Consider the following 72,089-nt stretch of genomic DNA (forward strand, 5'->3'; position numbering starts at 1 on the left):
GGCTGGTCAAAACAGACCCCCAAAGCAGAACATCAGGTCATCCTGACATGCAGTACCCCCATCCCGCCACTGCGGGGGTGCTCGGTGGTGGGACGGCTCTCCTTTAAGGGCTGGAAGCAGGGAAGAATGCACAAGGGTTGCCAAAACAGCATGTGAGCCTGGTGAAGAGGATCCCGAACTGAAAGCACGTGAAGAGGGCGAGGCAGAACGGCAGAACGTAAACAGCGCTCTTTCTTCTTGGCAAAAACAAGAGACAAAAGCCACCTCGGAGGGGAAAGAAATGCTATTTTTAGATGTGAGAGTTATAGCCATTTTTAGAGGATTGTCCTATCAAACTGAAAATTATGTTGGTTTGTTTTTGTTTTTAAAGTAGAACATTTGAGGCTGGTTCTGTAAAGTAATTGGATACACATGTACACACACAGACCACTTGCCCATCTAGTTGGCCAGGGGATATCTGAGGAAATCCAACTAGCATTTTGACTGTGTTATGTGTGTCAGGGATCACAGTGGGTGCTGCTGAGTATTCTCGTTCCTTCTGAAACACCGAAGGGAAAGACTGCAGGGGTTTAGGACAGGGTTGGCCCTGTAAGGATCTGCTTGTTGAGGTTCTCCTTGTCCTCGTTTGCTTGACATTCAAAATCAACATACTCTCGTGCTTAGCAAGAGACCCCATGGAAAGGAGGCCACACAGCAGTGGACGGTATAAACCAACTCTCAAACACACGAGTGGTTGGAAACGCTCCCTATCTGGAAAACTGAGCAGCTTATACTCAAGAGAGGCTTTGCGATGAATTCTTTCGGTTAGCAAACACCCCAATGATCTTGGCTATACATCCGACCCTTCACTTATCAGGTTCGCTTAATTTAAGTTCCACCTGCATTGAATCAGATTGTTGTTGAAAAACACCGCCAACGATTGCTTTTTTCATTTGCCAGGCTAGTCGGGAGGGGGAAAAGGGCTTGACCTACGGAGTCAGACCTAACTATAATCCACTTCTGTCCCTCAATCCCTGAGTAAGAGCAGGCAGGTCAGTGAGCCTCTCTGATCTTTAGTTTCTGCATCTGCAAAATGGGGGTCAATTTTCCCACCTCACAGAACACTCTGCAGTCCTCAGCACATTTCTGGCCCAGGGCAGGTGCTCAGAGAAGAAAAGTGATGTTGGGTTTTGTTAATTACAGAGTCAGAAACCTACAGAGGTTGCACATCATAGAAGGTCGGCAGCTCTGACCTAATTCCTGCCTAGGCCGTGAAGGGGAACAAACTGCAGGATGTTTGTCCTTCAAAACCCATGGGAGACACAAAAGGACAAATAGTGTACGATTCCACTTAAATGAGGAAATTCATAGAGACAGAAAGGATAAGAGAGATTGTCAGGGGCCAGAGATCATGGGAGTTATTGCTTAATGGGTATAGGATTTCAGTTCAGGGTGATGGAAAAGTTCTTGAGATGAATGGTGGTGATGCACAACCACGTGACTGCACCTGATGCCCCTGAGATGTACATTTAGAAATGGTTAAAATGGTCAATTTTGTTACGTTTATTTTACCACAATTTTAAAAATAGGGGAAAAATGCACTGGAATGATGCAAATCAAGATACATTCCCGGGGCACCGGGCTGGCTCAGTTGGTGGAGCATCCGACTCTTGATCTCGGGGGTCATGAGTTTGAGCCCCATGTTGGGGCTTGTAGACATCACTAAATAAATAAAACTTATAAAAGAATATACATCCAATTATGGAATATCGTACAGCTGTTAGAAAGAATGGGGTAGATTTTATTCTATTGACATAAAAAGATGCCAGTAAAAAAAGCAAGTTGTAACAATATGTGGAGTATAATGCTAGTTATTTTTTCTGCCTCACTTATTAGCTCATCTTATCTTTGCAATGCCCCTATGATGTATATATGATTGTCGTTACCTCATTTTGCAGATGAGGAAACGAAGCCACAAGCGAGGTGAGGTGTCTTGCACAAGGACATGGATCTAATATGTGGCAGAGCTAGAATTTTGATCCAGCTCCAACTATCTGGCTCCCAAAGTCTGAGCTCTAGATGCTTCCATATCATCTTCACCTGGGAGCTTTTCAAGTATGCAGGTTCTCTGGCCCCACCCCACACCTACTGGATCAGATCTGCAAAGTTCTGAGATCCAGGAAGAATTCTTGTGTATCTCGGAGGCTGAGAGGACTGCAGCCCAAACTACCAGGCAACACTTAGTGTCTGTTTCATGAGAATAATAAATGTTAACATATGCATAGGTAGAGGCATCTGGGTGGCTCAGTCGGTTGAGCGTCTGCCTTCAGCTCAGGTCATGATCCTGGGGTCCTGGGATCGAGCCCCACGTCGGGCTCCCTGCTCAGCGGGGAGCCTGCTTCTCCCTCTGCCTGCCACTCCCCCCTGCTTGTGCTCTCTCTCTCTCCGATAAATAAATAAAATCTTTAAAAAAACAAAAGTTATTTTGTCAGTTTAGAAATGTTTTTCTCTCGAGACTCCTGCCTCCGACCTTCCAAACTCAGTCTTCAACAATAGAGCAAAACCTTATCAAATTGAACTCAGTTCTGACTTGCAATGTGTTCTTTTGGAATTTGGTGAAGTCTTTGAGAAATTGAAGAAATTGTTTAGTAAATAACTTGTCAAGCTAGTTACTAGACTTGTAGGGGGGCATATTTAACCCACTAAACAAAGCCAGCCCGGCTTCTTTTTTCAATTTTAAGGATCTTAGTACATTAATGGTGTCTGATTGCAAATGAGACATCGACCTTCGTCAGGGGCCAGAACTGCTTTTGGATAGACATTCTGGTAGTACTTCAGTTGGTTTTTGTTTTTGTTTTTGTTTTTGTTTTAAAGATTTTATTTATTTATTTGACAGAGAGAGACAGCGAGAGAGGGAACACAAGCAGGGGGAGTGGGAGAGGGAGAAGCAGGCTTCCCGTGGAGCAGGGAGCCTGATGCGGGGCTTGATCCCAGAACCCTGGGACCATAACCTGAGCCGAAAGCAGACGCTTAACGACTGAGCCACCCAGGCACCCCACTTCAGTTGGTTTGATGTAATTTAATGCACTGATGTCTTAGAAATGACTATAACGCATACGTTTTCCAAGTCATGTAAATTCTACCCCCTTTTCATACCCACCCTTGTAACTGGGCTGATTCATGCAATTTTTATCTTATCAAGTCTTGAATATAGTATTATGTAGTTAGGGTGCATTTGATTAAACCCTGAACTAAGAAAGTTTCCCTGAACATCTCCATGCCTCAGTTTCTTCTCCTGTAAAATGGGTATATTAAGGGTTATAGCAGGGTCACCACATGTGGTTGTGTAGACTGAGAGCTGCATAGGGTTAGGGGTCACCTGTCACAGCTGCTGGCTGTAGGCCGCTGCTCTGCTTGGAGGGTTCCTGAGAGTATATTATGAGCTAATAGACATGGATCAAGTGAAATTGTGCCTGGTGCAGAATAAGCGCTGTTTGAGTGTTTGATGATTTTAACAGAATAGGTCTTGATTCAAGGGATTATTGCCCTCAAATAAATATGGCAATGAATGACAAGAGAAATGAACTTGGAGAGTAAGATGTGCTTTCCTCAATCAGAATCGTTGATTTGGTATGCAATTAATTATATTCTTCCACTAAGAAAAAATCCAGAAAACCTACCTCTCATACAAGATGGAAGTGTAATTTCTGCCTTCTGGGGGCACACACGAAGTGACAGACACAGGAGTACAACTTGCTGGAGAGGCAGGGATCTTTGGGAGGAGGTAGATGCTGGGACCACACAAGCTCTCAATCCCAGCTATAAGACCTTCATGCTAACTTCAGATGAGCCCCCTTTAAACCTCAGTTTCTTTATGAGTATAGTGGACAGAATGATAATTTCATCAACCGAGCTGTCAGGAGGGTAGAAGGAGATAGGCACACAAGTGTCTGTATTCAGCTCAAGTCATGATCTCAGGGTCCTGGGATGGAGTCCCATGTTAGACTCCCTGCTCAATGGAGAGTCTGCTTCTCCCTCTCCCTCTGTCCCTTCCCCCCACATCTGGGCACGCTCTCTCTGTCTCAAATAAATAAATAAAATCTTAAAAAAAATAAATGTTTTATGAAGGTAGAGGAGAAATGGGAGGAAAACTGAAATGATCTGCTTATGCGTCTGTTTCCTTCACTCCCCTGTAGGCACCTCCGGGGCAGGAACTATATCATTTCTATATCCTGTATCATTCCTATATCCTGTATCATTCCTGTATCCCACTGCTAAATACCATGCTCAGTAAATATTAAACTAAGTGAAGGGGCGCCTGGGTGGCTCAGTTGGTTAAGCAACTGCCTTTGGCTCAGGTCATGATCCTGGAGTCCCGGGATTGAGTCCTACATCGGGCTCCCTGCTCAGCAGGGGGTCTGCTTCTCCCTCTGACCCTCCTCCCTCTCATGCTCTCTGTCTCTCATTCTCTCTCTCGCATATAAATAAAATCTTAAAAAAAAAAGAAGAAGAAGAAGAATCCACACAATCTGGTATAATTAAACCCAAGGAATTCAAGATACAAGAAGGTGATTGGGGGGCACCTGGGTGGCTCAGTCGGTTAAGCGACTGCCTTCGGCTCAGGTCATGATCCTGGAGTCCCGGGATCGAGTCCCGCATCGAGTCCTGCATCGGGCTCCCTGCTCGGCAGGGGGTCTGCTTCTCCCTCTGACCCTCCCCCTTCTCATGCTCTCTCTCATTCTCTCTCTGTCAAATAATAAATAAAATCTTTATAAAAAAAATAAAGTTTCATTGGGCGCCTGGGTGGCTCAGTCGGTTGAGCGACTGCCTTCAGCTCAGGTCATGATCCTGGAGTCCCTGGATCGAGTCCCGCATCGGGCTCCCTGCTCGGCGGGGAGCCTGCTTCTCCCTCTGACCCTCCCCCCTCTCATGTGCTCTCTCTCATTCTCTCTGTCAAATAAATAAATAAAATCTTTAAAACAAAACAAACCAACTAACTGAAGGCCAGGGACCTCAGCTCAGGAGGGCTGCTGTAAGTTTGGTGCCCCGCAGTGCCCTTCTCAGACCAAGGAGTTAATAGTTTATACTGTCCAGGAGGCCCAGACTATTCCAGAAGCAAATCCCATGGTATCCCCCAAACCTAGGAGTGATCCTGTGATAGAAAAGTCAAATGTGCTCTAAACATTCTGAATGGAAAAAAAAAATTCTGAACAAAAACTATCCTAAAAAGACACAGTCCACAAGCCACGAGAAAAAAAAATCTACGTAAAAAAATATAAACTTCTAAGAAACAAAGGACGTTAACAGACATAAGACAGGCTAGAATAAAATATTTATATCATGTATTTTAGACTAAGGTTTAGTATCCTAAATGCACAAGCAGTTCACGTATTACAAGTGGCTGGTAAACTATGAAAGGTCTGCTACTGATCCAAGACACGCACATTAAAGCAGCAATGAGCAACTTTTCTGCCTCCTGGATTGACAGAAATGGAAAAGATCCGGTGTTGGTAAAGGTGGCGGCAAAAGGCATTCTGGGAGAAAGTATAACTTGGTTTATTTCTGGAGGGCAATTGGCAGCATCTATCACAATATAAAAGGTAAATAAGCTTGTGTCCAGAAAGTACAGTTCTAGAGATCCCTTCCAGCGATGTAACAATAGGCAGCCTTCATAGACTGCTTACTGTGTACCAGATCCCATGCCAAGTGCATCACATGGACAACGTCATCTGCTTCACAAGATGACCTATCATCACCTCCATTTTCCAAGAAACGGAGGCTCAGGGAAGTTAAGTTTTCGAGGTGAGTAATTAGTGAGGCCAAGATTTAAATCCAGGCAGTCCAATTCCAAAGCCTGTACATATAATCGCTCCCTTTAGCATGCCTCACACCTGCACAGGGAGCACTATTATAATATAGAGATGAAATCCAAGATTCTAACAATAGAAGGATGGGGGGGGCACCTGGGTGGCTCAGTCGGTTAAGCGTCTGCCTTCGGCTCAGGTCATGATCTCAGGGTCCTGGGATCCAGCCCCGCATTGGGCTACCCTCTCAGTGGGGAGTCTGCTTGTCCCTCTCCCTCTGACCCTCCCTCCTGCTTGTGCTCTTGCTTGCTCTCTCTCAAATGAATAGATAAAAAATATTTTAAAAAATAATCAAATCAAATCAAATCAGAAGGAGGGTTACAGTCATACCTTGGGCTACCCGGCAGCAAGTACAGGTAGTTTTGTTTGTACCGACAGGGAAACTACTCATCTCATTTTATTAAGTAGAAAAAAAGCAAGTTGTAAAATGACATAGAGTGGTGTGAGAAAAAGGACACACACCAAGTCATGTACAGTAGTTATTCCTTAAATGTGGAAGTAGGAGGACTTCCACTTCTTTAAATACGCATCATTTAGGTCTCTTGACTTCATAAGTGACAAAAAGCCTGACTCAAACTAGCTGAAATACTACAGGGGAACATTTACTCATGCCACTGGAAGGTCCAGAGGTCTGGGTGTGATTTGACAGCTTGACAAGGCTGGGATTGGTGGGATTTGGCAACGTAGTGATGTCTTCAAGGAGTTGGTTTCTTTCCATCTTTGTCCTCAGGCTTCAGCTGTGTCAGCTGCATTCGTAAGCAAGATTCCCTCATGGTTGCAAAACGGTTGCAGCAGTTCCAAGCCTCACATAAGCACTCCCACGGTGTCCGGAAGCAGGGATGTGTTTGTGTCCTCTGTTTCTCAGCAGCAGTCTTAAGGTTCAATATCAATGGAACCGACCCTGAATGAACTCCTGGGGCCAGAGGAACGGCAGGGGTGTATTGGCTTGGGCCTCTATACTCTAAATAAACCACTGTGGCAAGGAGTCCTACTTAGATTGATCAAGGTGTCCCCTGGAGCTGGGAGTGTGGTCGATCCCATGCAAATCACTCATGGCTGCCACATGATGGAGGAGGGGTAGAATGTTGTGGAAACAACACTACAATACACCTCTGCATTATTTAAATTTTCTACCAATTCAATAGACACCAAAGCATCTAATACTTTGGTAATTTTAAAAATACAACAGTGGACCTTTTTTTTGGTTCATGAAAATACATTGCAGATGATCTTTTTTTTTTTTTTAACATTTATTTATTTATTTGAGAGAGAGAGTGTGTGAGAGAGGCTGAGGAGCGGGAGGGGCAGAAGGAGAGGGGAGAGAGGGAGAGAGCACGAGGGTGGGGGAGGGGCATAGAGGGAGAGAGAGACTCTCAAGCGGACTCCCTGCCGAGCTTGGAGCACAAAGATCATGACCTGGCCAAAATCAAGAGAACCAGCTGAGTCACCCAGGCGCCCCTACAAATGATCATTTTTATAAATATTTTTATTTCTTCCTCAAGTTCAAATTACAGAGCTAACCTTCCTGCACCAAAGGGTCATCTAGGAGGTGTGATGCAGCATGTTGTAGCTAGAGTGACCAGTGCTGGACTGAGAATTAGCAGCCCGAGCTCAAGTTCTAGCTCAGTCAGCAACCGTGAGGTCTCAGGAGGGTCACAGACCTGCTCTGGACTCAGTTTCTTTATCAGCAAATGATGGCGTTGGAGGAGATGATCATGAAGGTCCCTTCTATCTCAAGTATTCCTTTCTCTTTGTTTATAAGATATTCCTATCTATCTATCATCTATCTATCTATCTATCTATCTATCTATCTATCTATCTATCTACCTATCTATCTATCTATCTATCATCTATCTATCTATCTATCATCATCATCATCTCCATTCATTCATTTATGGCTTTTTTCTTTTGGTAATAATACTATGCGCATAAGATAAAAATATTCTAACAATACAAAAAGCTTCAGAGTGAACAAGTTCATTCCTCCCCCCACCCGTGCCTCCCAGTTTCTGCTTTGTGCCCCGCCCTAGCCCCTGTTAACAATCTATCCTATATGCATGGATTCTCCCCCGGCCTCATTTCTACAAGTAGTGACCCTCTGCCCCTGCACCCCCCTGTCTGCTTTTCACCTAACTATCTGTAATGGACCTCTTGGATCAGAAGGTACTTGCATTTTGTATTTTGATCGAAACATTGCAAAATGACCCACCAAAAAAAGGATGATGCTTATTTCTCCACTATGTCATCAACACCTTATGTTATTACCCTTTCATTTTTGTTATTGTACAGGATCAAAAAACCACATCTCCTTGTGGTTTTACTTTGCCTTTCTTTCATCCTGCTTGAGGTTGAGAACATTAATATGCTTCAAAGCCATCAACAGTTGTTATTTTCTAAATCATCTGTGCCGGCACTTGGCCCTTAGTTCTTGTGAAGCTACCAGTTTTCTTGGAATGCCGACGATGGGGCGTCCTTGACATCCCCTCTCCCGGGACGGTGGAACTTAGGGACCATCCCATGAGGCCGTGGGGTCACAGGTGGGTGTTGAGCGGGGGCAGTGGCAGAATGGCCACGGAGGGGGGACCACGGAGTGAGGGGGGCACCACCTAGACGGGGAGCACGGCTTTCACACTGGAAAGGCGTTGGAACATCAACAAACAAACAAAGAACAGAAGAATGTGCGATAGGGACCTGAGGGCCTCCTAGACCTGAAATATTGCCGACATGGCCCTTTGCAGAAATAGTTTGCAGGTCCTGGAAGGGATAAAGAGACAAAAGAGGAGGCTGGGAGGCAGGAGGGGACTCAGACAGATGGCAGCTCAGAAGGGAGGAGTTCCCAGTTCTCTTAGTTGGAGAGCTTCACGGTGTCAAGTTTGGCCAAGATTCAGGAAGGATCAAGATTCAATCTGGGGCGCCTGGGTGGCTCAGTTGGGTAAGCGTCTGCCTTCGGCTCAGGTCATGATCTCAGGGTCCTGCGATCGAGTCCCGCATCGGGCTCCCTGCTTAGCAGAGGGTCCGCTTCTCCCTCTCCTATTCCCCCTACTTCTGCTCCCTCTCTCTCTCTCTGTTAGGTGAATAAATAAAATCTTAAAAAAAAAAGAGTGTTCTGGAATCAGCAATGAGGAAGTAGGTTACTGTGACCTTTGTAGAACAGGTTTGGGGGAGTGTTGATGGGCAGGGTTTTGAGTCACAAGAAAGAAAAAAAAAAAACCAGAAAGGGAGGGAAGGCCCTGGGAGTGGGGTGGGGTGGGGTGGGAGGAGAGAGACAGAGAGAGAGAGAGAAAAATAGGGAGGGAGAGGCCTGGACAGAAAACATGAGTGCTTAGCAAAAGTTAATTGGAACAAAGAAAAAACTGGCAAGACTTCTTTAAGACAAATAATAATTACTATATAATATTATATAATCATAATTATTATTACAGATGCAAGTACTGTTTCCTTCTTTAAAGCACATGTTAGGTCCGTCTGACGTAAGTTGTAGATGTCCCTTCTTCAATCTCTCACTCTGTAGGGAATAAAATCCCTGATGGACATAAAAACAGAGTGTCCACCCCGGGGTGGGACCTTCCTTGGGTGCAAGCCAGTCCAGCCCCCACATGTTTCATGTGTTCCTCAAAGAGGAAAATGACACGGCCAGGCCACCCAGTGAACAGGGCAGGAACTACAACTGTGGCTTTTAATCTCAGCTCTTTTTCTGCCCTATGGCCGCCATCTCTATCCTCTTTGACGGCCCAAGAGCCTCTAATGGCTAGCTAGCATCTGTAGATCCTCTGTCAATTTTTCCAAATTTTATATATTCACTTCCATTCATTTCCATTTATATATTCATTCCCAAGGCATTGTAGTTCATTCTTTTCCAAACTTCTATTTGGAATACCCTCTTCCATTTTTGTAAAATTAATGTTAGGGAGGTAGAATTTTTTGCTTAAGGTTTTATTTATTTATTTATTTGAGAGAGAGAGAGAGAGAGAGAGAGAGAGAGAGAGAGTGTGCGATCATGGAGGGGAGGGACAGAGGGAGAAGGACAAGCAGACTCCCGGCTGAGCGCGGAGCCCAATGCAGGGCTCCATCCCATGACCCTGAGATCATGACCTGAGCCGAAACCAAGAGTCAGATGCTTAACTGACTGAGCCACCCAGGTAGAATCTTTTTTATTCTGGTAAAATATACACAACGCAAAAATTACCATTGCAACCATTTTGAAGTGTACCATTCTTTGGCATTATGTACGCTCACATTCTTATTTAAAAGTTTACATGAAGAATTTAAAATTTACATTAAAAGTGACATCCATCACCACCATGAAAAGGCTAAACTTTTTCGTCATCCCTGACTGATACTCTGTACCCATTAAACAATAATTCCCTATTCCCCTGGTTGAGGTACAATTTGTATCCGATAAGATCCCCATTTTAAGTGTACATTTTGTTGGACGTTGACAAATGTATACTCTTGGGGAGTCACTCTCTCATCAAAATACAGAACATTTTTATACTTACCTGGCAGGGGAGACACCATGATCAAAATATAGAACATTTCTCTCACCACAAAATGTTCCCTTGTGGCTCTTTGCAGTCAGTCCCCAAACTCTGCCTCTGACCTCTAATCTAGATTTGTGTTCTGCTCAAAGCACATAGTTTTGCAGTCCTGCAGATTAAGAAACCACACCTCATTGTGGTTTTACTTTGTCTTTTTTTTTTTTATTGTGTATGAGGTTGAGAATGTTTCTGTCATTATAGGTTTTTTTTTTTTCGCTTTTCTAGAATTTCATAAAAATGGCATCAGACAGTGTATGCTCTGGGGTCGTTGGCTTCTTTCACCGAGTGTAACGTTTCTGAAATTCATGCATGTCTTGTATATCAGTACTTCATTCCTTTTTATTGTGGATGTGTAGTGGTGTGTTTTTGTGGCTTTAATTTGCATTTCTCTGATAAATAAAAATGTTGAGCATTTTCCCTGTGCATTGGGGTCAGTTGTATATCTCCTTTTGTGAAAATGTTTGTTTAAATCTTTTGCCCATTAAAAAAAATTGGATGCTTGTCTTCTTATTATTGATTTGTAAGAGTTTTTTTTTTTTTTTAATATATCTGGATACTAGTCCTTTGTCAGATGTACATGAATATCAGAAGTTAAAATTTGTCTAATTTGCCTCCAGAGGCAAGGGTGGGACTTTTTTTTTTTTTTAAGATTTATTTATTTATTTGAGAGAGAGAGAGCACGCACGCATGCACGCACGCATGTGTGGGGGGAGGGGTGGTGCCTAGGGAGAGGGCGAGAGAGAAGCCCAAGCAGACTCCCCACTGAGCACAGAGCCCAATGCGGGGTTCGATCTCACCACCCCAAGATCATGACCTGAGCTGAAACCAAGAGTCAAACGCTCAACCGCCTGAGCCACCCAGGGGCCCCAAGGGTGGAACGTCTTAACTCCCCAGGAAAGCAAGGACATCCTCACCAGGCTTTATAACTGTGGATGGCATTGCTCTGAAAGAGTAACCAAGGGGGGCTTGGTGGCTGCTGACATTTTTGAGCCCTACACCTAAAGTGGTAACAAGCAGTCTGTGGTCTTGGTGGGCAAAGACATGTTATGGCTCCCTGGCATTCCAGGAAGCAGCCTCAGGACCCCATAACCCAAAGCTATGGAGAGTCTTCCTGAGTGTAGGGTCTGAAGTTTCTAAGCTATATTTGTCTTTGGGAGAAGGAAAACCTGATAGAAGTATAGCAGGCCTAGGAACGCTGGGTGCCCTGGCTCCGGTCCTGGACAGGGCACTCTAATGTACATGGCCTGGGTGTTGTCCTGATTACAGTGAGGGAAAGCAACGAGCACTGATGCACGGAAGGTGATGGAAGGTGACGGAAGGTGACAACCGGTGTCCTCACATTCTCGCTCTTCTCCTTTTCAGTAGACTATTTGAAGTCGTCAATGACAGGGGACCTCATGGAGTCCTCCCATATGTTCGTTCTCTGCTGGTGCTTTAGTCAGAACCTCAACAAAACACGGCTCCTAAAATCCTACACAGGAAGGTCTCCATGCAGCAATGGGAAGTCGTCGGGGCGACCTCTGTGGAAATCAAAGTGCTTCTCCATGATTATCTGGAATATTAGCCACAGGAAAATCTTTGGTCAGGAGACTGAAGTTTCCTTTGAATGTGACTAGCAAGCAGGAGGGCACCTTTGGGGGAAGAGATATGGTGCAGCTGAAACGCTCTGTCCCATAAAACGGGTGGGATGGACTTCACGTGGGCAGCTGGAGCCAGGGCGGAGCAGCTGGAGACCATAGTGTGGGAGCAGACTGCTTGTCAGGGGCTTGCTTTGATCCAAGGGGACCTAGAAATCAGAGCTGGGAGGAAGGAGAGAAGAACCAGGATGGGCAGCAGGTGCACAAGGACCAAGCAAGGAAGGAGAAGCCAGGAGACCACATCTGCACTACAAAGAAATAAAATGAGGTTGCAGGGAGGGGAGTCAGGATAGCTTTGTCAGGTTTCAGATGAGACCTCAAGGATGAGTAAGAGCCAGCTAGGGGTGAAGGGGAGGGCTGAGTAGTCCCAGCAGAGGGACCAAATGTCAAAGGCCCCTAGGTGACCGGCTCTTCTTGGAGATGTTACTTTCACAGTGACACCCCACAGCCTTGAAGCTCCAAGCACAGGGTGGGCACCTTCTCCTTAGTGTGAACCAAGGCTCTTACTCCCACCTGCTCTGCAGCCACCCTCGGGTGGCAGTATCTTCTGTCCCCCAGCCCCGTGCTGCTATCCAGGGTCCTGTTCACGTTAGATGCTGGTCCTTTAATTTTCAAAGCCCTCCCTAAAGCCTTGGGGCTCCTGATGTGTATCTATCTCCCTTGGGTCCTGAGGACAACTGGTTTTCTGGCCCCAAATTCCTGTTTTCTTGCTTCGTTGCCAGGCTTGGCCAGGCTTCTTCAGGGACATCTGGAAAAGAACTTTCTGATGCCATGTTTTAGCTTTTAAAAATGACATGCTATTCTATAATCTCACAGTCATATTGGGATGGCCTCAGTTTCTTTGCTTAAGAGCCTTTGAAGAAAATATTGTATAATGATATTTAGTTTCATACTAGATGTAGCCAAGAGCCCAAAGTGCAATTATGGGGGTCCCCAGGCTTTGGAAATACTGATACATGGAAATTCTCCTAACACGGTTCTACTCAGAGAGGATTTTTCACATTAAAAAAAATCACCGCTAGTTTCCTCTAAATAATTTCCCCAGTGTAGTTAAAAGAAGATCAAGTTTTCAAAAGAAATCCAATCCATAGTCAACTTCTCAGCATCCGTAGTCATTGTATAAAGAGATGGGCCACTCAGCCCATCAGGATTTGCATGGCCTCCTCTTCCCGAAACCTTGCAATCTCCAGCCTTCAGTTGGGACCCTCTGTGCTCACCCATGGACTACCCCCAGCCCAGACGCTGGAGCTGAACTGTCCCTGGGAGACCCGAGCCCTACCGGCCTTCTCTTGATCCCGAACGCATTCCAGCCATGCCCCCATTTTTCTGTTCCTCTTTCCAACAGAACTCTTCAGGAAGTTGTCTATACTGATTGTTTCTAATTCCTCTCCCATTATCCTTGAATGAAATTTTATTAGGCTTTCACCCCACCATCCCCCTCACACCACTCTTGTCCAGATCACTCGCCAGGTCTCATGGGCACTGCTCTTCCTCCTCTTACTCGACTTCTCACTAGTTGATTCTTCTCCGCTGTGGAACCCTTCCTTTCCTTACTTGGCCTCTGGACCACCACTCCACCATGCTTCTCCTGCAGCCTCACTTGTCTCTCTTCGCTGAGTCCTCCTCATCTCTCCAACCCTCCAGCCATTGGAATATTCTGGAACTCAGTCCTCAGATTTCTTCTCTCCTCCCCTCTGCATTCACTCCCTAAGTGGTATCTGTGGTCATGTAGCTTTAAATGCATCATGAAAGCTACCAAATTCATGTCTCACTTGGGACCTCTCCTCTGAACTCCAGGCTCACACAAGTCTTCCTATGTCCCCTCTTGCTCATCTATGGTCTATTCCACTCAGCTGCTAGAGCCATCAGGTTAAACATAAATTAGAGCTTGTCATTCCTTTCTCAGGACCTTCCATGGTGCCCCACCTCGTGTGGAATGAAAGCCTGTCGTTATGAATGTCTCCAAGGCCTGCACGACGTGGCCCCTGGACGCCTCTCTGAGCTTGTTTCTGTCTACGCTTGCTCACTTTGCTCCCATCTCTGGCATGCGCTAGATAACACTGCTGGTGGATAGCCCTCCGATGCTGAGGATGGCCTCGGGGCAGGAGAGCTGGCCCCCTTCCAGCAGCCCACCCCACCCCATCCCCCCAGCTGAATGACAGGGGGGTGCAGGACCCAGCCACCTCCCCAGCGTGGGATTGCTCTGGAGGGTCGTCCTATCTTCAGAACTCCCCATGGGAGACAGCTCATCTTCCACCTAGTCCACCTCCCTTCTCCCTTCTTTACCACAAGTTGATCCCAAGAGCACTCCCTCATGAACACCCCAGCCCCCAGTCACTACCTCAGACACTGCTTCCTTGGGGAACCCGACCTGGGAAGCTGATCCCTTTGCTGTTTCTGGAAGCCGCCAGGTACCTTTTGCCTCAGGGCTTTTGCCATCGCTCTCTCTTCTGCCCACATCTTCTCCTAGATGTTCTCACAGCTCACTCCTCGCTCCTTCCCGTCTCTGCCGAATGTCCCAGAGGGAGCGGCCCTTCCTGCCCAAAATAGCAGGCCCCGCCGTCACCAAGTCCTCTCTGCCTGTTATCTCTTGGACACAGTTTAATGAGTGGTCATTAAACTGCTCCCGTGGAGGAGCCTTACTGGGCTGCATGGTTTTCTACAATTTATCATCATGTGGTAAATATTTCCTCGTTTATTTCTCCCACTGGACACGCGCTCCGTAGGGCAGGGACCGTACGTATTTTATTCACTGTTATGCATTCCCATGGCTCCTGCCACAGAGTAGAGACTCAGCACCAAGTCAGGCCGGTGCTGGTCCTGCTCTGACCTGATGCTAGTCATCGGCCATTGTTACATGGTCTGTGACAAAGTCCTGCCGTGTGGGTTTCCATCTTGACTCCTTGGATCCCTCTGAGGCTGTCATTGTCTTCATGGCTCCCATTGTACCCTCCATGACTCCTGAGGGTCTGCCTTACTATCTCCTCTTCAGCCTTTCTAGAGATAGGATCCTGCCCCTACAGTGTAGTTCCCTCTCTATCTGCTGTTCGATTAGCAGGAATCCTACCTCTCACTCCCCAGATGCCCTTGTGTTGTTGAATACTGGAACCTCCCCCCGCCATCCAAGTCCCCATTCTCATCCACGTGCCACCCATGGTCTGGTCAGCCCCCCGGAAAGCCTTGTCCAGACTATGAGCCACACCTCAACCTGCAGGATCAGACAGAGCATTGAAAGGCAGTGTCTCCGCTGCGGGGAAGGAAGTTCGCGTTGGGGTGCACATCCCAGCTCTGTCGCTTACTGTGGGGCACCCTGTGCTAGTCCCTCATTTCTCTGTGCTTTGCTTCCACCACCCACCCCTTGGAAGGCACAGTCAGTGACGTCAGCCTTGGAGAGCGGCTCTCAACAACACATGAAGTCACATGAAGATGTCTGGCATGTCGCTGGCAGTCAGCAAACTTCTCCCCACTACACCGAGATCCTCGGTAACAGCCGGCCCATTGTGTTCAGTGGAGTAGCACCCTGGCCTCAGGAGGCAACTTTGAGTCTGGGTAGCTCTGTGTGCAAAAAAAATCTAGTATTTCCCTTGGGAAAACATTAGCATTACATAAAGGGTCATGATAATTTCAAACATCCTGAAACAATACAACAGTGACCTGTGCGGCAAAGTTACGCCATCAGCCACACACACTGGATCCAAGCATTTATCTCATGTAGTGGAAAGCATAGCTTTGTCTTTATTTATTTATTTTTTTTAAAGATTTATTTCTTTATTTGAGAGAGCGAGAGAGAGTACATGAGAGGGGGGGAGGGTTAGAGGGAGAAGCAGACTCCCTGTCGAGCAGGGAGCCCGATGCGGGACTCGATCCCGGGACTCCAGGATCATGACCTGAGCTGAAGGCAGTCGCTTAACCAACTGAGCCACCCAGGTGCCCGTGTCTTTTTTTTTTTTTAATATTTTATTTATTTTTTGACAGAGAGAGACACAGCAAGAGAGGGAACACAAGCAAGGGGAGTGGGAGAGGGAGAAGCAGGCTCCCCACCGAGCAGGGAGCCCGATGCGGGGCTTGATCCCAGGACCCCGGGATCATGACCTGAGCCGAAGGCAGACGCTTAACTACTGAACCACCCAGGCGCCCCAGCATGGATTTGTCTTTAAAAGGCAGCCTTTAACAAACAGGTAGCCCTAATGCATACTGAACACTGTCCTCGCTTTTGCCAGATCTAATGGAAACATTTATACTAAACCTTGCCAAATTCACAGAAGCTTTTCTAGTTCCCATTACTTTGCTACTCAAAAAGAAGGGAGTCATGGTTTCGGGGGCAGGGTGTGGTATATTTAACAGAGCGTTGAAAGCAAGTTCAACACAAATGACCAAGGTTGGCAGATTGCATAATTCTCAAGTTATTTTTGTGATGGGCAGTGTTTTTCTTTTTTTATTCTCTTTTCCTCCCTCTCGAGTTGGCGAATTACTTCCAATGAATAGACTCTGCCGGGTACAATCCTGTCAGCTTGCGTTGCATAGATGTGTCAAAGAGGGGGGCTGTGTAGTGAGAGACATTCGTTATTTTAATGGACTCCCAGTAGAGTGACGATGCAGAAGGAAACATTGGGGTGTTACCCTGTAATTTGCACTCTTGGTTTGGAAGCAGGGCATTAGCTCTGCAAAGAGAATGGAAAAATACACAACAAGGTCCCCACAATTTCTGAAGTCTGAGCTATCATCTGTTAGGGAATCGAAACATGTGTAGGCAGGTCATGACGGTTTTAATATTCTTCTATGTGACCAGGTATAGAGTTTCCCTGTCCAAGCGCTGTGCTTTCTCCATGAAATTGCCAGGAGGAATAAAGTCATTACTGATTGCTCCTGAATCTGACAGATGCAGTATCCTTTCAACATACTTTGTCCGTGGTCATGGCCAGAGGTAAAGAGTGTCCTGGAGAATATGTAGTGTGCATCCAAGAAGGCCGTCAGGTTCCTTCTTCATATTCAGCCCAAGATGGTTCAAAGGTTCCCCGTTTCCTCCTGGGGAGCTGAGTGCAGAAGTCAAGGGGGAGGTTTGAGTCCAGCAAATGTTTTCCGAGAGAATTTCAGCATTTAAACTCAGTTTTCTTTTCTTTTCTTTTCTTTTTTTAGAGGGTGGGGAGAAGGAGAGAGAGAGAGAATCTTAAGCAGGTTCTACGCCCAGCGTGGAGCCCGATGTGGGGCTCCATCTCACGACCCTGAGATCATGACCTGAGCCAAAATAGAGAGTCGGACACTTAACTGACTGAGCCACCCACGTGCCCCTCCAGTTTTCATTTTTAAAAAACATTACATGCTCACGTTAAAAAAAATTAAACAGCCCACAGTGAAGAGTAAGCCTCCCCTACACACTGAACCCCCCCCACCCCCGCCAGTTCCCTTCCCCAGAGGCAACTACTGTTAACCATTTTTTTTTGCGGGTCCTTCCCGATAGAGTCTAGGCATACAAGAGGAGCTTTGATTTTTTGGAATGCATTTTTATAGGTTCAGCTGAAGTGGTTTGTAAGATAGCTTTTCCAAATCACTCTCCATGGTAACATAACTTTGGAACATATGCAACACCACACACTCACACCGACATACACATGTACGCACGCAGTGGTCCTCCAAAGCATAAAACGGAGGGGAAATGATGCAACAGCGTGACTAGGAGGTATATTCCAGTAAACCGCAGTGGTGAGTGGATTCTCAGATGGTTCCAGACAGCTTTTTGTACAGAAATAGCCCGGTGAGAACACCCAGCCTACTCAGACAGCAGAACAAATCCCAGGAACTTGCCTTCGCGCAACCTTCCCCTTCAAGCTCAAGTCTAAACACATCAGAGCTTGGCAGGGCCGCTCGGGTACATTGGCCGACAGACAGACACTCGAGTTCCTCAGGCTCTCCGTGCTTTCCCTTCCGAACCAGTAGATTCTTTTTTTTTTTAAAGATTTTATTTATTTATTTGAGAGAGAGAGAATGAGAGAGAGCACATGAGAGGGGGGAGGGTCAGAGGGAGAAGCAGACTCCCCGCCGAGCAGGGAGCCCGATGCGGGACTCGATCCCGGGACTCCAGGATCATGACCTGAGCCGAAGGCAGTCGCTTAACCAACTGAGCCACCCAGGCGCCCTGGAACCAGTAGATTCTTATGGATTGAGTTGCACCAGCCCTTCCCCTGTCGCCAACACGAGGAAGCCATAAGCCCCTCGAGTTTCTTTCCATCATGCAGTTTGAATAAAAACCCAACTCGCTCCCACTCGGAAGGAAAAGAAGAAACACCAGCAGGTATAAAGCTGACACATATGTGTGCATGTTTGGCAGAAACAAGCAACATCGTTCTGTCTAGGAGGCCATTCTGAGGCTAGGTCCTGCACAATATCGCTCACATTGGGAAGTGGTATATTTGGCTTCAGGATAGAGGTGGCTGGATGGGACTGACACGGAGTAACTTGAGAAGCTGTCGTTCTAGAGATTTTTCCACAGCTAGCATGGGAATGGGGAACACCGGAGGACTCGCTCTTACCTAAGTCCTGATACAGAATAATAAAAGAGCTGTCCTAATTTTTGGCAAAGTCAGCCAACCTACAGGAACCTGAGTAAAAATCTCTCATCAAAAGCCAACACTCTAAAATAGGAACCATATGGAAGGCAATAGAAAAGGAACATTTCCATCGTATAGCAGATACACTTGGGAGTGCAGGTCTTACTCCTGGTTAAGGAAAGAGTGACTTGTATGTCTGGTTTCGGGGACACTGGAAAGATCACGTTCCACGGAAATACTGCCTTACCTGCTGGCTACTGCCTGAAAATCCTTTCCGAGTTGAGAAAGCCTTAAAGTCCTCAACAGCAGAGAAAGCGAAATAAGCAAAATCCCCTGAATAGAAGAGCGATCAGGATAATGCTCATTTCCTGAACATTTACTTATGGTAAATGCTTACATTCATACTCAGGACTTTGCATGAATGATCTCCTTTAATCCCTGTGGTAGCTGGTCCCCAGGATGACCCCTCTGCGACCTGGCCTCTACATATATAAATGCCCTTGGGTGGCGCGCTTCCCTTGAATCTGGGCTGGGTCTGGGACGCACATGTAACCAGCAGAATGGGGTGGAAAGGATACCGTGTGGTCTCCGAGGCTAGCTCAGGAGAAGCCTGAGAGCTCTCGCCTTGGTCTCTTGGAAGGGTCATTCTGGGGAAAGTGAATTGCCAGATGAGAAATCCATGTTGAGAGGAAGCCCAAGCAAGTCAGTGAGGTGGCTGAGTAGGGAAAGAGATGCTGGTGATGGCCCTCGGCTATACGGGCCACCCCACACCAGGTGCCAGACACGTGAATGAAGAAGCCAGTTCCATGCCAGCGTTCAGACAATTCGGCCCCCGACTGACATCTGATTACAACTGTATGTGAGACTCTAAGTGCCAATTGCCCACATGAGCCCACTCAATCCATAGAACCTTTAGAAATCATAATAAATGGGAGCTTTATACCACTAAGTTTCAGAATGCTTTGTTATCCAGCCATAGATTGCTGAAACATTTACTCTCCAAGATTCTGAAAATTACAGCAAACTCTCCAACATCCATTTCACCCTTTCTTCACTGTGCAATTTGGGGAGTTGACCCCAGTCTAGGGGTACCCCTCATCAGACTGTGCTAGTGTTTTCCAAGTGTGATCCACGGGCTTCAGTGTCATCTCAGAACTCATTAGAAAGGCAAATTCTGGGGCACCTGGGTGGCTCAGTGGGTTAAGCAACTGCCTTCGGCTCGGTCATGATCCCACGGTCCCGGGATCGAGTCCTGCATCAGGCTCCCTGCTCAGCGGGGAGTCTACTTCTCCCTCTCCCTCTGTCTGATGCTTTGCCTGCTTGTGTGCGCTCTCTCTCTCTTTCTCTCTCTCTTTCAAATAAATAAGTGAAAAAAAAAGGCAAATTCTCAGCCTCTTCTCTGGACCTATAGAATCAGAAATTTTGGTGCTGACGCTCAGTTATCTGTGTGTTTATATGTCCTTCGGGTAATCCTGATGTATGCACAAGTTTGAGAACCACTGTCTGTATACCAACCCTGATAATCCCGTCCACACCTTGCTAGTAACTGGTTTAAGGACCCTGGCCTGAGTCAATCAGCACCAGGCATTCCCTTGGTGTCAGTCATTAGTCCGGTGGTCCCCTCCGTCCTGGTGACGGCCACTCTGTGAAAGGAGCGGGCCTTAAGATGTGTCTGCCATCGAGGAGGGAAGGCAAGGAGGCAGAGCGAGCCTGGGTCCCTGGCAATAGGGTTCAAGAAGGCTGTGACACCTTTGAACTTTCAATTAGGGCGGGAGTCCATCAATTTCCTTATCGCTTAGACCCATGTGCGTTGGTTTGTGGTCACGTGTAGCTGAAGGGGCACCGCCAGGCAAAGGGAGCCTGATGATCCGCCTTTTACGGGGGAGAGGCTAGCTGATTTGCGGTGGCTCGGACCCCTAGGAAGCAGAAAAGCTAGGGTTGGAACCCGGATCTCTGTGTTGTCAAAGCCCACCCTCATAATGAAGCCCCGAAATTTGCCCTTGTCCTGAGTGCAGAGGCTTCTGAGCATATTTTTGGTGGGTTAGGGCATCTGGCAGAAGAAGGGATTACCACGGAACGGGGAAAAGGTCCAGGGAGAGAGGGAGGTTGCCGAAAAGATAATTCCTGCTGAATTCTACTCAGGTCTGGCCTCTGCTCGGGTATCTCTTCGTGTCCCTAAATTGAATGATGTCTTTCTCCTCTCCTCCCCCCCCCCCCCCAAACAAGATTGTCATATTCTGTTGTTTTGCAGGGAAGGCGCTGGGAGAGGGTAAGGCGAGAGTGTTCCTCGGGGGAGTAGGCTGATTGGTCCAAGTAGTTCTATAAACTGCATCCACCCACAGCACGCTACTCCAAACATGGTTTATAATCACAAAAGGAACAATCCAGAAGACTCCGGCTGTCAACACAGCTCAAACGTAGCAGCCACCGACCTTGCATATAGGCCATGGCATGGATTGGGGACTTTTCTAACCTCGGGGATCCCCAGGCTCTGTGCCCCCCCTCAGGGGACACCAACATTTGGGGGGGCCTCTTGCCTCTATTCCCCTACACGGTGGTCTCAACTGGAGGTCTGCTTCATCCACTCCCGCCACATCCCGGCCTCTTCTGGTACTGTCCTCGAGAGTGAGGTGGCTAATCTTAACCTGTAATCTGCAGCCCAGTTCCAGGCAGTCCTGAGGTACCAGGGTGCTGCAGCTAGATGGCACTTTCAGGGAAAACATGAAACAAGGCTTATGAGAAACAAGACAGACAAGAAGGTGACAACTCTTTTCTCCAACGGTCATCCAGAGTTTGAAACACGGGCAGATCAGCCTTGATAAAAGTTCCGATAAATGTTCTCCTAATTTGAAACTGATGGGTCCAGGAAAGAGCAAGCATTTCTTGAAGACTCTGCTGGGTGCGTGGCATTAATTCAGCACTGGGAAAGGACATCAGTTAGGGGACAGTCCTTCCAGGGATGCTTAGAAACAACTATAAAACAACATATCAACAAGAAGAAGATAGAGCTGATAAGATGCACTGTTTCTAGGTACTGACCTGTACAAACTAATGTAATCCCCATAACGAGCTTGTAACATAAGTCCTGTTATTATCCCCGTTTTACTAATAAGGAAACTGAGGCACTGAGAGCTTAAGTCATTTTCTCAAGGTCAAGGGATTCAAACCAAAGCAGCCTGGCTCTGGAGGTTTGCTCCAGACCCTGACACAGGATGTCATAGGGAGGAATGCAGGGAAGAAGGGGGTTGATCCAGGTGGCCTCCTGGAGGAGGTAAGTGTTCACACAGAATGATGGGGACTCAGGGCCATGTTGGTGGTAAATGAGAACGAGCAAGATTTAAAAAAAAAAAAAATAGGTTCTCCTTCTTGTTAACCCATGTTACTTTTTTTCTTGAGATTTATTTATTTGCGAGAGACAGCATGAGTGGGGGGGAAGGGCAGAGAGAGAGAATCTCAAGCAGCCGTGGGGCTGACCGTGGAGCGCGACCCGGGGCTTGTTCTCACGACCCTGAGATCATGACCTGAACTGAGACCAGTTCAGGTCACGACCCTGAGATCATGACCTGAACTGAGACCGAGAGTCCGAGGCCTAACCGACCGCGCCACCCAGGCACCCCTGACCCATGTTACTTTTAATGATTGTAATGGGCGTCCTTCAGTGGGAGGTCTCCTCCCTAACTTCTATCACTGGGCAAGCACCAGGCCCTGGGGGACGGGTTTTCCTGGAGCTCCATGACTGAATCAGAGCTGTGGGTCTGGAGACGAAGATCCAGTCCCCGAGTTTACCCGCCTGACTTCACAGACAAGGAGACAAAGCTGAGAGAGATTCCGTGGTGCCTAGAGCAGCCCCCGCCGTCCTCCCCCCCGGGCTCCAGCCTTCTGTGGAGAGGCCCTCCCCTGACAGGCCCGGGACAGGAGGGCACCACGGCCTGGCCTCTCTCAGATGGGTGCAAGTCCAAGAGGACGGGTCATAGGTGGGGAACCTGAGCGCACTGGGCTGGCCCACCTAGTCCAGAGCTGGGGGCATGCGGAGAGCCTGCTGGAGGGCCTGTCAGAGGACGTTCCTGGGGAGCCCGGTGGTCTCCGCCGCCTGGCTGGCTAACCTCTGGGCCTTCCTGCCGGTCGTAGCGCCCCCTTCTGGCCCCCATGCTGACTCACTCCTGTGGTGAGGATGGGTGGCCCCTGCCCATGGAGGCTGCCCTGTGCGCGAGGCTGGCCTCTGGGCTGAGAGCCGAGCTAGCACTGAGCCTGCCCCGGGGGGATTTATCAGCAGCCAGAGCATCATCTTGGGAGACTGGGCAGGAGTCCTGTGGTGTGCAGGGAGGGCACTGAAGGAGGGGCTGGCCCACTCCCGGCCCGGGGGGGGCCTCCAGGGAGCGACCAGCTGTGTGACCCACGCAGTCAACTGCACAATTCTCTGGCTTGGGTTCTTCATCCGAAGATTGAAGGTGTAGGATGGACATATTTAAAAACAACAACAACACAGTTTTAATGAGTTCAACATACAATTTACTGATTTGAAGGGTGTCCTCAGTATATTCGCAGAGTTGGGCAACCATCACCATAATCCATTTTTTTTTTTAAAGATTTTATTTATTTGACAGAGAGAGTCACAGCGAGAGAGGGAACACAAGCAGGGGGAGTGGGAGAGGGAGAAGCAGACTCCCCGCTGAGCAGGGAGCCCGACGCGGGGCTCGATCCCACGACCCTGGGATCATGACCAGAGCCGAAGGCAGACGCTGAACGACTGAGCCACCCAGGTGCCCCCACCATAATCCATTTTTAGAACATTGTCATCACCCCAAAAAGGAACCTTGTGCCCTCTGCACTCACTCTCCGCCCCCGCAGCCTTAGGCAAGTACCAGTCTCCTTTCTGTCTCTATGGATTTGCTTATCCTGGTGAAGTTGTGTGTGTGTGTATGTGTGTTACATACACATTTTATACATATATAATTTTTTTTAAAGATTTTATTTATTTATTTGAGAGAGAGAATGAGATAGAGAGAGCATGAGAGTGGGGAGGGTCAGGGGGAGAAGCAGACTCCCTGCTCAGCAGGGAGCCCGAGGTGGGACTCGATCCCAGGACTCCAGGATCATGAACTGAGCCGAAGGCAGTCGCTTAACCAACTGAGCCACCCAGGTGCCCTACATATATAATTTTTTTAACATACAAGAAGCTGGGGTAAAAAGCCAGTGTGCTCTTCAACTGTGCCCCTTCTTCCTACCATCTGAGATCTAAATTCCCACTTTGCAAGACATACATGGTTTCCATGGTAAGCCAAAAGCAGGCAAGAAGGGTTTTATGCGAATAAAACAGAATTTGGATAAGATGGGAATGCTTCTAGGGGCCCAGTCAGGATTTGGATAGCCCAGCTTTCTGGGAAACTTTTGAAAAGTGGCTGAAAAAAAAATTTTTTTTTTCTCATGTAGTGCTACAGATAGATGGTTGACTTGGTTGATGAGGAATGAAATATCCTAGGGGCTCCTGGCTGGCTTAATCAGTGGAGCGTGCGACCCTTGATGTCAGGGTTGTGAGTTCGAGCCCCGCGTTGGGTGAAAAGATTACTTAAAAATAAAATCTGGAAAAAGAAAAAGAATGAAATATCCTAATTAATGATCATATCACCAAGAAAAAGGGTACTAACTAAATAATAAGGAATTATTTAAAGCCTACAGTTTGGATGAATCTAAGGCTTAGACAGTGGCCTTCATGTCAACATTAATCCTTTTATATAAAGACCCCCAAATAAACTTATGAACATTCACAGTCACCCTGGGATTTATATGAAGGGCTGGTATAGTATAATACTTGAGAGCTTATGGTTATTTCCTTGAGGTTATCTATATTCCTCCAAAACCTGCTATAATCTATACACCAGCTTTTCAAAGGATTTGTGTTATTTACTCATTTATTTATTTAAGAGAGAGAGAGCACAAGCAGGGAGAGAGGCAGAGGGAGAGGGAGAAGCAGGCTCCCTGCTGAGCAGGGAGCCCGATGCGGGGCTCGATCCCAGGACCCTGGGACCATGACCTGAGCTGAAGGCAGACGCTTAACTGACTGAGCCACCCAGGCGCCCCAGGACTTTGCTAGGATGCTGCATCTTTCTCAATAACTTCACGTGTCTTGGTACTCTGGGGGGGGGGGTTGTGAGGGAGCAGAATAAGGGAAATGTACTTATTTGGGTATGGTAAAAGCAAAGTTACTAGTAAATACTAGTAAGTGATTCCAGTTATTGCACGTAGGGTTTTATAGTTTATAAAACATTTTCACTGGGCGCCTGGGTGGCTCAGTCGTTAAGCGTCTGCCTTCGGCTCAGGTCATGATCCCAGGGTCCTGGGATCGAGCCCCACATCGGGCTTCTGCTCCGCAGGAAGCCTGCTTCTCCCTCTCCCACTCCCCCTGCTTGTGTTCCTTCTCTCACTATGTCTCTCCCTGTCAAATAAATAAATAAAATCTTTTTTAAAAAATAAAACATTTTCATGTTTTTGACCTCATTTGATCCTTAGCAAGTGCTGTCAGTGGGTAGGGTCTCTATTCCTCAGAGTCAGAACACTTGGGTTTGAATCTGGAGTCACCAAGTATGAGCTGGGTGTTTGTGGGGTGCGTTACTTCGACTCTTTCTGCCTTGATTTCCTCCTCTGTAAAGAGATCATTTCAGCACTTACTTCGTAGGGATGTGATGAAGAGTAAACGAGCATGGGAAGACTTTAGAACTGTGCCTGAAATATACTAAACCAGTGCTCCATAATTATCCCCATTCTCATCATTATTGTTGCTGTTATTTTAGAAATGTGGGAACCATCGGCTTGGCAAGGGCCAGTGGTTTTCCCAAGAGCACAGCAAGTGGCCAGGCTGGGAGCTGAACCCAGAGCTCCTGACTCATCGCACTGGTGGCTGTGAAATCCTCTGCCTATAAAAACTGATGGTTGGCAACCAGACCAAGATATTGCGCCGCTAAAACAAAATCATCATGGTTTTATTAATTGGCAGGGAGAAGTTAATGGACTTTTCCCAACCTTAAACTTTTTGCCTTTGAGTTTGCTTAACCTTTGAGGACTTGCCACCATTCTGTCTACTAGCACTTGCGATGTTCATACCCAAGCAAGGGTATTCACATAAATATTAAGGGAGGAGACTCGGAACTACCTGACCGTGCTCCGTTCAACAGCTTTTTCGTTCTCACTGAGCACTGACCTTCTGATTTAATTGCATTCACACATCCTAAGCAGACTTTCTGCAGGTGCACCTGTCCCAGGGCGCATGAAGGAATTGGCTGTGCTGGGAATCAACGGCATCCCACAGAGAACGTGACGGTCAGTAGCGTCCACCGTCCCCTTCGCAAGCCGGATGGTCACCGACTGTGCCACAGCCGTCCCCCCTCAACCCCGACTTCTACCAGATGTAGACCCATTTTTTTACACTTTTCCCTCAACCGTGCGAATTTCAGATCCAGTATGTATGTTCTGAGTTATTCTTATGGGACATAGTTGGACAAGAAGGAAGCAGGAAGCTGGGAACAGAGGTAGAGGACAGGAGAGTGGGGGACACGTGCTTCTGCCATGCAGCCGAGAGCAACTGAGGCAAGAATAAACCTCAGATACAGAGGCACAGCACCCATTGGAGGGGAGGGGAGTGGTATCTGGCTTGTGCTGTGTTTTGGCCAAAATAATTCGGCAAAGCTGAGGGTGTATCGCCCTGCAGACTGGGGAGGAGTTTTGAGAAATAAGCGTGTATGTGAATTTGTTCATTAACAGATTTACTTTTCCTCAAATATGTAAGTTATTTGGAACAAATCCTGGGAACTGCTTTTAAAATTAAAAAAAAAATGAAGGAATTAAAGATTTGGTTGGAGAACCAGTAAAAATATTCTGTGGCATAGAATAAAGTAAAATTACCCACAGGTTCTTAGAAATAAAGGGAAAGGACATCCTGAAGCGTTTCTAGCCACTAGAGTGTGGTAACTTAAAGCCATTATATCCTTCTCCCTAGTGCCCAGCCTGTTATTCTCACAAACACTGTACCCAGCACTGTTGAATGCCAACCCAACAACCACTTCCAGCTTCCTTCTTCCTTGCCCGCCTCCCACCAGAAGGGCTGCAAAAGCTAAACATTCTCGTTTGCAAACTGTCTTGCTATAGATGACCATGTGACCTCATCCTGCCCTACGAGACATCATGGGTTTTTCTGTGGGAGTGGGATAGATCTTTCTCCTTGACTAAAAGCCCTTGTGCACCTCACTCTCTTTTCGCATTGCATGCTACCATGTGAGGATGTGATGCCTGGAGCTGTGGCAGCCATTTTGTGATCAGGTAACACCAAGGCTGAAGCTGAAAGCTAACACACAGAGGAAGCTAAGAATGGAAAGATGAAAAGAGCTGGGTCCTTGAAGGCAACGTTCAGCTGCCAAACCAGCCCTGAGGATCACCTATATTTCTAGACTCTAAGTAATAAAAGTCATTTGGTATAAGCCACTGTTCATTTTGTGTTACTTACAGTTGAAAGCATCCAACTGCTATGATGTAAAAAAAAAAAAACCAAAAGTGCTCTCATGGGTTCCCTGAATATCTTGATCCGCCCGGCTTCTATCTTTTCTCCATAAAGTCTCATCACTCCTTTTCACAGATAGCACGGGGACACCACCTGTTACAGCATCTCTCAGGATGATGTGAGGCTCATGCACACTATAAACTTCTATAAAAGTAAGAGAAATAGTACAAAATGCTTCTGTAGTAGGTAAAGACACCAACTTTCATGCAGCAAGGGACAAGATGCCACTCAGCAGCTGTTTCTTCTCTTCTGGGAGAACGCACGTTGTGGATGGAGTGGGAGGCGGGGAGGTGGCGGAGGAAGAATTCAAACACCTGTGCAAGGCAATAAGCGCAGGAATGACCTGCCGAGGGGCAACCGTGAGCGCAGCTCCCTGGGCTTTGATATTAAGTTGACCTGAAGCTTCAGAATCATGAACCGATTAGTTGGTGTGTGTGTGTGAGGGTGGGGATTAGTTTAAACTGAGAGAGAAAGAATTAGGACCTTGTCAAATGCCCACGGACTCAACTCCTTGCTCCTGAGAGTGCTGGCCTAGAAATAGTTCTGTGTGTGTTTGCAACATGCACAAGGCGACCCAGAGCTGAGTGCCGCCTGCTTAGGTCAAGGATGCAGATGCCCAGGCCCGTGTGGTGGGCGGCCGCCGGGACCCCTCCCCAGCATCCTGTGGTCCGGGACCCGCGCCGGGAAGCTGCGGAATTAAGGTAGAGATGCGACCGGCGGACTCTGCTTTGGTTCCAGAGAGTAAGCTGTTTCCAGAAAATGGCATTCTTTGAAGCTACGTTCTTATTTTGAAAGACACCAAAGGCTCCAGGCAAAGACGAGGTTTTCAGGTTGCCATACCCTTGGATGTGAAAGCAGGACCAGGTGTGAGGTTGTGCACCCACGCCCCACACCCTGCCCCGCCCCCCCATGCCCCCTCTGTAAACAGAGGCTGAGTCTGCAAATCATTTGGCGCCTTTTAGGAACTTTACGGCTCACCCTCAAGTTTAGTTTATTTGACTCTCTAACTTTGGTAGATTTCTGGTTGGAGAAAATGAAAGGTCCCTATCATTAATTTCTGGGCTAGTTCATTCATCCACGTTCCCAAGGGGTTTGCTCTCCTCTGGAGCAGACAGACGTTGTTATACCGAAGGTCACCTGCAGGGGGATGACTCGCGAAGGGCTCCTCCCCCCTTGCTCAGCGAGTCCGCAGGGAAGAAGCCCGCACGGAGGCCCCGCAGCATCCCTCCCTGCACCCTTCTCCGGCTGCTCGCTTCGCATCCTTTCTGCAAGGCCTCGTCTGGGTGAACGAACCCTCCGATCCCTAAGCGGTCCGCATGTGCTGGTGTTTCAGTTCTCCACAATGGAGAGAATTCTGCCCACCCAAAGGGGAGTTAAGAGGTGCAGAGAGGGGTTCTGATGGCCTTGGGAGTTCTGCCCTGCCTGAACGTGGATCATAAGCCAGAAAGGTAAATTCCCTCTTACTCCAGCTAGTCTGATTGGGATTTCGATTACTCGCAAACTGAGTCAGCTCAGCTACTTCTAAAAACTTGTAATTGAAACTCACTTCCCCTCTATGGAAGCCCCCATTTCTAACCATCTCCTTAAGTCACATTTTTTTTCTGTGAATTCCGATGTACATAGATGAATTAAAAAAAATCTTTTTCTCTTAAAAATAAATGTCCCCTCAAACAAGTATTTTACAAGAGCATGCTAATTCTTTTGAATAAAAAATTTATTTTGTAAATCAAGCAAGCACTTTCAAAGTTATCGTCTATACAAACCCCATTTTTTAGCGTATTAGGTTTTCTTATAATACACCAGTGTTGTCATATACAATGGAGGGAGTAACAGTAAAATACAGTGCAGGCAGAAGTTCTCAATTTGCCAATTCACTGAATAATTCGAATGAAAGGTGTAGTAGTCACATAGAAAGAATTAAGTATTTTATTTTCGATAATAAAAATATACCCACTCTATTATATAACAAAATGTAATTGACTATTCGCTTAACTGATAAAACGGTTAATAAATTGATTTGGGTTATAATCAGAACATGAGTGTAAATCTGTAGGAAGACAGGTATTTTCAAAATAAAATTCCAGTGAAGGGCTAACCATTCTCAAACTCAGAGAGTACATCAAGAATAAATGGTTTCTGTTTAACATGTTTTTGCTTTAGTGTCCGGAAAGCCACAAATTTGATAAACATATGGTAAAGCCAAAGTTTTCTGGACGTGAGTTATGATATTTGCTCAGAAACGATGCCAACCAGAGCATCGCAGGGGTGGGGGGAGCGCTCGCCCATCGGACACGGTTAAGTAACAGGCAGAGGCGGTGATGGAAGCGGCTGGAGGCCGAGAACGGGAGGGAAGCTCCCATCACTCAGGGCGCAGCTACAGAGGGAAAAGCTGAGGCGGGCATAACCCGGGCAGGGACACGTTCTCTGCGGCTCGGGATTTTTATTTTTAGAGTGTTCCGAGACAAATTCCAGCAAGATGTCTGGTTTGAGCCAAGCCTTTCTTCTTGAACTTGACTTCTCAACTGAGGTACTTGGCATACTTAAGGGAAAAAATGAATACACTCAGATTTCGTTTTGTTAGATACTAAGCTAGAAAAGCAGCCGAAGGAATAAGAACAGGCCAGAAATCAAAATCCTGTTTCCTGTAAAGAACTGTACAGACAGGTTTTGCTTATTAATGGAACAGGAAAGGAGGGAGAATCGGAGTTTAGGCTCTTTGGACAAGGGCAGGGGAGAGGAGTGTAGGAATGCAGAGGCACCCCCAAGAACGGAAAGGAAGTCCAGATTCTGTCCGTCCGGCCTTCTGCTCTGGGCATCGGTAGCAAAGGCACCTGGGCCTCGGGGTACATGCGCAGTATCGGGCTCTGGTTCGTTTCCCAGGTGCTACCACATGGGTTATCTGCAAGTTGTGTGCCAGGCATCTTCCCCTTCTGAAATTAGGCGAAGGCCTATGTTCCTAAGCGATGGATCGGAATCCCTCGGAACCAGACTAGTTCAGGAAGCTGTCCCACTGTGTCCAGTCCCAGCGTGCTCCCGCTGGTCACAGAAGTGTGGGCCAGCCAGCAGGGGGAAGGGTATGCTTGTATTTCTGGCTCATATGCTTTTCAAATAAAATGCATTTGACCAAACAAAGGGAACACAGTCCCGAACATTCCTAACCTCCATATACGCATGCAACCCAAGCCACCAAAATGCGAGTTCATTGTTCCCGAGGTTGCGGGTACGGGGAGTCTGTTCTGTAATGCAGAAGACTACACACCAAAATCCAAGGCCCAAATTAAGTGACTGCTGCAGCCCACTATAAACCAGTAGGAATGCCATTTATACTCCTGGCAGATCAGAGAGTGTCACCCCTCTGAATGTTGTTTAAAAAATATTTTATCAGGAAGTAAGGTCACTTTGCTTGTTTTTAACCTATACAAGTTAGTGTTTGCTTTGAAACATAATTACATACAGTGCTTTTTCCTCTTGGGGATTCTTTTAATTTTGGAGGCATGTCTGTGTTCCAGGCCCTTTCTCCAAGCTCTTACTAACCATAGTTCTATCTATATTAAGTAGTTGCAAATGTGGTCTTAATGGGATGTCATTTACTTACATCTGTAATACTTAAGGCAACTGCTCAACGTGCAGTATTTTCTGGGGATCCTCCTCTGAAAGCGAAGCACAAATGACTACAGTATTTTATGAAGCAGTTGAGATAATTTTGTTTTTTTTTGTTTTTAAAGATTTTATTTATTTGGCAGAGAGAGAGAGAGCACAAGCAGAGGAAACAGGAGAGGGAGAAGCAGTCTCCCTACTGAGCAGGGAGCCCGATGCGGGGCCTGATCCCAGTACCCTGGGATCATGACCTGAGCTGAAGGCAGAGGCTTCACCAACTGAGCCACCCAGGTGCCCCGATAATTCTGGATCAAGTTGAAGACAAATCATTATTCACTTTGAAACTGATACCACTAATGCCAAAGAACTTGATTTTCAGGCTCATCCGGAGTTCAGAAGCTTTGTGCTAAACATATGTTTTAAAAAAAAAAAAAAAGACAATGACTTACATTTTCTGAAGTTTAAGAAATGACATCCAAAGGACAAACGTAACTTTTTTGCCAGTGCGGTAGAACAGTGACAATGGATGATTTATCCTACCAATTCGATCAACAAGTGCCTTTGTGGTTTCTCCACTGTACCGGATTATGTGCACATGCGTGTATGTGGAGAAAGACAAAAAACAGGCTCTCCATGTCCTCGTTTTTAAAATGCATATTCTCTCCCACGCCAGTCATTCAAATAACATGAGAATGTGCTTCTCTAAAAGAACCCCAGCTGTATCTAGGGATTTATTTGTTTTAAAAAATAGAAGTAAGGTAGGTATGGGAATGTTTTTAACAACCAAAGGAATCGACCTTAAGATGATAACCTGGAATGACAGTTCTCTAATTTTAAAGCCTACAGTCTGAGCTTGTAATGGGCAAAGGCATATTCATTCAAGACTTTTGTAAGAAGTGCATACGCTATCTCAATATCTAAATATTGCTGAAGGAAAACTGAGTGCCTCTCTTATATACAAAGCAGATGAAGACCAGAAGCAAGTAGAACTTGTCCCACAAACCGAAGCAGATTTCCATGCCAAGAATTAGCAAGTTTCGTAGGCAGGTAATGCTGCCCGTGGAGTATGGTTATAGTTCTCGAGCCGGGGGCTGGGGGGGGGAGGGGCGGGCACACGAAGTGAGAGGGTGGGACAGAAATCTAGCACTCTGAGAGGTAAAAAGAGAGTCCCCATTTGTAATGAGTACAAAACTTCATTAGGCAACAAGATTTTCTGGCTGGAAGGCACACGATAAATAACCATGACAATAACTAAGACAATGGAAATGAAGAGAAAAATAATTGCTTTAGGGGAACAGTATAAGTGAATCATTAGCACATCAACCCCCTGGGGCTGAAACACAGTACCCTAACATAGGGACTGGCTAAGGGGAAGGACTGGGTCAGAGAGACACAGGGTTTGGTGCTCTTGGTTTAGTTTCGGTGATTGTTCAGCACTTAGTGAAGCCGTTGTGCCTTTTAAATGGAGACCCCCAAAACCCTCTATGTGACAGAAGACTGAAAATTGTAGAGTTATATAAATATTTACTGTTGGTATGTCCCACAGGTTAGACTGAGTGGTCCGGCTGAGTGGGGTCTTCCGTGTTTTGTCCACCACCACTCAGTGGTACAAAGGCAACTAAACAGAAAAGATGAAAGGAATCATTATGACTTCTTTCCTTGGTTATATGTCCATAATCTGCATAAAATAAATAATACATGTTAAGTCAAAACTAGGGTTAAAATTTGGAAATGAGGGGGGGAAGAAGAGGCACAGCAATCTGGTATTCTTAAGGCAAAACAATAGGGATATCTTTAAATAGACACTTTATTATATCCACAGGCGATAAAATCCCAGAGCTACTGTTAGGCACGTAAATACAGATCCTGTAAGAAGAAAAAAAAATGAGCATAGTATTAGTTGTGTTAACAGTTACTTAAAGGACAACTTTTTATTAAGAAGACACACAGGCGCTTATCCACCCATCCATCAAACAGAAAAACAAACCCAAGAAACTCAGAGTCCAGAGTGATAACCATTACACAATGGAACCCACTCCTAACACAAGAAACTCAGATAGCCTGCTGATGGGCCACATTCCACGAGACACCTGCCCGCTAAAAAACCCTGTTCCTTGCAATCATCATCTTCAAAGCAGAACTGTATCCAACATTCAACAAAACTTTTCAATGAATGTCAGAAATTCTGTGATCCCTCTTTTGGCTCAAAAATTGCAAAACCAAAATAACTCCTTACAAGGAGTGTCACCAATTGAAGCAGAAAGATCACAACTCAAAAGCCTTTCATTCCATCCATAAAATATCATCTTGAATTTCACTAAAAAAAAAATTCCAAGTAACTACAGTTCAATGGCAGTATCTTATAAAACTTAAGATTCCACCGGTTGTAAAGCACATCATTTTACTACTAAGGAAAAAAAACTACCGATTACCGTATGATATTTGATCTATCGGAAATCATAACCTGCCTTCTAATTTCAGGGATGTTAAAATGTGAAAAAAAAATGTGTTAGAATCAATGAAACGCAGTATCTGTCTTTGACTTATTTTCCAAATTTTATTTTCTGCTTGTTTGAACCATCTAGACACAAAAGAGCTTACCTGCTAAATATTTAATGTTATCGAGCTTGTGTGACTCCAGCATGGTTTTGAGGCCAGCGACCTCAGTGTCTATCTTCCTGTCTGTCTGGGTGACAGCGCGATCTTGCTGGGCATGCTTTTAAAACAAAGAGATTCACAGCATTAAACCACCTGGGATCCACCTGCCGTCCCCTCGGCTCCCACCATCCTACAGGCCCTCCCCAGCAGGGTACAGTCCCAGGGAAAGATGGGGTACGATTAAGGAGACATGGGCTTTAGCTTTAGTTCTACTATTCTCACGTTATGTTGCGTTGATCAAGGCCTGTAATATCTCTGGGCCTGTTTACTTTAATTTGAAAAAAGCAAAAAAACCTCAACAAAACCCAAAAACAAACACACACCACTGGCCCTGCCTTCACACAGACAATCAAATGTGATAATGTATATAAAGCTTCTGTAAATGATAGATTGCTCTACAAATTAAGGTTAAAGTTAAAAGGCAGTCTGTTCTCAAAGACAATAAAGGTACCTCATCTTTCTAAGTTCCTCTCGATGAGAGGTATACAAAAACTGCTTTAAAAAGTGAACACAGGGACGCCTGGGTGGCTCAGTTCATTGAGCGTCTGCCTTCGGCTCAGGTCATGGTCCAAGGGTCCTGGGATCGAGCCCCGCATGGGGCTCCCTGCTCAGCCGGGAGTCTACTTCTTCCTCTACCTGCCGCTCCCCCTGCTTGTGCTCTCTCTCTCTGACAAATAAATAAAATCTTAAAATGAAAATAAAAAGTGAATGCAATCTTAAGATATTCTAAAAGATATTCTGTTTGCCTTGACACAATTTCTATTCACATTTTAAGGTATTCTTCTTTCATAGTTCAAACACCAAGTATTTTATTAGTATGAGGCTTGGTTATACCAAAGGCCTATTTGTGTTCTTTTCCAAATATAATACAGTTAAACTAGATACATAACCAACCTCTAAGGGTGGTGAGTTTGACTGATGTTATAAAGGGGTTGTAATATTTCATTAATGCATAAAAATAATTCACTAAATTTCCTAGGACAAGTAAGTACAATTGACCCTTCAACAACGTGGGTTTGAAGTGCATGGGTCCATTTACACCTGATTTGTTCTGATATGGTACAGTACTATAAATGTATTTTCTCTTTATGATTTTAATAACATTTTTTCTCTAGCTTACTTTGTTTTAGTGTACAATACACATAACATACAAAATACGTGTTAACTGTTTATGTTATCAGGAAGGCTTCCAGTCAACAGTAGGCTATTAGTAGTTAAGTTTCTGGGGAGTTGAAAGTTATATGCAGATTTTTGACTATGTGGGAGGGTCTCTAACCTCCCTACTGTTCAAGGATTACTTGTATGTAGTTCCTTATAGCTAACAATTCTGGTAATGAATAAGGATGAGTAGAAAAGTATTCCAGAGGAATATTCTACTATTCTCTGATATAAGTGTCTTGCAAGTTTTGGAGGTCCCAAGTAACAAAAGATGGAAAAAAAGTAAAGCAGGTCATAAGTCCGAAGAATAATTTAAAAAACCACCACTCCTTATTATTCTTCAATCACTGGAATTTAAACTTTCATTAAGATAAACAAATATTCTATTAAGTGCCAAAAAAATTCTAGGATCCTCCACTTCTGAGAACTGAAAACAGGGAGTCCAACAGATATTGGTAAAACCAGGCTCATAGCAGCATTATTCACAATGGCCAAAAGACAAAGGCAACCCAAGTGTCCACTGACAGGATAATCCAAATGTGGTCTACCCATAGGTGGAACGTTATTCAGCCTTAAAAAGGAGGGAACTTCTTTTTTTTTTTGCTGATATCATTTCTACATTTATTTTTTTAATTCTTATGTTAATCCCCATACATTACATCATTAATTTTAGATGTAGTGTTCCATGATTCATTGTTTGTGCATAACACCCAGTGGTCCATGCAGAATGTGCCCTCCTCAATACCCACCACCAGGCTAACCCATCCTCCCACCCCCCTTCCCTCTAGAACCCTCAGTTTGTTTTTCAGAGTCCATCGTCTCTCATGGTTCGTCTACCCCTCTGATTTCCCCCGCTTCATTCTTCCCCTCCCGCTACCTTCTTCTTCTTCTTTTTTTTTTCTTAACATATATTGCATTATTTGTTTCAGAGGTACAGATCTGAGATTCAACAGTCTTGCACAATTCACAGCGCTTACCAGAGCACATACCCTCCCCAGTGTCTATCACCCAGTCACCCCATCCCTCCCACCCCACCCCCCACTCCAGCAACCCTCAGTTTGTTTCCTGTGATTAAGAATTCCAAGGAGGGAACTTCTGACAGGCTACAGCATGGATGAACCTTAAGGACATTAAGCTGAGTGCAAGAAGCCAGTCACAGGACAAATCCGGTATGAGGCCACTTCTATGAGGTCCCTAGAGCAGGCACATTCACAGAGACAGAAAGCAGAATGACGGCACCTGGGGACTGGGGGAGAAGGAATGGGAGTGAGCGTGTGACAGGTAGTTTCAGGTCTACAAGATGTAAGGAGTCCTGTGGATGGAAGCCAGTGATGGTTGTACAAGGATGTGAATGTCCTTAATGCCACTGAACTGTTCACTTAAAAATGGTTCAACTGGTAATTTTACATGCACTTTACCACAAGAAAAAAAACCAAACACCCTAGGACACAAAACTTGAGTGTCCCCTCCCATTAACACATCATTACAAAGGACAGTATGCATGCATGGGATAAAGCCAAGATGAACACAATGACCAAGAAAAGTAGTCTCATTTCTTACCAATGCCACCATTTCTGTCCTCATTTCCAGCAGCTTCCTTTCATTCAACGAGTACTGAAACAAACAAACGTGTAACATAGGTCAGATTCTGATTTATTCCTCTCTCCCTCTCCTTCTCTGATGCCTTCAATGTTCTGTTCCTTCCAAGACTGGAGGACACTAGACATCACCTCTGGAATCAAGTAGCCTACTTGCCCCTCTTCTTTAGATGTGTTTTCTGAAGCTTCTCATTTCTAGCCACTCACTGTTCCAGTATACGATTCCCTTTGTCACCCTTCACCTCTCCTGCTCTTGTCATCTGTTCGCTGTGATGCCATTTGGCCCCTCCCACTAGTGTAAAAGCATTTCCTGGGGACCAATTTGCCTGGCTGCTGAGTCATGTGCTTTTTGGCTTTGAGAGGGTTAAAAAAAGTGGGGAACAATTTAGTTTGGGAGCTAACCCATCGCAATCACAAAATTGGTCACTACCTGAGGTTTAGACAAAGTTAGGAATGTTATAAAGTTGAGGAAAAAAAAGTTTCAAGGAATATTGTATGTGACATAGACATTGCCTAAAGATAAATTATAAATACACTGGTATAAGAAATACACTAAACCATCACATGTTGGTTTTAATTAAACAACCACCACCCACTTGGGTGTGTCACAGTCCAGTAGTACTAAAGGAACTGACTAGCACTACTCAGAATCAAAGTGGTATCTTGCCTTAATGTTTATGCAAAGATTTAATGCAATTTTGTTGAATTGAGACCAAAATCAGACATATCTTCTTAGCAGTGGGCATTAGGATTTAACTGAGCAAATGAAAATCTATAATTTAAATGAAAAATTAGCATTTAATTCTTCACTAAATTAACACTGTGAAAGGGGAGAAAATTAATGCTTAACTATCTAGAAACTTTCTAGCTATAAAATGTTCCCCTGGAACTACCAGGGGACTAGAATATAAAAACAGTATTATTCAGAAATTAAAAAAAAATTTTTTTTTAATTTTTTGCAAAATTGGGGGAAAAAAAAAACCCCAAAACCCCAAACCAAGAACTAGTCCAGGACCAAAGAATGCTCATCTCCATCTTTAATGTCAGGGTTTCAGATGAGGAAAGAGCTATGCATCGAATGGCCACAAGAGGGCAGGGCGGACTGGATTTTTGGACTCCCGTCTTCACCAAGTCAGTATTGACTCGACCACAAGGGAAAAGAAAAGCCTAAATCCTGACACTGCTGTGATTTTTAAAATCACACCTATGTGAGTCCATCTCCCTGCACCCCCCAAGCGGCTTACATACAGGCCATGCTGCTCTGAACTGGCTGTAAGCACCACCAGTTATAGAACTGAAACAGAACTGTATTCAACAAGGAGAGGGAGGGTCACGTAACTCCTCTTTACCAATGCACACGCAATACGTACTGCTGTCCTGTCCTTCAGAGTTTAGGAAGTTTAGGATGACCAAGAACCACTTCTCAGCTAGGTTAATAAATCCCATCAATTCACTGGCTCTCACCCATGTCCATCAGTCCCACATCCTCCTTAGCTATGGGCATCTTCCTAAATCAAGTGCATTCAGATTTTTTGCTAAGTACACAACCCATAGGGACGCTCCTCCTTGGGGAGGGGGTGGGAGGGATGGGATAACTGGGTGATGGACATTAAGGAGGGCACGTGATGTAATGAGCACTGGGAAATATATAAGACTGACGAATCACTGAACTCTACCCCTGAAACTAATAATAAACTGTTAACCGAATTTAAATTTTAAAAAAATGTTAATATGGTTAAAAAAGAATATTTTAGACAAATTTGAATTTAAAATTCTAAATTAACAGTGTTATGCAGAGCCATCTTGACACCTGAGGCAAGAGGAAAAATCAGTAATATCTTAAAGTCTGGGTATTTCATTTGTCCGAGATTTTATGTTCATTTAAATATTTTACTACTGCATTAAAATATTATTCATCCTAATTAAAAAAAAAGTTTCTCCTTTTCTAGAGACTAATCATACACTAGCAACTGTTAAATATTTTACTGATACTAGGTGAATTAATCTTTATGGTTGAAAAGTGTTTTTTGAGGGACGTCTGGGTGGCTCAGTCCGTTAAACGTCTGCCTTCGGCTCAGGTCATGATCCCGGGGTCCTGGGATCGAGCCCCACATCGGGCTCCCTGTTCAGCAGGGAGCCTGCTTCTCCCTCCGCCTCTGCCTGCAGCTCCCCCTGCTTGTGCTCTGTCAAATAAATAAAATCTTTAAAAAAAAAAGTGGTTTTTGAGACAAGAAAGACAGGTGACATGGGAATAATGATTTTGTACAACAAAGCTCAGCTGAACTCTTAAAATCCAGAAGTGGTTCCAAAATAGAGTTAAGTACTTGTTTGAATTTCAGTATTAGCTTCATTTATCATTGCAGCACATTCTGGTTAAAAGCAAATTGTGAAAAATCAGAGGACAATGAACAACTGTGCATACTCAGTTTCTACATGTGTATACAGTTCTGTTAGTAAAAGATGCTTCACATGGCCTATTTCTCATTATTCTAAGAATAAAGAAGGTATCTAACTATTGCTATCAAATTCAAATAAAGCCTGAACAAGAAGATAGATGGGCTAAAAGTCACGAGAGGCAACTCAACATTATTTTTATTAGAACATACATATTCATTGAAGCATTATTTGCAATGGCTGAGACACAGAAGATTAAGTGTCCCCTGATGGATGAAGGGATGAAGAAAATGTGGTGCACATATATACTTGAATATGAGTCAGCCATAAAAAAGAAGGAAATCCTGCCATTTGTGATAACATGGATGGACCTTGAGTACTTACACTAAGTGAAATATGAGAAAGACAAATACTGTACAATCTCTCTTACATGTGGAATCTAAAATCTAAAAAACCCCCCAAAACCAAAAAGAATTCCCCAAAAACCTGAGTTCACAGATAAAAAGAACAGGATGGTGGTTGCCAAAGGTGGGAGCTGTGGGGTGGGTGAAATGGGTCAAAAGGTACAAACTTACAGCTGTAAAATAAGTTAAGCCCTAGGATGTAATGCAGGGCATGGAGACTACAGTGAATAATACCACACTGTCTATTTGAAAGTTGCTAAGAGAATAAATCTTAAAAGTTCTCATTACAAGAAAAAAATTTTCTATCTATGTTTGATGACAGATGGTAACTAGACTTACGGTGGTGGCCATTCTGCAGTGTATACAAGTATCAAATCATTATGCTGTACGCCTGAAACTAACGTAATGCTGTATACGTCAATTATAACCGAATAAAATAAAAAATTGAAAAAAAGTGTTCCTGCGCAAACTCTGAGGGGAAAAAATAGTACTTCTACGCATTATTTTTGAAAAAGGACAGCAGAACTGTATCTGCACGGCTTTCTTGGGTCCTGTACATGATCCCACAGGGGCAAGTACCCTTCTGCTTACTTACAACCTACATTTCTGAGATTTTTTTTTTTTTTTTAAAGATTTTATTTATTTATTCATGAGAGATAGAGAGAGAGAGAGAGGCAGAGGCAGAGGGAGAAGCAGGCTCCCCGCGGAGCAGGGAGCCCAATGCGGGACTCGATTCCAGGACCCTGGGATCATGACCTGAGCCGAAGGCAGACACTTAACCGACTGAGCCACCCAGGCGTCCCTTCTGAGATTTTTTTAAAGATTTTTATTTATTTATTTCAGAAAGAGAGAACACACCCGAGCAGGGGTAAGGGGCAGAGAGAGAAGGAGAAGCAGGCTCCCCACCAAGCAGGGAGCCCGACATGGGGCTCGATCCCAGGACCTCAGGATCATGACCTGAGCTGAAGGCAGACACTCAACCGACTGAGCCACCCAGGCGCCCCTTCTGAGATCTTTTTGGTAACAAATGTACAGAAGTACTTTTCCTAATTAAAAATTTAAATTTAATATAACTTAAAAAATAGTTTCGAATTTCCATTTCATAACAATGTGATCAAGTCATTAAGATTTCTCTATTTAAAATTTGAAAAAGACTATATGGAAATATTTTTTAAATCTTGAATTTCAGTGTAGAATTTAATTTAGTATTATTCAAGACAGATGATCAACTTAACTTTTGAAAAATCTGGACCTGTGGAGGTTTAAGTTAGAGGACACAGGGCGAGACTGGGTTTGATTTCTTTTGTAATGTCTAAGTAACACATAATTTAGTCTCTCTCTCTCTGAAATAAAATGAGATTCAAACTTGATTTGACCAAGAGTTTAGTTGTTGTTTTTTTTTAAAGATTTTATTTAGTTATTTGACACAGAGAGAGAGACAGTGAGAGCAGGAACACGAGCAGAGGGAGTGGGAGAGGGAGAAGCAGGCTTCCCACGGAGCAGGGAGCCCCATGCGGGGCTCGATCCCAGCTGGGATCATGACCTGAGCCGAAGGTAGACGCCCAATGACTGAGCCACCCAGGCTCCCTGAGTTTAATTTTTTTTTTTTAAAGGTTTTATTTTTAAGTAATCTCTACACAATGTGGGGCTTGAACTTGAACTCATTACTCATTACCTCAAGATCAAGAGTCACACACGCTCTAGCGACTGAACCAGCCAGGCGCCTCCCAAGATTTTCATTTATTTTTGAAAGCATCAAATTTAAGCTCTAAGCCAGAATACAATTACAGGGAAAACTGTGTCTAACAACGATGCACAGGTAAATGTTTAACGGTACTGGTGACCTGTCTATATACTCAGACCGGATCGAGCATTCCATCCTGCAAAGAGATGAATTCACACTCCGTTTATAATAAAGGAACTTACCAATTCCTTCACTCTGCTCTTTTCTAGATTGAAATCTAACTTGGTATCTGTTCGGACCTTGACCACTTCATCCTGGCAGGAGGGCAAACAAAGAGAGAAAGAAATCCAAAGTGAGAAATGGAAACCCGCCTGGGATGTGAAGCCTGGGACTTCCCAGTCATATATACAAATAACCCCCGCTTATGCTCAAGTCAGTCCAGAGTGGGTTACCACTGCTTTTAACCTCGAGATTCCCAGTGAGCTCTCCTTATGGAATTTATGACTGAAGCTGTTCCCTGGACAACTCTGGAAAGCAGAGATGGACTCAAAGAAGGAAAATATGTAATTCTGGTTTAAATAAAGCCTTCTTTCTGACACTCGTCAGAGCCTTTTCTACCTTAACATCTATGTCCTTTCCACTTAAAAAAAAAAAGAAATTGAACAGCTGGTACAGTCAGCATTTTGAAATCACATGAAATTCTCTAAAGCCAGTCTGTTCTAACAGAACCTAAAGGCTCCATATGGGGCAACTTCAACACTTTTTAATTTAAAGATGACTTCCTTCATCCTAGAACATAATTTTCTTAATGAATTTGGTTACAGACATCACCAATTTATTCACTATTCTCAGCTAAATCTTTCAGTGTGTACTTTCCAGACATATTACACAACTATTTAACATAGGATTACGTTTTTAAGAACACCTAAAAAACTTCTGACATTGTATTTATTACTATGTTTACGTTAACTGCCAACAAGCATGCAAGGAGGAGTGAGGGTCTCACCATTATTTGTTGTTTTAACCGATGTAGTTCCACGTTTATCTTCTAAAAACACATTAAAAAAAAAACACAAAAACAAGTCAAGGATAGGCTAGAAGGTTAGAAAAAAATACATAAAACTTGGTAATAAACTTACATTAGAACATGTTTTTGTGCACAGTTCTAGCTGCATTCAGAATGAAACATGAGATGAAAAGTCTTAGGAGCAGACGATCTGTCATGCCAGGACGGTATTACAACGCATGCGTCTACTGGGACGCCTGGGTGGCTCAGTTGTTAAGTGTCTGCCTTTGACTCAGGTCATGATCCCAGGGTCCTGGGATCAAGCCCCGCATCGGGCTCCCTGCTCAGTGGGAAGCCTGCTTCTCCCTCTCCCACTCCCCCTCCTTGTGTTCCCTCTCTTGCTGTCTCTCTCTCTCTGTCAAATAAATAAACAAAAATCTTAAAAACAAACAAAAAACAACGCATGCGCCTGTCTTGAGATCAGTTTTAATCCATCCCAAAGGTTACATAAAATCAGTAATACAGTTTAATTCTTTTTTTTAAGTAGGCTCCCCAGCGTGGAGCCCTATGCAGGGTTTGAATTCATGACCCTGAGATAAAGACCTGAGCCAAGATCAAGAGTCGAAGGCTTACTCACTGAGCGCCCCAGGCGCCCCAGTAACACAATTGTTTTTAACATACACGTTTGCCTCCAGAGGCCCTTCTGTCTTTAATACCTCCTTCAATTTTTCTTTTAACAAATTCTGCCTTCAAACAGCCAATTTCAAGGGCAAATGTGAGAGTTTCAAACTACTCTTTTCTAGCAAAAGGGATCTTTTGCTAGAAGGCCTCTCACAGGACTAAGATGAACTGCTAATAAATGGACTTCCTTTATGAGACTTTAGCTAAGACTGAAAATAAAAGGAAGGATGCAAACACAGCACTTACTTCAATGCTGAACCCCTATGCCACACTTTTTAAAAAAAAAATTATTTTATTATGTTATGTTAGTCACCATACAATACATCAATAGTTTTTGATGTAGGGATCCATGATTCATTGTTTTCATATAACACCCAATGCTCCATGCAGTACGTGCCCTCAATACCCATCACCACGCTAACCCATACCCGCACCCCCCTTCCCCTCTAAAACCCTCAGTTTGTTTCTTAGAGTCCACAGTCTCTCATGGCTCGTCTCCCCCTCCGATTTCCCCCCCTTCATTTTTCCCTTCCTTCTCCTAATGTCCTCCATGCTATTCCTTATGTTCCACAAATAAGTGAAACCATATGATAATTGATTTTCTCTGCCGGACTTATTTCACTTAGCATAATCTCCTCCAATCCCATCCATGCTGATGTAAAAGTTGGGTATTCATCCTTTCTGATGGCTGAGTAATATTCCATTGTATATAGGGACCACATCTTCTTTATCCATTCATCTGTTGAAGGGCATCTCAGCTCTTTCCACAGTTTGGCTATTGCGGACACTGCTGCTATGAACATTGGGGTGCATATGGCCCTTCTTTTCACTACATCTGTGTCTTTGGGGTAAATACCCAGGAGTGCAATTGCTGGGTCATAGGGTAGCTCTATTTTTAATTTTTTGAGGCACCTCCACACTGTTTTCCAAAGTGGCTGTACCAACTTGCATTCCCACCAACAGTGTAAGAGGGTTTCTCCATAACCTGTCCAACATTTGTTGTTTCTTGCCTTGTCAATTTTTCTATGCCACACTTTAGAAACCAAGGGATATATCTGCAATGACGTGGGTGGAACTAGAGGGTATTAGGCTAAGTGAAGTAAGTTCATCAGAGAAAGACAAATACCATAATTTCACTCATGTGGAATTTAAGAAACAAAACAGATGAACACAGGGGAAGGGAAGGAAAAATACAATAAGATAACAACAGAGAGGGAGGCAAACCATAAGAGATTCTTAATCATAGGGAACAAACTGAGGGTTGCTGGAGGGGAGAGGGCGGGAGGGATGGGGGAACCGGGTGATGGGCATTAAGGAAGGGACTTGATGTAATGAGCACTGGGTATTATATGTACGTAATGAATCACTAAATTCTACCCCTGGAACTCATAATACACTGTATGTTAACTAAACTGAATTAAAAAATAAAAATAAAAAAACAAGAAACCAAGGGATATTTTGTAGCAGCACTTTGTGATAACCAAAAGCTGGAAACAATTCTAATATGCAGTTGGCCCTTGAACAACGCAGGGGGTTAGGGGCACTGATCCCACCCAGTTAAAAATCTCCATACATAACTTTTGACTCCCCGAAAACTCAACTACTAGTAGCCCACCGTTGACCAGAAGCCTTACTGGTAACATGACACATATTTTGAATGTTGTATGTGTTACATACCATCTTCTCAGAATAAAGTAAGCCAGGGAAAAGCAAATGTAATTAAGAAAATTTTAAGGAAGAGAGAACATTTACTGAACTGTGTAAGTGGACCTGTTCAGCTCAAACCCATGTTGTTCAGGGGTCAAGTGCACATCACAGTAGAAAAATGTGGCCCATTCATATACTACTACCGACTGACAGATACTGAGCAAGACTGATCTACTGTAAGACGCACCACAGCATTCCCCCAGATGAAGTCCTGGAAAAGGCAAAACCAGTCAACGGCGACGCAGGTCAGGATAGCGGTCTTCCTGGCAGGGCATTAGCAAGCTTCTGGGGCGCCAGTAATGTTCTACTTCTTGATCTGGTGGTGGACACTTGGTGAAAACACATCTAACTTGTGGCCTTTTTCTGTGCATTTATGTCTCAATGTCTCGATAGTGAGCATCTTAATATGAGTGGCTCTTTAGTTTTACCTCATTTTCTGCTCTGAGGGCTGAAAATTCACTCTTCTCCAAAATAATCATATCTTTTTTCACGCTGGCAATCTGAGACATTATTTGCTGAACAGTGATCTCCTAGGAAAAGAAAAACAAAACATATAACCTAGGCTGGCCTAGGATGTCTGCCTCTTACCTGGAATCATATTAGTGAGAAACCAGGAGAATATGGACACGAGAAGAGAGGTTCAGCAAGGTCATCCTCTATTCCAGAATGAAGAAAGGAAAAGAATAAAGACTCAAGTCCAGTATCATCATCAAGTGAGCCAGTTCAAAGGGTGGCAGTCTGAGGACCAGCAGCTCAAGAACACACTGCTATAATTCCAGCCACATCTCCCTTTGTTAAGTATGGTGGACTGGAATAGGTCATTTTCAAGCATAATAGAGTTTTCCAACATGAATCTACAACAGTTGACAAAATAGCTTCAAAAAAAGAAAATAAATAAATATATATATATTTTAAAGTAGGCTCCATGCCCAGTGAGGAGCCCAACGTGGGGCTTGAATTCATGACCCTGAGATCAAGACCTGAGCTGAGATTGAGTCGGATGGTTAACTGACTGAGCCACGGAGGTGCCCCTCGAATAAATTACTTTCTATAACACTGGAATCATTTGTCTCTCAACTATGGTTAGAAGTATTATATGCTTTTTGGGACACCTGGGTGGCTCAGTCGGTTAAACACCTGCCTTTGAGTCCTGCATCAGGCTCCCAAGTCTGCTTCTCCCTCTGCCCCTCCCCCAGCTTGTGTTCTCTCTCTCTCAAATAAAATCTTTAAAAAAAGTACTATATGCTTTTCAATAGAATATTATCCAAAAATACATATTACAAATAACATCCCATGGGGCTCCTGGGTGGCTCAGTCATTAAGCGTCTGCCTTCAGCTCAGGTCATGATTCCAGGGTCCTGGGATCAAGCCCCGCATCGGGCTCCCTGCTCGGCGGGAAGCCTGCTTCTCCCTCTCCCACTCCCCCTGCTTGTGTTCCCTCTCTCGCTGTGTCTCTCTCTGTCAAATAAATAAAATCTTTAAAAAAAAACCCAAAAAACAAACAAATAACATCCCAGCTTTAGACTTTAAGTTTGCTACCATTCCCCGACAAAGCTAACCTGCTGCATCTTGGTGACCATATCCTTGTAGACAATATCCATGTTGGCGTCCGTGATCTTGACCAATGCAGAGACAGTGATTTCTGCTTGCTGGGTGGAGAACCCTAAGCAAACACACAAAGATAATCACACTCTGGAGACTCCATTTGTTGGGGAAAAAAGAGAAAAAACCCTTCACAGAAGAGGAGAAAATGTTTGAATTCAGAAAGACTGGAGTCCCAGGCTATGATGTGTCTGTCACTCTGGACAAGCATGACATATCTGTTTCTTCATGTAAAGATAAAGGGATGGGCTGGTCTCCTCTACCGCCCTACCTAGCTGCAAAAAATCATATTTCCTGACAATATCTCATGACATAGAGGAAGCCTGCAACGTGGGGTCAAGGAAAGGAAAGCAAGATCAAAATTACAGATGCAATTTACTGCTAAATAATCTTTATTTCCTTCCCCCTGGCCTAAATTTTCCAAAATAATGTGATTTCCTTATTTTAAAATGTACACGTTAGTAAGGAATAATTTACTTAAGTAGGAAAGCTCAATTATTTCACATCCAGCATAAAGCCATCAAATCATTGACCATATAAAGATAACTAGTAATTTAGCTGTTAATTTATCTTATGTTAAAAGGCAAAATCTGTTCTTTTATTTTTCCTCCAGAAGTCTCTTCGGTCACTTGCAGAGAGGGGCAAGGCTGGAAAAAAACATATTCTTTGATACTCAGTAAATGACGCTGAATTGAAAGATCTAACTCAGCAGTGTTACTACTTTTAGTAACTTTAGATAGTACTACCTGGAAAGCTAATAATAATACCCTATATGTTAATTAATTGAATTTAAATAAAAAAATAAAAAAATAAAATTGGAAATAAAAAAATAACTTTAGATAGTAATTTATATTTCACATTGGAACTTCTAATAAAATGCTTGAAACCAAGTCCCTGGAAAGTAATTTTTTTCTATTAAATACTTCCATCCATAAGAACTACAGAAGAATCTACTGATTCTAGTAATTAAAGGCACATTTGCTTGAATAAAATTATAACTGATACAATTTGGATGAGATTAAGCACAGACTATAATTTTTTAGAATTTTATTGAGAAAGTGAGTTCACGCGTGTGCACACATACACGAGTGGGGGGAGGGGCAGAGGGAGAGGAGGAGAGAGAATCTCAAGCAGACTCCCTGCTGAGCACGGAGCCTGGAGCTCAATCTCAAGACCCTGAGATCATAACCTGAGCCAAAATCAAGAGTCTTAATGGACTGAGCCACCCAGGCGGCCCCTAACTATAATTAAGAAACAAAAACAAAGATTTAAAAGAGATAAAAAGACCTCCAAAGACCTACTCCCTTCATTTATTCAAAATCCTTTGATTTTCAACATGTGGGTCATCTGCATCTAGAAAAATCATCCAAAAGGTTACCCATCCAATTGTTACACTGGTTTGCTCTAGGGTACTGGGATTCAGAATATTTTTTCCTGTTTCTTTTCTGCCTGAAAATGTGTCTTGTAATTTTTAAAACTTTATGAAGAAGCGTTCATAGTTAAACATAGTTAGGTCTGGCAATTATGAAGAAAAGAAAAAGAGACCAGAGGAGAACTTAGGCTGATAATAAACTCCACAGCCTTATAATTTATAACCACCTGTGGGAGGAGAAAGGGATAAGAAAAAGTAGAAGTTAGGCCTGAAAACCTAAAGGGTTACCAGATACAAAATAATGCTTTGTAGGAACGAGAGAACAAGACACGATCAGGGTTAGAGAGATTACAGACAGACCAGAAGTTCTGTGAAGCAGGAGACGTAGCTCTGGGGAAGACAAGGATGGAAGGTGGGAGTGCTCCTGGACAGGTCCTTCCAGGCCTCACCCTGCAGCATCTTAGATTCATCGTTCACTTAAGAGGCCTCACGTCCTACACTTCAGCGGGGTCCTTACAACACCAGTCTTGAGATATGCAAAGACTCGTGCATCAAGGTTTGAAATCAAGAAAAGCAGGAAGTACATGTGTTGAAATATCACACTTTAAACATTCAACATGAACGCGATTTTTATTTATCAAAAGTAAATAAATAGATTTTTCGGTGGGGGAGGGGAAATACCCCCCTCCCCTGTTAATGGGAGAAAGATCTGGGGCCATCTCGAGCCCACTGCCGCTACCTTGCCACTTAAGATTTATGATGCTCCCCTACATAGTCAAACCCTAAGGTGGAGTGAAACGCCCCCATTCTCTCGAATACGGCTTTTTACAATGGGTTACTTTGAATGCAAAAATACAAGGTCCACAGAAAAAAGGAAAAAGCAGGAAGACTTCTGCTTATCCACATAATTTCTGATGCCTCTCTTCTCCATTCCACTTTTCTTTTTTAAATTCTGAGCTGAAAGAAGTTTTGGTGAAAAAAAGGCCTAATGTCTCAAGTTTGAGAAGGAAAGCAATGAAAATTATGATACGGTACTTAACAGTTTTTCCAAAGTGCACTCAAGTACACTGTATTTCCTTTAATACTCAAAGGAATCTTTGGAATTCTTATTGTGCCCACCCTGCTGATGAGATGAGGAGACAGAAACCGGGAAGGACGGGGACGCCTGGGTGGCTCAGTCGGTTAAGCGTCTGCCTTCAGGTCAGGTCCATGATCTCGGGGTCCTGGGATCAACCCTGCATTGGACTCCACACTCAGCAGGGAGCCTGCTTTTCCCTCTCCTTCTGCCCCTGCCCCCTGCTTGTGCGCTCTCTGTCTCAAATAAATAAAATCTAAAAAAAAAAGAAAAAAGAAACTGGGAAAGACGAGAGAACTGCCTGGCTTTGCAGCTGGGTCCTGGCAGAGCTTGACGCAGAGCTTCTAACTCCCCAGTGCAAGCACAGAGCTCACTCCATCTGCTTGTCCTGGGCAAGCGAAGCACAGCTACAGAGGGTGGCTCTGCAGATATGAACACGTACAGCTGGGGAAAGATCTATCGTGTTGTCAAGAGCAACAATACGGAAAACTAGAATCGGCCTATCTGTCTAGAGAAGATTCAGTGAGAATGTTACCTATGTACTGAATGCACTTTCAATAAATGTCATGTCTGTTAGAGCATCTTTTACATTAATTAACAGCAATAAGGAAAAATATTAGTTGGACTATTAAAAAAAACCACAAGCTGAAATTATTAGCAATTGCTGCTCAGCAACATTTTCATTTCATAACAATTTTAAAAGCACACAACATGCACAGTAACAAAACTACCACTTTGTGCGTCAGGCAGCTGTCATAGGAACCATTCCCGAGTTTTGCTAACTTGTGTCTAAATTTTTATCTGTAACACTCTACCTCCAGAGGGATGTTATAAAAATACACTTCTCACTGACAAAGAAAAATGTGTGCAAAAAGTCTCTCAACTGTACTGGCGGAAGCAAAATTGTCCTTAAACAAAAAATAAGAACTTAAAAAAACAGAGATTGACCAAAAGAGTGTATCTGTAGACTTAAACGCCAAAGAGAAATAGAAGTTAGATAAGATCACGAGAACTAAGTGTTTTACCGAGTGACCCACAAAAGGATTACCATTTGCTTCCAGTAAACACACTAAGGCATGGGTGTCAAAGTAGAGCTTCTTGTTCCCGCAAGAGGTGAAATCTCTCCTTTTGTGGTCCAGATCTCTGCTGTGCTCCAGCTGCAGGCTCCCAGCAGAGAGGCTCAGCTCTAGAATGGAAAGGACAATTAGGCTCAAAACAGGATCCGATGGTAAAGAAAAGCCATGAAGGAATATGGCATACCTCAAAAGCCTACCTGGTTGGGGCTTTATGACATGAAATTCACATACCATACAATTCACCCATTTCAGTGTTCAATTTGATTTTAACTATAGAGTTCTGCAATCTTCTGCACAGTCAACTCTAGAACATTTTCATCATCCCAAAAAGAAACCCTATACCCTTTAGCTATCATGCCCCAATCTCCCTACTCCCTCAACCCCAGGCAACCCCTTATCCACTTTCTGTCTTTATGGATTTGCCTACTCTGTGCATTACTTATGAATAGAATCGTAAGGGATGTGGTATTGTGTGACTGGTTTTTTTCACTTAGGTGAGGTTTTCAAGGTTCATCCACCTTATAATTGTGTACTTTATAGCTTTTTATTGCTGAAATCTGTTTTAGGAATATACCGATTTTCTTACCTAGTGATCAGTTGAAGGACATCTGAGTTGTTTCCACTTCTTGGCTGCTATGAACAATGCTGCTGGGAACATTTGTGTACGAGATTCTGTGTGAACAAGTTTTCAGTTCTCTTGGGTATATACCCAGGAACTGAATTGTTGCATCATACGGTGGCTCTGTGTTTATAAGGTTATGCCAGACTACTTTCCAAAGTGGCTACACATTTTTCATTCCCAACAGCAGTGTCTGAGGGTTCCAATTTCTCTACATTATCAACACTTGTTACTGTCTTTTTTATTATAACCATCCTAATGGGTATAAAGTGGTATCCCATTGCAATTTAATTATTATTTTTTAGATCTCTCTTCAACTATGGTATTTACTTATTTGTTCTCTATAATTAAGAGTGTTTCTTGGCTTGTCTCTCATTTTTTCCCTTTGTTCAGGTGTTTCTTAAATCCCACATGAGTGAAATCATATGGTATTTGTCTTTCTCTGACTTATTTTGCTTAGCATACTTTCCAGCTCTACCACATCATTGCAAATAGCAAGATTTCATTCTTTTTTATCGCTGAATAGTGTGGTGTGTGTGTGTGTATATATATATATATATATATATCACCTGTTCTTTATCCATTCATCTATCGATGGACACTTGGGCTGCTTCCATAATTTGGCTATTGTAAATAATGCTGCAGTAAACACAGAGATAGCACATTGCAGTTTTGATTTGTACTTCCTTGATGCCTAATGATGTTGAGCATCTTTTCACTGCTTATTGGCCATCTGTGTATCTTTGGAGAAACATCTAATCAGACCCTTTGCCCATTTAAAAAAATTGGGTTATCTTTTGGGGTGCCTGGGTGGCACAGTTGGTTAAGTGTCCAACTCTTGGTTTCAGTGCAGGTAGTGATCTCAGGGCTGTAAAACTGAGCCCCGCATCGGGCTCCAAGCTCAGGGCAGAGTCCGTTTAAGACTCTCTCTCCCTCTGCTCTTCCTGCTCATGCTCTAACAAATAAATAAATCTTTTAAAAATTTGGGTTATCTTTTTATTATTGAGTTGGTTGTTAAGAATTCTTTATACTGGGGCGCCTGGGTGGCTCAGTTGGTTAAGCGACTGCCTTCGGCTCAGGTCATGATCCTGGAGTCCCTGGATCGAGTCCCGCATCCGGCTCCCTGCTCGGCAGGGAGTCTGCTTCTCCCTCTGACCCTCCTCCCTCTCATGCTCTCTGTCTCTCATTCTCTCTGTCTCAAATAAATAAATAAAATCTTAAAAAAAAAAAAAAAAGAATTCTTTATACATTTTAGGGTCGCCTGGGTGGCTCAGTCGCTTGAGTGTCTGCCTTAGGCTCAGGTCATGATCCCAGAGTCCTGGGTCAGGATTCCTGCTCAGCGGGGAGTCTGCTTCTCTGCCCCTCCCCTGGCTGGTGCTTTTTCTCTCTCTCATTTGCTTGCTCACTCTCTCTCTCTCTCACATAAATAAATAAAAATTTAAAAAAATAATTCTTTACATATTTTATTTTGTTTATTTTTATTTTTTAAAGGTTTTATTCAGTTGAGAGAGCAAGAGAGCGTGAGAAAAGGAAGCACGAGAAGGGGGAGGCTCAGAGGAAGAAGCAGACTCCTTGTTGAGCGGGGAGCCCGATGCGGGACTTGATCCTGGAACTCCAGGATCATGACCTGAGCAGAAGGCAGACACTTAACTGACTGAGCCACCCAGATGCCCTTCTTTATACATTTTAGATACAAGTTCCTTATCGTATATGTAATTTGCAAATATTCTCTCCCACTCTGTGGGCTGGCTTTCACTTTCTTGATGGTGCCTTTCAAAGCACAATAGTTTTTAATTTTAACGAAGTCCAATTTATTTATTTTTGTTCCTTGTGCTTTTGGTGTCATAGCTAAGAAACTACTGGCTAATTCCAGAACACAAAGATTTACACCAATTTTTTTTTTTTTTAAGAGTTTTACAGTTTCAGCTCTTACTTTTAGGTCTCTGATCCATTTGAGTTAACTTTTATGTAGTGTGAGATGAGGGTTTGCCTTCTTTTGCGTGTGGATATCCAGTTGTTTCAGCATTATCTTGGAATTTGTCAAAAATCAGCTGACTGTAAATCATCTCTGGGTTCTCCATTCTATGCCACTGATTTATATCTGTCTTTATGCCAGTGACACATTTTCTTGATTACTTTTAGCTCTGTTGTAAGTTTTTATATCAGGAAAGGAGTCTTCTAGTTTTATTCCTTTTCAAGATTGCATTGGCCATTCTGAGTCCCTTGCATTTCCGTATGTATTTTAGGATCAGCTTATTAATTTCTACCGAGAAGCCACCTGAAACTTTGAGAGAGATTGTTTTAAATCTATAGATCAATTTGGGTGGAGCACAAAGTCTTCCAATCCATGAACATAGGATGTTTTTCCATTTATTTACGTCTTTAATTCCTTTAATAATGTTATATAGGTTTCACACTATAGCTAACCCTTGAACACAGGTTTAGACCACATGGGTCTACTTATACACGGATTTTTTACAATACGGTATTTCCTCTTCTTTATGATTTTCTTAATAATGTTTTCTTTTCTCTAGCTTCCATTATTCTAAGAATACAGAATATAACGCATATAATATATAAAATATGTGTTAAGTGACTGACTGTTATGGTAAAGTTTCTGGCCAACAGTAAGCTATTAGTAGTTAAATTTTGGGGAAGTCAAAAGTTATACACAGATTTTCAACTGTGTAGGAGTTGGCACTCCTCAGCCCTGTGTTGTTCAAGGGTGGTTAATCATATAAGTTCTGTGAGTTTTTTGTTAAATTTATCCCTAAGTACTTTATTCTTTTCGATGCTACTGTAAAGGGAATTGTTTTTTAGATTGTTCATTCTAGTGTAGAGTAATGCAACTGATTTTTGTATTTTTTGTTCTATTTTTTATGTTGATCTTGTACCCTGCAATGTTCCTGAACTTGTTAATTAGCTCTAATGGTTTTTTAGTGAATTCCTTAGAGTTTTCTATGTACAGGGTCATGTCACCTGTGAACAATAATAGTTTTACTTCCTCCTTTTCATTGTCTTGCCCTGGTTAGAACTTCTAGTACAATGCTGCATGGCTGGTGATGGCAGACATCCTTGCAAGTCCTGACCTTTTGAGGGAAAGCATGCATCCTTCACTATTAAGTATGATGTTAGCTGTGGGTGTTTCACAGATGTCCTTTATCAGTGAGGCAGTTCCCTTCTATTCCTAATTTGTCAAGTGCTTTTTATCATGAAGGGGTGCTGAATTTTGCCAAATTCCTTTTCTTTGTCTTTTGAGATGATCACATAGTTTCTTCTTCTTCTTCTTTTTTTTAATATGGTGTGGTACAGGAATTGATTTTCAGATGTTAAATGAGCCTGTTGTTCCTGGGATAGAATCCCCTTTGGTCATGATGTATACTCCTTTTTTACATATTGCTGGATTTGATTTGCTGAGTATTTTGTTGAGGATTTTTGTCTCTATTCATAAGAGGTACTGGTCAATAGTTTTCTTTGTGATGTCTCTACAAAAGCCTATCTTTAGAGAGATGTGTTCTAACAATTTGTATGTTAACCTTTCCTCTGAATTTCTGTGCATTTAGCCACAGATCCAACTCATTTTGTAAACTTGTTTCAAGGTGCTCATTTGAAGAAGGTAGCATGGTAAGGGTTCTCTGGCTTTTGTATTTCATGAACCATAAAAACAGTTTAAAAAAAATATGTAACAACTGCAATGCCAACTAGCAATTCTGTCCAGAAAGGACGTTTAAACACAATAGCTCCTTACTATTACAATCATACTGTAAAAGACATTTGGACAGCAGAAGAAAAAAAAGAGATGGACAATATAAAATAAAAAACTTTCATTTAAATGTATTAAACACAGCTATATGAAAATTTTGCTACATATTTGTCCTTACTTTTCTATGATGCCAGGTTTGTAGAAGAGTGGTAGAAGAAAAAATAGTCACTACTAACTCAAAGTTTGAAAATCCCCTAAGGTAAATCCCCTAAGTGACGAGAAAGATACTTCAGCTAATCAGCTCCTACTGTCAATCCTTCACCTCTAAACACTCTAAAGGAAATTGCATGTAAGCAAAAAACGTGACATGGACAGAACCCTACAGATCTGATGTTTGTCTATAAGCCTACAGCAGTGGTTCCCACCTTGGAAAGAAGGTCACAGTCAGTGTCAAGGTAAGTATAAGAAATCCAATCATTTTGTACCAAGCGCTGTTTGCAGACTGACAAAATATAAAATGCAGTAACTGTTACATGTATGTGTGAGTTAAATGGTTTATTAAAAAAAAAAAAAAAAGGCCCTTATATTCAGAGAACCACTAGCCTACAGTATCAGGTCCTTGGCAAGGCACACAAATACAAAGCCTGTCCTAATTTAGCCCACACCTACCCTTTCAGCTTTCTTTCCAGCCACCTAAGTTATTCTGTGTCCTGTACCTGTATACCTTGGTACTCCATCCTTAAGTCTGGCTTGCCCCCCTTTTTCGACTGGCCAATTTTAAGCATCATTTTACCCCTCTTCATTTAATTTTACAATTTGCTAAGCAAACATTATGTTCCAGGCAGGGCATTATGCTATACTGAGTGGTTCGGTCTGCTAGTTCCACCCAGGTCAGAGGGCCGCCTTGATTGCTCCTTATCTGTGTTCGCAGCACAGCTCAGATAGCTCTATCACACCACTTACCATATTGTTTCCACATCTGTATCATCTACTAGTCCAAACATCCCAAGAGCAGTCAGTCTTAGTCATTTTTACATTGTTAGCATCTAGCAGAGGGCCTGGCAGACTGCAGACCAGAAATAATTTTGTTAAGAGAACTCTGTGATCTGGATCATGAGATGGTCTAGAAAGAAAATCTGAAATCCACCTCTTCACCTATGATCTTCCCTTTTTACATAAATTAGCTCAGTTAAATCTAGCCCCTCTTTTTTCATTCTTTATCCCCAGTACTGAGACAAAACTGGCCTCCAGGTGAAGAGACTCCAAATGTCTGCCTGATCACAGAACAGACCTAGCTTGAGAAACAGTGGTGGTGAATGAATGAATGAACGGATCTCTCAAGTGGCTCTCTAAAGGCTAACCCACCCATCTTTTTAAACTGTGCTCAACTGTCCCATGGATCAGAGAGCTTGAAAATATTTGAGTCTAGAACTGGCTGGTGAAGAGTGATGGGATTTTTCTAGTACCAAATTTGTTTCTAAGAACAAATTAATCATTTGTGTGATTTAAAACATATCTCTCTCACACACACACACACACACAACATATACATCCCAAAAATAAACTATCATGACTGTTTTCTAAACAAGAGCTAATTCCAATTTAGATGCTGCAGATTTTTTTCTTGTCCAAAACAACTGGAATTCAGTTCAACTGCAAGCTTACTTCAACAAAATATGTACTGTCATCTGAAAAGTGGAGAAAAGCCCTGGCCACTTCTCACCTGGCCGGCCAACCCCTGCCGATGGAAGCTGAATGCCATCTTGCCTTCTGTCAAAGGGCGAAGCCTGAGGAGGAGCATGCCTCTGACTCATTTTTCCTCCTTTATTGTGACAACAAAGTGAGGCCCAAGAACTAGGAATTCCCACCAATAACCAGGAAGCAAGTGAACTGAGCTATGTTAAAGTGCAATGCGTAATTCTCCTTTGGAAGGACCTTCAGGATATCAAAAGCAGCCCAAAGTTAGCCTTGAACGGAGGAAACCAAGTACAGACTTGCTATTCATAACATCCTTAAGTCTCAGTAGCCCTACTGAGAACCCTGGCACCAAACAAATCACTAGGCTGGAAGTAAAGGAACAAAACTCTTTGGCTGATGGTTGCTCCTTAACTGCCATCAGTGTGGTTACTGACAGCTATTGATATGAGGCCACCCAAAGTGATATTTTTGCCCTTTGCTGATAAAGATTACCCCGAATGATATTTTCATCAACAATGTGCTATCTAATAAATTGAGACTGTTTCAGACTTCCCTAATCTTTATGCAGGGCAGTGACCGCTCTCACCTCCTTCAAATGCCACCTTCTCAGTATGAACTATTCTGCTAACCCCATTTAAATTCATTGCTGGAGGCCTCACTCCCTAACCCTTATCACCTCCATTTTTTTCCTACGGTATTTATCACTTCCGCACACAGATTATATGTAAATCACACGTGTATATATAAATTATAGCTACCTACCTACATCGTCTCCTCTGCTACAGTGTAGGTCCGAGATTTTGCTAACTGATGTGTGCCAAGTACCCAAAAAGCGCCAGCCAAGCACAGAACAGGCAACTAGGGTTCAATGAGTTCATAAAGCCACTAGAGTCGGAAGTGAAATTGCAGTTCCTAGAGCTTCGCTCCTCAATCTCGCACCCCCCCCCACCCCCCCGCAGCCGCCCGCACCCGAGCGGCGACACGAGGGACGCGTCACCGGCGCCCGCCCAGCGGCTCCACACCCCGGCGAGCACCAGCGCCCTGCCCAGCGCGCACCGCCCTGCCGGCATCCCGGCCAACTGCGCTCCACACGCTTGTGCCCAGGACTCCGGGTCACCAGGGCGGAGGCAGACAGACCTTCGTCCCACGCCCCAGAGGAGCCCGGCGACCGAGGCTGACGCGACCTCTGGGTCGCCGAGCCTCCCCCACCCGCCCAGCCCGGAAGGTCCCAGCCCAGGCTGGCCCCGCCCCCTGCCCGGCGAGGCGAGCCCCCTGCTGCCCCCACCCCGGCCGTGCGGCCCTCACCTCTCCTGGACGAAGCGAGGGCGGCCACGCGGCCGCGGCACAGGTGGAGGGCGCCGGCGGCCCAGGCGAGGCCCGGGGCGAGGCCCGCCAGGTACCTCCCCGCGCCGCCGCGGCCGGCCGCGGGGGCCGAGGGCCGCGGGCGCGAGCTCTGCCGGTCCGCGAGGGGCCGACGCGGGGCGACGGCGGCCAGGCGCGGGGAGGGCACGAGCAGGAGGAGGAGCAGCGGGGAGGCACGTGACGCGCCGCCGCGGGCCGCCGGGCCACGAAACCGCAGCGCCCCCAGACCCACAGACAGCGCTGACGGGCAGTGGCGCGCCGAGACGCCGCGGCCGCCCGGACTTCCGCAGCGGCCTGACGGCAGGAAGACTAGAAGCCGCCGGCGGCCCGGCGGACTCTTCGGCCTCCCGCCCGCGACGAAGCCGCAGTCCATCGCCGCGGCGGTCACCGGTCCGGGCGCGCGCTCATGCTGCTCGCGCGCCGCGCCGGCCCGAGTCAGACGACAGGAGAGAGCGTGGGCGGTGGCGCCGGGCCCGCCCTTTCCTGCCGGGTGGGCGGGGCTCCGGGCGCGCGCCGGGGCGGGGCGGGGCGGGGCGGGGCCAGGCGGGGCGGGGCTCGGCCCCAGGCCCCGCGAGAGAGGCGAGCCCGGGTCCTGCGTGAGTCTGGGACCCGCTCAGTGGAGTGGGGGCCGCGGGCGCTCCCGGACCTGCGATGCTTTCTGGCTGCCGCGATTTGCATATTCATTACACTGGTGTCCTCACGAAGACATTCATTACCCTGGCGGCCTTTACAGTCCCGAGAAAAGTCCCCGCACTACCAGGCCGCCCTAGATTTTACCATCCCCATCTGAAGTCCCCCAAGTGTGGCGCTGGGGTGCATATTAAGGAATTAACAGGGCCAACGGAGCGGCGTTTACATAATCAATACATTTTAGAGGCTAAACTTCAGAGCTTTTGTTTCCAGATTAGCACACCAAGAAAGGAGAAAGTCTCAATCGGGAATTTAAAACGGGCATGAATGTTAACTGAGACCTCTCAGCAGGAGATCTGAAACTAGGGGTGTTCACTTCAGGGTGCTTTTTTGAGTGCCTAATGGGCCTGTCTCAGTTACTGGTCCATTGTGTGAACTCAGTAGATGTTCCTTGAGTGAAGGCATGAAATACGCACAGGACTACAGGCTTGGAGGTAGAAGAAAAATGAGATTTTTCTTGTCCTCCGGGAGTTTTCTGATACCCTTGTATTTGCCCACATACGTGATGGAAGAAAAACATGTTATGAGCCGTAAGAACTACAAAGTGCGGATTAGACAGAAGAGAGTGCATAAGGCTGTGGAAGAGATGTTTAAGCGGCTATCAAAATATAAAGAATTAGAAATATTAAGGTGCAAGTGGACACTTTCCTAAAAAGTAGGAGTTACACGTTTGTAGAACTGGTAGGGAAAGCAATTTAGCAATATGTATCAACAGCCTTTTGTGTTCATAAATTGATGGCATGTGGTTTGTTTCCAGTTTTTGGCTATCACGAATAAGGCTATTATGAACATTCTTGTATAAGTCTTTGTGTGGACATACGTAATTTATCTCTCGTTAAAGAAAAAATTATTCAATGACACTTGTTAATGCACAGTAAGGAAAACTTTATTCAAGGGTGGGGGACGATCTTGACAGGTATCGGGAGCACTGCTGTGGAATTTTGCAGTGGGGGAGAGAGAGATTGGGCTCAACTTCAAATATAGCAGAGACAGGTGGGAATTTATAGCCACAGAGCAGGGTGGGGGTCTGTGGGGAATTAACTAGGAGGAAACTTCAGGACTAAGATTCTGGCTGGATTCTGGCTAAACCAACCTCACAGGATTCTTACTGAAGGCAGATCAGGGTGATCAGATACAGAGGATGGGGGATCCTGGCTAATTGTTTGTGGGGAATTTTGCTAAAATTGGACCATGCAGAGAGGAACAGGAAAGTCCAAAAGTCAGGCCTAGTTGGAAAGGAGTTCTGTAGAAACTGAGCAACGTTTGGTTAATGACAAAATTTTGTCATCCTCTTGGGAAAGGATCTGGGAGTCAAATTGCTGATTAATATGTTAAGTGTAGTTTAAGTTTTTTTTAAATTTTATTTATTTAAGTAATCTCTACACCCAACGGGGCTCAAACTCCTGACTTCGAGATCAAGAGTTACAGACTTTCCCAGCTGAGACAGCCAGGTGTCCCAAGTGTAGGTTAACTTTACCAAAAATGCCAAATTGTTTTCCAAAGTGATCATACCCCTTTATACTCTCACCAGCAGTAGATGAATTTCAATTATTCCATCTCCTAGCCAAGTTATGGTATATTCTCTCCTAATGGGATGGTATCTCACTGTGATTTTAATATACATTCCCTGATGAATACTGATGTTGAGTACTTTTCGTGTTGTTTTAAAAACTGTTATTGTGAGTATGAAATACAGTCATAAATGTCAAGTGCTTAGCACAGTGCCTGGCATGCAGTTGAAGCCTAATAAATGTCAGCACCAATTGTAGGTTGGATAAAACTTTTCCTTGGTTAAAACATGACACACGTTACTTGCTTTCCAACGCGTCTCCTTTTTTTTGGTCTCAGCACCCCAGTTTTCCATGGGGAGACACTTGTCCCTGCTCTCGGTCCATGTAGTTTGGGTTGGCCAACCTTTCTCCAGGCCACAGACATGGGCATATCACCCAATGAGAGTCAGTGAGCTTTGAGACTAGTGTTTTCTAGTTATTGGGAAGGAGAAAGTCTAATTTTATGCTGATACCTAGGTGTAGGATGTTTTGAACCCTGAGCTCTTGGTGTTTCCATGTGGCCAGAGAGTAAAGCCATTATGAAGAAAACAGACCTGAAAGATGAAGAGCAATGTCTTGGTTCTAGCTTAACCTGAAACTGACATTTTTATTTATATAAACCAACAAACTTTTTTGTTTAAACCAGTAGGGTTTGTGTCTCTTATTCTGACTAATAACGGGAATCTAATGAAAGGAGAGACTAGATACAGAGATCTAATGGCCATATAAAAAAGAAGTATCAACATATCGAGGCTTCAGGCAAGGGCCAAACAACCTGCAAGGTTCAGGACTTTCTGGCAAAGTTGAATGGGAGAATATACTTAGACCTGGAGCCAACATGGGGCCCTCCGACTCTCACCCCACATCTAGACTTGGGGACCTTCCATGAGCAGATTTGGGTTCACAGAACAGACCCTCTGAGACACTACAGCTGTGAGAACTGTAGGTGGGCCTCACATACTCTGAGGTACCAGGAGAGAATAGAGGAATGATGGCCAGAGCTGTCTCTGGAAGAGGCCCTGGGCCTGCCCTATGTGTAGCGACCCGGTGGTGACAGAAAGATCCAGGGCTCATTGTCTTGGTGCAAGCAAGTCAAAGACAGAAGAAAGGAGCTGGAGCGTGTGAGTGTGACTTTTAACATAATGACCCCTTTTACAATAAAACATTGACCAGGAGAGATCAGCTTCCACTAATCAGATTAGCTCTTCTCCCTAATGGAAGAGCAGTAAAGAATGAGGAGAGGATTCTGGTTCTAGGTAAGATGGAGTAAGTACACTCCATCCTGTCTCTTCAACTCAATGCAACTATAAAATCTGGACAGAAAGCATAGAGCATGTATTTGACGACTCTGAAAACTGAATAGTAGCAAGCAGATCAGTGAAGACAAAAATTCAAAGTACCACCAAACTGATGTTCAGTTCACAGAATTTTTTCCCCTGTGGCATCCTTCTAGCCTTTACTGTCAACCCAGAATCCTATCTCCAGCAAACATTCCATCAGGAATGAAGTTGGAATAAAAATGTTCTCAGATGAAGGAAATCTAAGACGATTTTTTTTTTTTTTTTGCCGGCAGTCTTGTTCTAAAAGAATTGCTAAAGGAAATTCACTAGGTAGAAGGGAAATGATACCAAAAGGAAGGTTGGAACATCAGAAATGAAGGAAGAGCAATAGAAATAGTAAATACTTAGGTAAATTTAATACACTTTTCCTCTTTAAAATATGCTTAATGGTTGAAAGCAAAAATTATAACAGTGTCTGGTGGAGTTTTCAGTGTTTGTGGAGATAATGTATAACATAGGTACAAAATAAAGGGGCAAGAATAAAGAGATTTATATGGTGGTAAGCTTTCTACATTGCACTTCAAGTGCTAAATACTGATTCCAATGGACTTAGAAAAGTTAATATGGATATTGTAATGCCTAGAGCAACCCATAAACATACTATTCAAAGAAATAGAGTTAAAATACACAATAGATAAAATGTAATAATAAAAAATGTTCAAATAACTCAAAAAGAGGAGAAGAGAAATAGAAAATTTAAAAAAAAGAGGGAATGAACTAAAAGCAAATAAGGAAATGGTAGATCTAAATCTAAACATAGCAATAATTACATTAAATGTAAATGATATAAACCAGGGGTCAACATAGTTTTTAAAAAGGACAGATAGTAAATATTTTTGACTTTATGGGCCATATACAATCTCTGTCGCATGTTCTTCTTCTCTGAAAACAGGTGGTGGGCTGGACTTGGCCCAGGGGCCATTGTTAGCCAACCTCTGGTCTAAGCACACCAATGAAAAGACAGAGATTATTGGATGAATTAAAAAGTAAAAGAAAAAAGAAACAATGACCCAACTACACAGTTTACAAGAAACTCATTTCTGTTAGAAGGATATAAGTAGGTTGGAGAGGTAAGGAAAGAGGGGATGCTCCTCCTTAGTGCTTCCCTGGGAGGTAAAAATCCCAATGAACGTACCTTCTAATGTGTGCTGAGATGGGAACTTGACAGAAAGAGAGGGAGTTCTCCTTGCTATTTCCTTCCTCTTCCCTTTTAGGGAAGCCAGATTTCTGACAATTTCAGAGTTTAAGAACATAGCCCTGAAACCGAAAGTGAAGGATGGCTCTGAGTTATCATCAGTTACCCCGATCAACCCTGAGCAATTTATGCCACACAAGGGCCTTTGGACACTCATTCTGTGCCCATTTACTCTTAAATTACATATGATATTAAATACATTAGCCCCTCCCACAATCTTATCAGGTAAGAAACAGTAAGTTAAAAGGGAGGCGAAATAAGAAACTAATGTATAAGGTAGAATAAGGAAGGTATGTGACAGTGATGTGGGAAACAAAGGCAGAAGGAAATGTAGATAAAGTTAAATGCCCTTAAAACCTGCTGCCCATTGACAAATACTCGAGGCAGGCAGAGTATAAAGTTCCTCCTGGAAATTCCCAACTGTCTTAATGTTAATGCATGGCTAGAGGGAAAAACAATCTTGGTTTGACAATAGCTAAGCCTCAGGTTTCCTGAGTCTTCTTTTAGCGTATGAAAATCCTTCTGAAACTTCCCTTATCTTTCCTTCCCCCAACCGCAAAGTATATAATCAGTTGCCCCTCACAATCCTAGGAGGGCAGCAGCTCTTTCTGCCCATGGGTCCTGTCCCCGTGCTTTAATAAAACCACCATTTTGCACCAAAGACATCTCAAGAATTCTGTCTTGGCCGTTGGCTCCGGACCTCACCAACCCAACAACCTCACCAAAAAACATTCAAAAACTACATCAACAGGGGGACCTGGCTGGCTCAATCGGTACAGCGTGTGGCTCTTGATCTCAGGGTTGTAGGTTCCAGCCCCATGTTGGGTGTAGAAATGACTTTAAAAAAATAAAAAATAAAATAAAACCTAAAAAAAAGACAGAAAGGTATATGACAGTACAGTTGTCACTGAAGAATATGATGGTGGGGCACCTGGGTGGCTTAGTCGTTAAGCGTCTGCCTTCGGCTCAGGTCATGATCCCAGGGTGCTGGGATCAAGCCCCGCATCGGGCTCCCTGCTCCACGGGAAGCCTGCTTCTCCCTCTCCCACTCCCCCTGCTTGTGTTCCCTCTCTCGCTGTGTCTCTCTCTCTGTCAAATAAATAAATAAAATCTTAAAAAAAAAAAAAGAATATGATGGTAACTTAGAGGATTTAAGGAAAGGTTAAGGCATAACCACCTTTGACTGAGTTTCTACTTCAGGGACAACTGTCTATATATTGGATCACTTTTATTTTCTGTATCTATTCTATTCTTTGGAATGCCTGTGATTTTTTTTTTTTTTTTTTTGTTCTCCTGCATTTAGTTTGATCACCTCAAGTCTTCTTCTCTGGGAATAATGTCATTTTTTGCTATACCAATTCTGTTCCTTACTCTGTGTTCTCTACATTTGTAGGGATCAGAGCAAGAGAACAAATGGTAGAACCATTACCCATATATCCAAATATTTAGAAGTTCTCAATCAAGCCAAGAGACTGGTAAATAAAATACGGTCCAAACTCCTTTTTTGCAGAGGGTAGCGGAATATGCCACGCCCAAAATATGCTACCTTGGCATAAGGATTGTTTTTGAACTGAATGCAACAGAGAGGAAGTCGATACAAGAAAAGTTCTCTGCTTTCCCCCTATTTTCTAGATGCAGGACAAAGATCTGTAAAGGTGTCCCCTCTCTTTTCTCTACCAGGAAGGACAGAAGTGAATCATCAGAGGGAACTCTAGATCAGTATCAACCCAGAGATTGAATCAGAAGAATCTACCTAACAAACCTTTTCTACCATTAGCCCTTAGTTAGCTACCATTACTTCCCCACAGATTTGCCTTCCTACAATTTGCTGTCCCTGGAAGGTCAAAGCCCTTGTCCTTTGTCTTGCCACTTCTCTACAAAATAAGGGTTCTTTGCTAAAATGCTGTACTAACATTAGAAAAAAAAAAAAAGGGAACGAACTAAAAGCAAATAACTAAAATCGAATGTACTCAAATTAAAGAAAATTCGAATAGTTTACATAGAAAACCTAAAGTAAATGGAAAAAAGTTTCAAAATAAATTGTTTCAATGGTTTTTATAGTTTTCTCCAAAATATTGAAGTTTTTCTATTGAAAGACAACATAGGGATGTCTGGGTGGCTCAGTCGTTAAGTGTCTGCCTTTGGCTCAGGTTGTGATCCCAGGGTCCTGGGATCGAGCCCCGCATCGGGCTCCCTGCTCAGCGGGGAGTCTACTTCTCTCTCTCCCACTCCCCCTGCTTGTGTTCCCTCTCTCGCTGTGTCACTCCCTGTCAAATAAATAAAATCTTAAAAAAAAAAAAGAACATAACTACAATGAACAAAAACAAAAGTTAAAGTTGACATTTTTACTTAATATTTTTAAATTTTAACACAATCGCAATGCCTGGATGGCTCAGTTGGTGAAGTGTCTGCCTTCGGCTCAGGTCATGATCCCAATGATGTGGTTTTGGAATATAGGTGAGGTTTGGTGGGGTGGGGTCTGGAGGTGACGACCAAGAAAGAATTCTTGAGACATCTTTGGTGCAAAATGCTGGTTTATTAAAGCACGGGGACAGGACCTGTGGGCAGGAAGAGCTGCTGCCCCAGGGTTGTGAGGGGTGGCTGATTATATACTATGGGGTTAGGGGAGGTGAGGAAAAGGGAGATTTTCTTTCTTTCTTTTTTTTTTAATTTTTAAAAGACTTCATTTATTTATTTGACAGAGAGAGAGACAGTGAGAGAGGGAACACAAGCAGGGGGAGTGGGAGAGGGAGAAGCAGGCTTCCTGTGGAGCAGGGAGCCCGATGCGGGGCTCGATCCCAGGACCCTGGGATCATGACCTGAGCCAAAGGCAGATGCTTAACGACTGAGCCACCCAGGAAAAGGATTTTCAAAAAAGGATTTTCATATGTTAAAGAAGACTCACAGGGGGCACCTGGGTGGCTCAGTAGGTTGGGCATCTGCCTTCCAGTGCCCTGCTCTGGCACAGTGAAACCCATAACCCTAAACTTTGCCCTCATAAATGACCCTTCTCAGGCCCCAAGGAAATGTTTCTTCAAATGCACTGAAGAAGGCCAAATGCCAGGAAGCCTTTTGTGCCTTGGCTATCATTTCAGAGCTGGACGCTGCTCAGGAGTATGAGAAGGATTTGAGCTGAAGTCTTTAGGAAAAATAAAACACCAGTTAATTAACTCATCTAATACTTAGTCTCAGATATGATGAATCCATGAGACTCTTGCCTAACGCAGTGTTGTCTGCTGGCAAGGCCAAGCATCCTGTCATCTTTCTCTTTGCATCCAATTCTTTGGTTCAGAAACAGTAAAAAATTAGAGCATTATTCACAATAATGGCACAGGGTATTGAGGAATGTTTTGTAATATTAAATAACACATATTACATCTTCTTCTTAAATGCGTACGGACGTACATTCAAGACACCACATATGTGAAACGTGGTTTTAATTCCTAACACTGGTAATTCTGTGGATATTAAACACCAAAACTGAGAAAAGTTTATCAATATAAAAATATTTACTTTGTGTCAAAATTTTTAAAAAAGATTTTATTTATTTAATTCCATTATTTATTGCATTTGTTTCTTCTCTTTGAGTTCTTATTTTATAAAACTCAGTATTTTTATTGAGTTGCTTTATAGAGAAACCACTACAGAAAATTATTCTCTCTCCTTTGAATTATATTTTCTTTGACACTGGGTTCTGTATCTTTCTTTCTCTCTCTTTTTTAATGATTTAATTTATTTATTTGAGAGAGAGAGACAGAGAGAATGAGCGGGGAGGAGGGGCAGAGGAAGGGGGAGACGCAGACTCCCTGCTGAGCAGAGAGCCTGACACGGGGCTTGATCCCAGCACCCCAAGATCATGACCTGAGCCGAAGGCAGATGCTTAACAACAGAGCCACTCGGGCGCCCCCTAGATCTTTCTTTCTAATCTTGTTTGTTTCTTTCTCTTCCTTTAAAAGATATTTTCATAACACATGCAGCATGCTTTCATGTTTTTTTTATTTTATTTTATTTATTTATTTGAGAGGACTAGAGAGAGAGAGAGCTGGGGGAGGGGCAGAGAGAGGCAGAGGGAGAAGCAGACCCCCCGCTGAGCAGGGAGCCCGACAAGGGGCTCGATCCCAGGACCCAGAGATATGACCTGAGCCGAAGGCAGATGCTTAACTGACTGAGCCACCCAGGCGCCCCTGTTTTCATGTTTTTAATACTTAATGTAGGTGGCTCTAGCCAGATCTTTAATTTACTTGGATGCGGGTGATCTCTCCTCAAAAATTGTTTTCTCATTTTTATGTGAGACCTGTTCGTCTTACACTCTGAACTACGCTCGGGCTCTGCTTTTCTGTAGCTTAAAGTCCTGGTACTGACAGGGGAGAGCTCAGCTGAGCTTGCCTATAGCCTTTCTTAGACTGGGCTAATATCTTTTTGAGGTTTTGTTGATTGACAGATCAATCAACAGACTTTGCTTCACCATGATGGATTGGGTGGGGAGGAGGAGGTGAAGGACGAGTAATTGTATTTCCATTGGAAGGAAAAATTTCCCTGGAGTATGTTTCTGTTAGAGAGGGTCAAAGCTGGCTGTTCAATCCCCCGTTTTACCTGCCTTCCCCCAATAGCTGAAAAATGGCATTTTGGGAAGATTAGTCTGGCACTGATACTCAGGATGGATTGAAATGGAAGAGGTTGGACTCGGAGACCAGAGAGGCAATGGTAATGTAGATGAGAAATGAATTAGGCTGAAAACACTTGAGTGAGAAGGAAAAAAGAGTAAAACACCTTTGGAGAGGGGAGAAGCCCCCAGACCTGCGGTGACAGAAGAAACATAGATAACCCAGGATTGGGAATAAACACAATTTATTTAACCGTGGGGACTGAAAAATTGATGTTTGTCTGCCCCCTGATGAAAACTGTATTGATATTTTGATTGTGCAGAAAAAGATGAACTCGGTTTGGGCATACAACTCCTTCAAAAGTGAAAAAGCAAGCAAATAATACTGCATGTATTGTACAATCTCAATCTGTTATATATGTATTACTAATATTATATATTATATATAATGCTATACCAGGATCTATAGTATTATGTACAATTACTATATTATTAATGTAATGATAGCATTTATTATTATTATAAGTATCGCCCATTTTTCGAAAGCTCGCATTACACCATTTTGCATGGTGTAACTATCCCATGTTAGTACCTGTGTTCACTAACTGAAAGAAATCTGAGGAGGGTTTTTGCTTTTACAGAAAAAGGCAAAAGCTAACAGCATTCAGCGTCTGCTTTGCAGGGAACTGGTCAAGAGGCAGCATGCACTCCAAGTAGCCAGAGCGGCCCCAAATAACACCCAGCAGCATGCCAGGGTGTCCAACTGTGTCTGTGAGTATCTGGGTTTGCCTGGATTGATGCTGTGTGTCCATTAACGAGATGTGTCTAAAGTCTCAGAAAAGCCTAAGAAGTCAATTTTTGGGTCTGGGCAGGCTCAAAACCTTTTCCATGTGAATTAGTGGTCTTTGCTTCACTGTTTTATGGGATTCCCCCTTATGAAAGGTTTCCTAAGAGCGCTGTACTTTTGGATGGCAGAAGAAACCTGTATATTGTACACGCTATATATAATTACCTATTAAGAGAGTAATATATATTACTTTAGAAGCCCACATATTAAAATATTTAACAGTGTTTATTTCTGAAGGGGGATTTATGGGTAGATTCATTTTTTTCTTTTACTTTTCTTTATCAACTATTCTACAAATGAACATATATTACTTTCGTAATGGAGAAAAAATTGCAAAAAACGGAGACATCAAAGTAGATGATACTATATTTTATGCAAATTGCCATAAAAATTGTTGTACAGTTCTTTTAAACCTTCTGGAGATAAGTTTCATTGCAGTTGAACACTGCAATGGGGCTAGTCCACACTGAGACGTGCTGTCAGAATAAAATACAAAATGGATTTCGAAGACTTAGTAGAAAAAAAAAGAATAAAATATCTCAAGCACTCTAACATTAGTTACATGTTGAGATGATAATTTTAGACATAGTAGGTTAAATAAAACATTATTTAAATTAATTTCATGCATTTCTTTTTATTTCTTAAAATGTGCCTACTGGAAAGTTTAAAATTACATACGTAGTTCACATTCGTGGTTATGTTCCTATTCGACAGTGCTGGTCTGGAGTATCATCCAATTTTTAATAAACCAGCAAAATCCAAGTGACTTCAAGGGCTGTACCTATCCAGTGCCATCCTTTTGTGTAACTTTATCCTCGGTTCAGAGCATTTGTACTCACAATACTTTTTTTTTTTTTTTTAAGATTTTATTTATTCATTTGTCAGAGTGAGACCTAGCACAAGCAGGGCGAACGGCAGGCAGAGGGAGAAGCAGGCTCCTCACTGAGCAAGGAACCCGATGCGGGACTCGATTCCAGGACCTTGAGATCATGACCTGAGCCGAAGGCAGATGCTTGACAGACTGAGCCACTCAAGCATCCCTACTCACACTACTTCTGACATCAAATGTGTGGGGATTTTTTTTTCCACACCAGCAGCCACTTCTCCAACTCCAGACACCAACTGGGTGTCTTACAATTCAATTCTTTTTTTTTTTTTTAAGATTTTATTTATTTATTTGAGAGAGAGAATGAGATAGAGAGCATGAGAGGGGGGAGGGTCAGAGAGAGAGGCAGACTCCCTGCTGAGCAGGGAGCCCGACGTGGGACTCGATCCCGGGACTCCAGGATCATGACCTGAGCCGAAGGCAGTCGCTTAACCTACTGAGCCGCCCAGGCGCCCCAATTCAATTCAATTCTGACCCTAACTTCCCAGAGTTAGTGTCACACATTTAAGGGCTCAGTCCCCCAAGACAGCCCCCACTTCAAATGCCAGTCATAAGTCACAGGTTGTCACCTATAATTCAGACCAACTGGCTATCCATTGGGGGTTCTATAATTTGCTAGAATGACTGACAGAACTCAGGAGAGTACTTATTACTGGGTGATTATAAAAGGATCCAACCCAGAAACGCCAAATGGAAGAAATGGCATAGGGCAAGATATGAAAAGGGTCTGGGAGCTGCCATGTCCTCTCTGGGTGTGCCATTCTCCCAGGACCATGATTGTGTTCAACAACATGGAAGCTCTCTCAGTCCCGTCGTTTAGGGGTTCTATGGAGGTGTCATTACTTAGGCACGATTGATTAAATCATTGACCGTTGGGGATCGAACTCAACCTCCAGGCCTTCTCCCCTACCTGGGCCTTCTTCTGCTCCTTCCAAGGGTCTACTAGATTTGGTGTACCTAAGAAAAATACAGAATCAATCCACAGTGCAGGTGGATTCACTGCTGGAAACAGTCATCTCATCATTCCTGGGAACAGTGTTCATTTTGTTCTTGGTCAATATGTGTCGATTTCTGAGACTATGACCCCTTCTCTTCTTTCTCCGAAACAATGCTAAAGCAAAGCTATTGGACTAGCAGATGTTCCTGAAGCTTCAGAGGATAACTACAGCATAAGTAGAAAGCAACATCAGACTGTGTACTGCTCATTGCTCTCCCTTTAAGTTTTCTTGCTCTGCTCCACTAGAGGGAATTTCTCTCTCTTCCAGCAAGCCCTGCCCCCACTGTGGTCCCTTCCTCTCTACCTTCTTTCTTCCAGAGTTCAATTCCCTCCTCAGCACCAGCTGATGACTCCAAAATTTCTTGAGACTTTACCATGTAGAATATTCTGTCAAAACATTTTCTATCTAGACTGCCCAGGCTCCCTTGCATTTCAAAGCCAAAGAGGTTCCTTTTGTTGGTTTCTGAAAGGCTAAACTGCTCAAATTTCCATGAGCTTCTTATGAGAACACTGTTTCCCTAGGTTACACTAGTTTTGTTTGTGGACAGGTGGCATACATCTCATTATGAGCCAAGCTCTGTTGTATTGACAATTCTCAGGTATCAGAAAAGCTTTAAGCCTGGAATGTTGTCTACCTCTCCCAAGTTGAAATCTGATACCTGGAGTTATTTGCAGAATAGCAAGGGGGTTAAGACCATGGTGGCTGCTCTTTTAGTAACTATGTGTCTCGAGGTGAAGTTCTTCCTCTCTCTCACACTGAATGATCCCATTCTTAAAGAGGATTCTGTTGTAAGAATACCGTTTACCTCTTAGGTGAGGATGGAAATGAGATAATGAATGGTCAAAACCTCCTACCATGCTTGGTGTATAGTATGTGCTCAATAAATAGTACCCATTTGGGTCATTATATATATAAATCCAAGGAATCTGAGGTGGTAAGAAATGTATACTTCCATAGTGTAGTGTGTCTGTTAGAAGTCTTTTTGGCTGCAAATAACAGATAACTTGGCCTATGGTAGCTCAAACAATTTGGGGTCTCTTTAACTTAAAGAACATAATTGGAGATTGACAGTTTGGGACTGACTCAGTGCTCAGCAATGTCATGAAGGACCCAGATTCCTTTTGTCTTCCTGCTCTGCACAGCTCAGTGTGGGGTTTTCATTCTTAGCCTTGTTGGATTCGTGGTCACAAGATAGCTGCAGCATCGCTAGACCTTACCACCACATTCCAGGCTGGAAGAGAAGAGAAAAGTGAAGGGGCCAAAGACCTTCCCATGGTAATAATTTGTCTTTTATTTCAGAAAGGGATGCCCTCTCCAGGGCTTACTGCTCATGTCTCATTGGCTGGAACTGACACACATGGCCATGCCCGACTGAAAGGCTGAAAAGTCAAGTATTTACTTCCTATGCCTCAAGAAGAAGAGAGCATAAGAGGGAGGCAAAAGTAGGGAATGAATATGGATGCAACCTATGTCATCTGTCACAAAGAACTAGAATAATTTGGAAGGCGGAGATGGTGAGCTTCTATGAAGGTGGCATCGTTTCTACACCCCAGAGACATACTAATCCAACTGTATGATATTTCATCCACGGGGATATATGCACATGATGCTATGGGGGGAACACAGGGGAGGGGGGGTTTTTGCTCAGACTGGGAAATCAAGGAGGGCTGCCCAGAGGAGGTGAACCTGGAGCTATGTTTTGAAAGATGACAAAGATTCTAGAAGGTGAACAAAGTTGGAAAGGTATTGTAGGTAGAGGAAATGTGTACAAAGGCCTGGAGGTAAGGAGACCACACTGATGCTTCAAAGAACCCTGAAGAATTGGTTAGGACTGGAGCTTAGGGTCTGTGTTGGGGTCTAAAGAGAAATGGGACTAGAGAGATGGGCAGAGGCAAGCTCAAGAAAACCTTGTTTGCCAAATGAAGAAATTTATACGGAGCCATGGAAGGATTTCAAGTCAGGGAACAACATGATCAACTTTAAATGTTTAAAGTAGCTGGCGGGCCATGAAAAGGATGGACTGGAGAAAGAGAGCATGAGATCAGAGGCAGAGCAATTAGAAGGTAACTGGAAGAATCAGGGAGAAACAATGGATGTCAGAAGCAGCAGAGAGCGATTTGCAGAAGAGCATGGGAACTGTGGGGAGTGACTTCCTGTGTAGCGAGGGCAGGAAATGACAAGATGGCCGAGTTAAGTGGCTTTGCCACATCCCAGACCTAAGGGGAGTTGGATGAGGCTTATGACTGGTTTAAGACTGACCAGGACGTTGAGGTTACTTCCGCCATTTGTCCTATATACCCCAACATTAGGTGTATTTAGGTGTTCAACAAAACTCAAGGGATTTGTGGATTCAGAGTGAGCCTTAATCATGTCCTTTGAAGGCAAGCAATGATGTGGAGGTGTGTCTGGTACCTTCTGTCTGCTGCCTTACACCCTCTCAGCCTCCCCTCTGGGGTCAGTAATGGCTGGAACAAGTAGTTCTGTGAGGGCTTTGACTCATTTCTCGCTGACAGCCTCTCACCTTGAGCACGAGCTGTGTGCGCCTTCTTCTTCGATGCAATGGGACAGGCCGACCACCGGTATTTGCTCTGCCCACCCGAACGAGGAACCCATCAGATGGAAGGAGCCAGGCTTCCCAGACCACCGCGTGGAAGGCTGCCTGCTGAGCACGTGACTGATCTGTGGCTGTGGCATGAGTGGCAAATACTGCCTCTACCCTATTGAAGTCTCTGAGATTTGGGGGCCACGTGTATTCGTGATATTTGTAGCGCTCCTCTAATCCACCCACCATGTGACTCCACGGGGAGCTGCTCAGTTGACCAGGAGGGATATGGCGGCCCTTCGAGTATGCTGTGCCTAGCTTCCCCAGCTGCATGGTGGCCCTACTTGCCTCTCCAGGAGAGAAGCCAGTTAGATGCGTGACCTAACCTCCGTCGATACACGTGTCCGGGTGAGACTTCGGGAAGGGAGCCCCGTGCAGCCAAGCACCACAGTTCGGGTAATGACGGTGGCAGGGCGGTTAGCTGGGGCAGCTGTGTTGGCCGTTCGGCGTCTCGTGCACAGTCCCACGTGTGACCTGCAGGGTCTTTGCAGGCAGCGTACTGGAGAATGGGTTCAGCAAATGTTCCCAGCTCCGCACCCAGCAAGCCTGACTCTGATCCTCCTGCAAACGTGCTAACCTACTTAAGATTCTTGATTAATTTCCTGCTTAACCAGAGGGGGAATATTATGCGCTGAATGTATGGGCCCCCGCACTCCTAATTCTTTTTTTTTTTCTTAAAGATTTTATTTATTTATTTGAGAGAGAGAATGAGATAGAGAGAGAGAGCATGAGGGGGGAGGGTCAGAGGGAGAAGCAGACTCCCCGCTGAGCAGGGAGCCCGATGCGGGACTCGATCCTGGGACTCCAGGATCATGACCTGAGCCGAAGGCAGTCGCTTAACCAACTGAGCCACCCAGGCTCCCCGCACTCCTA

The 72,089-nt window shown here is 44.1% G+C and overlaps 1 protein-coding gene across 2 annotated transcripts; it reads right to left on the bottom strand.

Moving 5' to 3' along the window:
* Positions 1-28,807: 28,807 nt before the first annotated feature.
* On the bottom strand, positions 28,808-56,971 carry MCUR1 (mitochondrial calcium uniporter regulator 1). 2 transcript variants are annotated; one of them, XM_034985706.1, is made up of 10 exons: positions 56,449-56,971; positions 49,096-49,233; positions 45,558-45,661; positions 44,427-44,528; positions 41,611-41,652; positions 40,847-40,918; positions 36,085-36,138; positions 33,310-33,424; positions 32,237-32,326; positions 28,808-31,114 (listed from the first exon to the last, which is right to left on the bottom strand). In XM_034985706.1, exons 1-9 carry the CDS (start codon positions 56,876-56,878, stop codon positions 32,256-32,258), a joined length of 1,128 nt encoding a protein of 375 aa, XP_034841597.1. In that variant the 5' UTR covers positions 56,879-56,971; the 3' UTR covers positions 28,808-31,114; positions 32,237-32,255. The 2 variants fall into 2 exon arrangements, with proteins under 2 accessions (XP_034841597.1, XP_034841598.1); XM_034985707.1 differs by lacking the exons at positions 28,808-31,114; positions 32,237-32,326 and adding an exon at positions 32,498-32,574.
* Positions 56,972-72,089: the final 15,118 nt, after the last annotated feature.

The sequence above is a fragment of the Mirounga leonina genome, unplaced genomic scaffold (assembly GCF_011800145.1).
Source record: "Mirounga leonina isolate KUSES-001 unplaced genomic scaffold, KU_Mleo_1.0 Mir_366, whole genome shotgun sequence".
In the NCBI taxonomy this organism is placed as follows: domain Eukaryota; kingdom Metazoa; phylum Chordata; class Mammalia; order Carnivora; family Phocidae; genus Mirounga; species Mirounga leonina.

What these genes read in the sequence shown, in the direction of transcription:
- MCUR1 (XM_034985706.1), bottom strand. Translation starts at nt 56,878, where the DNA reads ATGGACTGCGGCTTCGTCGCGGGCGGGAGGCCGAAGAGTCCGCCGGGC. An exon ending in GGACAGAAATGGTGGCATTG is followed by an intron (nt 33,425 to 36,084) that starts GTAAGAAATGAG and finishes TTGTTTTAAAAG; the next exon opens with CATGCCCAGCAAGATCGCGC. An exon ending in TAACATTAAATATTTAGCAG is followed by an intron (nt 32,327 to 33,309) that starts GTAAGCTCTTTT and finishes TTTTCTGTTTAG; the next exon opens with TTGCCTTTGTACCACTGAGT.